The sequence below is a fragment of the Malurus melanocephalus genome, unplaced genomic scaffold, assembly GCF_030028575.1.
Source record: "Malurus melanocephalus ecotype Western Australia unplaced genomic scaffold, MMel_1.1 scaffold_696, whole genome shotgun sequence".
Taxonomy (NCBI): Eukaryota; Metazoa; Chordata; class Aves; order Passeriformes; family Maluridae; genus Malurus; species Malurus melanocephalus.
The window spans coordinates 118,566-189,561 of record NW_026623928.1 but is presented as its reverse complement, the minus strand read 5'-3'; the positions used below and the strand labels follow the sequence as shown (position 1 = coordinate 189,561).

Below are 70,996 nucleotides of genomic sequence, written 5' to 3'. Positions count from 1 at the left end.
ACTGTACCAGGCAGTGTGAGGGGTGCAGATAACATTGGGTGCATCTTTTAAGGGTCCCTGAGCGAAACTGTGGAGAAGAAAAAGGTTTTTTCCAGAAGCGATAACCCCATCTGTCCTCTTGGGCATCACTGTAACCAGAACAACAAACCCCCCACCCCCCCCCCCCCCAAAAAAAAAACCCCACCCCAAAACCAAAAAAAAAAAACCACCCCACCCCAAACCACCAAAAGAATCATCCAGCTTAGGTAAGCCACCAAATAACAGCAGGCCTGCAGGTACAACATTACCTGAAAGGCTCAGACTCATGCACATCCAATGCTGTTCCTCTGATTCTCCCCTCTTTCAAGGCTTGTGCTAAGGCTTTCTCATCTACCAGCCCTCCCCGGGCTGTGTTCACTAAAAAGCAGCCCTGACGCATCTGGAAGAAGAAAAATWTTAAGTACATTGAGAATGAGACTTTTCATGGAAGCTAAATGAATCTTGGGAAGTCTACTGGAAATGATCAGGAGTCTGCAGTGATTAGATGGAGGCCTGGAGGAACTACGAGTGCTTTCACTGCAAAGCTTACCACAGGGAAAATGCCTGCACRCAATGCTTGAGAAATTTGCTTTAAAAATCAACAAACAAAACCACAAGACAACAAGGGCAGAAGTGGAACTCTCAAGTTCTGCACTCCATATTCATCCTACTACATTAAAAAAGAAAGAGGACATGAATCATGAATCAAGTATCCAGCTAYACAAAACTGGACTACAATGTCCAAATGCCTCTCATAAAAACACTGGAAAGCATTCATAGACTAGTGGAGTTCAGCCCGAGACTGACTTTGCAGTGGGCTTGGGCAGWGAGGCTTTTGCAGTGCAGTGTAAAACATACACAGTCCCAGCCACACCACAAGCAGTGCAGTAAATTATGTACTTTAGAGATAATTTGAAATTATTGAAGCACCTAAAATATTTCTTATAAATGAAACTATTTTGCAAGAAAAGGCAATCCTATTCCCCTCTTAACATGAAATTCTGTATAGCACRAAGCACAGGCACCCGGATCCACACGCTCCCAGCCTCCAAAGGCAGCAGGTGGCACACAACAGAGGCAGCAGGATTCACACGCTCTCAGCCTCTGTGAAAGCAGCAGTTTCTGTTTGCATTCATTTCCACAGTGCTCTGTGGGGGAAATCAAGCTCCTGCTGCACCTGTTTAATAGTGAAGTCATTGATGAGGTGATGGTTATGTTCATTCAGGCTGCAGTGCAATGTGATGCAATCGCTGTGCATTAGTAGATCCTGCAGGGTTCCTACTCGTTGTAAACCCAAGGATCGCTCCACTCCATCCGGCAGATAGGGATCATAGAAAATCACGTTGAAGCCAAAGGACTTGGCTCGCAGAGCCACTGCCTGTCCAACTCGGCCTTCACAAAAGAAAACCCACAATCATCAAGGAAAGGTAAAACAAAACTTTAAAGACAAGATACTGGGGTAGACTGGGAGCCTACACTGAAGTTTACTACTGCCAGGGCCCAAAGTACTGCAGCCCTGGAAACCCCTAGGATTGCCACAGGTATCCAGAGAAGGCTATTCAGTGCTGATCCTATGTGGCTAATTCTAGCTCTTCCCCATGCAATAGCCAGAGCTTAGTCAAGATGCAGCTCTATTTTCAAACCAAATCTGGACCCWGAGTCAGAGGTAATAATCTGACTACAAGAACTTGGAGAAGCAATTGATAGCTACCTTTCAGGCAGCTTCATTACTGACACAGAGCCTAACACACAGGGAAACAGWCACCGAGAAGAGCTGTATGAATGTTCCAATTCTTCTAACCATTTGAAATTGAAAAAAAGAATACCCAATCCCCTGACACAMACCCAATTCTTGAAGATATCCAGAATGACACAATAGGGCATTGGCATTCCTTAGGAGCCAGTGTGTTTCACAGAGAAACACAGCACACAAAGAACAGCTGTACAAGTATCACTTTTCTCAGTATGTGAYTCTCAGCTTCCCAAAAATGTTCACAGTGCTCTTTTCAGTCTAACAATTCCCRTCACTTACCTAGTCCAATGATGCCCAAAGTCTCCCCACGGATACGCACAGCGCCTCCAGCCACCTCTCGAATCTGTTCTACACTTGAGGCTCGATTCCCTTCCCGCAGAGCCTGATGAAGCCAAGTAACACGGCGATAGAGGTTCAAGATGTGGCAGAGGGTAGAGTCAGCAGTCTCCTCTACTGAAGAGGAAGGGATGTTGCAAACCGCAATGCCTACCAAGCCATAGAATATGAGATTTTTTAGCAACACAATTCTAAACCAACATAAAGCCTTTAGAGGCACAAATGCTGAAAGGTATTTCAGTACTGCAGAGCTTCAGAAACACAGGATTCATTTCAAAACCTCATTCTACAACACAGATGCAACCAGTCATTTTTTCAATCCCTCAGGAGCTACCACTACTTCCTTATAAATATCCAGTCGATCGACACATGCACCAGAAAAACAAACAAACCGGCTAAAATGAGAAAACTGGGCCATACAAGTGATACAAGCAACTGACTCTTKTAAGAGATCTGCATTCAAAAAGATGCACTCCTTCCACAGATACTCCTGACAGATTAACTGGCAGACTGTAGAAGAATTGGGACAGATGGCTGAGCTCTTCATGCCTCACAGTCCAGATGCTCATCAGCCTCCCCAGGAACAACAGTAAGTAACTAACTCATTAAATGCAGACARAAGCCCCAGGAGCTTCTCTAAATCCATTTGAAGTTACACTTAAAAAAAAACACGTAACACTCCCACTCAGGAATAACATATAACCACAAGGACCATAAAATCCATGGCTACAACTATCAGGTAAATTACTAACGCAAATAGAGTTTAAGTCCTAGATGTATAAATTATGGTCACAAAAGAGAGAGATGGAACAGTGCAACAWATCTGGTAATTCCTGAGCACTTTATTAAAAAAAATAGGAGGGAGTAGGCTGGCAACAAATCATTTCACTCCAGCTATCCTTCATTCGACAAACCAGCTAAGACGTAAAAATAATTAGATGAAAAAATGGTCTCTTCCCAAACATAACCCTAGCCACTTGCCAAACCAAGGCAACCCTCCTGCCTCAAAAATCCACCACCTAACTAAAAACTGGAAATAGAATCTAAACAATGGTTGAAGACATCATTGTTTCATAGGCCTATTCAGAGACACTGACTAAATTCAAGACCATGCTTTCCCATGAAAATTAGGAGAGTAATGGCCACAGACAATCCCAGGTATCTGCTTATCTCTATCAAATTATTTTCAATTGTGTCATAAGGCCACACAGACAACKTGGAGGGCATAAGTAAGGGTGATAGAAAAACCCAATGTCTCTYAATCTCACTGGTTACCATTTCATTCAACTCTAGACAAGCCCCAYGCATGCATTACACAGTCAGACACACACTGTGTTAACATGCAGTATTATGCCTAAATGTAAGAAAACTCAAATATAGACAACCGCCCTCTCTGCTCTGAAGACTGAGAATACAAGGRACAGTAGCTTACCTCAGAATGAATTAAAAGGCCTGGCTAAGCATGAAAATAACCATTAATTGTCCATGAAATAGCAAATTTGGCCATGCATAAGGGCCATCATATTAACGCTCCAAAGCAAAAATCACAAGCAACAGCCTGATGGTGAAAGAACTTTGACTGATTTTACCTTGGATTAATGAGTGTGCAGTGGGGGAAAAGTGGAATCTTTGAATCTGAGTGAATCAAAGACATGGATGGCGACTTTAGGTAGAGAAATGCTAGGCTACGTTAGGTTTCAAACTCAGCATAAATATGTAAAGGCTGGATGAAAGCCACGGACCTTGACAGGAACTCATGAGACTATTCCTTCGAATCATCCTGACGAAAAAGCTCTTTTGACTTAATTCAAGCACTAGCCAAATACACACTCTGCATTTGTTAGCAATTCATCTGTTCTTACGGATCTGAAAATTGCAATGCCTACCTATTTCAATTTTATATACAAATACRTGTATTTGATTTAAGCTTAACAGGRCCTGCATTACATTAAGGAAGATTTCAAATCCCTTACACTTGTAAAACTTAAAAAAGAAGGGGCAGGGTACTTAAGTGATCCATCCCACCTAAGAGACTACAAGGTCCAGAAGTCTCACTCCCATCTGTTTAATAAATAGCAGCTTTTTGTCACTTGATCCAGAGGCTTTTCACATGCCTAGGGCTCTAAAGGGAAAACTAATAAAGGCTTGAACCGGAACCAACTTGCGTATACAAAATTAAGTGGAAAACTCATGAAGCATTTACAACAAGTTTATCTTGAATTAGCATTTGCAGGTGGCTTTCAGACATAATTTTGCTCAGTGCTCACAAAAAAACCAAAGTTGTCTCACCAAAAGTTACCTAGACACCACATTCAGGTTCCTGAATACCAAACAGCAAGGACACCAACATCTGTAACTGAGAATCTTTCTTTTAAGCCATCTACCAGCCCCTATATTAGTCAGCTTCCTAAAGACACCTGATATTGAGCAGCTCCAAATCTTTGTACATCGAAGTTTTTAAATGCACTCAGCTATAAAGCACAAAAACACAAGCAGCGTTCCATTTCACATTCAGTTCTGATCRTAACAGACACCTAATAGTGCCATCGTACCTAATTCTGCAGCGGATTTGATGTCAACGTTGTCATAGCCACTGCCAATACGCACAATGACCCTGAGGGCTTTGAATTTCTCCAGATCCTGACGAGAAAGGGTAATGGTGTGATACATCAGAGCTCCTACTGCCTCATTCAGCACCTATAACAAAAACCAGTCCAAATCAATATCTGGTTTGGTAACCTAAGAAGTAGAGCTCTACATCTGAATGATTGCACATTTTCTTGCCCACCTTTTCRTGAATTTCCTGAGTTGACTGAGCATCACAAAATGCCACCGTAGCAACATCCTTCAAGATGGGCATCTCCACAGTGCAATCTCGTCCATCCAGGAGGGCAACCAGTGGCCGTGCTGGCATTGGGCCATTCACAATAGGAGGCCGTATGCCTATTAAGGAAGTCAGCAGGAGTGATTACATGAAAGACACGAATTCTGAACTCCCATGTGCTAGTCCAATAAGTTACTAATGGTATTTAAAAACAGATTAAGCAAAGCAAAAGACATTAATAGAAAACAAACACATAGAAAAGAGGCTAGGAAAAAAACACAACCACCTCTGTCACCCCTTAATAAAGGAAAATAAAGCATGTTTTATCAATAATGAGATCATAGAGGTGATCTACTCAACAGCACGCCATCTTACTCCAGGCTCCYGAAACGAGTGACAAAGTCGCTTCAGACCTCCTCCCTAGTAACCTCCCCCGCTCCATCCCAGCATGCCCAGATACAATTTCCCCCTTAAGCGATCAGAACTTGTACGTTCACAGGCCTCCGACAGTCACTAGCATCCGCCCCTTCCCAGAAGGCGCTACACTGCGCTCCGTGGGCGGCCGGGCCCTGCTCGCCGCCGGCCAGCCGGACCTGAGCCCCACAGGGGTGCAGCGGCTGCCTCGGCTCCCCGTGCCCAGGGCAGGTGCCGCTCCCCGCTCCCCGCTCCCCGCTCCCCGCCGCTGCCGAGGGGCGCCCGCCCCGCCTCACCTTCGCAGATCCGGTCCAGACGCTGCCGTTTCACTTTGTGCCGGTCCATGAGCCGGGCGGGGCCGCGCCGCCCTCGGCGCCGCACAAGGACCGGGAGCCGTCACCCCCCGCCCGCGCCGCTGCGGCGGAACCGGAACCGGAACCGGAACCGGAACGGGAACGGGAGCGGCGGCCCCGCCAGCGGCCCCGGAGCGCCCGCGCTTCCGCTTCCGGAGCGCGGAACATGGCGGCGCGGAGCGGCACCGGCACCGGGAGCGGGAGCGGGAGCGAGCCCGACCCCAGCGGGGCACCTGGCATTCCATAATCCCGGCTCACAGCCGGCTCCGGGCAGCATGCGGCTGTTCACAGAAACCTGGGAGGTGCATCTTGAGATGGAGCTTCAGATCTTCCTAGGAAGCTTTCTGCGTGCGACAAAACAGGGAGGCGTTCCAAGCGGTTCTGCTTCTTCTTGCCACCTTTGCAGGCGTGTCGTCCACACCTGCTCCCGGGAGTGCATCAACCTTGCAATACCCTAACTCAATACTCGCTCGTCGTGAGAATTCACTGCATAAATCATGACAAGGACATCACTAAGCAAGCTGTACAGTTTATTGAAGAACAAATTCAAGCTATTTTATTAAATAAACATTCATGGTACCTGATCGGAAGTCCGTACAGTTGATCTACTTTCATATGGCCCTTTTCTKCTATACTTTCCACGTTCCATTTAGATATGCCAAGATATGTTTTAGCAGATCTGTGTGCGTTCTTCCTGCTCTGTGCTGGAGTTTAGTGGGCAAAAGGCAACGTGACAATTGGAACTGCCAGCTGGTGACTAGGTGTTGGGAGGAATGGGTTAAAAGTACATGACTGCCTAGTGAGGATTGTAAACACGCAGCTGGGAATAACCCTTGCTGAGCCGGTGTGAACAYTGCGGCGATGCCCGGCACGAACCCACTTCAGTGGTGCGTAGGTCTCCCCTTGTGCCCTTGTGTGCCTGTGCCCAGGGCTTGCTTCAGGGATCCCCAGTTAGCAAGGACGGGGAAATAAATTACTCTGAGGTTTAGCCGTGGCTTTGTGGCTGTCCTTGCTGCTGCCTGCCTGTGCTGACGCACACTCGGGCAGTTAAACAATAGCAAGGTAAGAATGTTTGRCAAAGATAGAGTACTTAGAAAAATGTGTTTTCAGGCCCTGTGAGTTTGATGACCCTTTAATATCTCAGATTGTTTCATGAACTGGTTGAAATAGTGACAGAAGTGTCACCAAAACTGCGGGAGAAACAAAAACCTTCCAGAAAAAATATAGTGTGAGAGAGTCAAAGCACTACTTTATTTCTGGCCAGGATGTGCCACAGAAATAATTTCATCCACACATAAACCGGGTGTGCAGAGAAAATGATTTTATGACACATGAATTTTACAACATTTCCCCCAAACTTTATACAGTCAAAACTCATAGAACTTTATTGGTTAATGTTCATTGGTCCAAAGTTGCATAGTTCTTAGTATTTGGTTTCCTATTGGATTTGGATTTCTTTGCCTCCAATGSTAATTAGGTCTTCCTTCTTATCTCCTTTTTCCCAGACCTGGTGTCCCTGACCATGCCATGGGGGAGGTTTGGACTTGGTGTTCCATTAATGGCTGCTGATGGCTGTTGATGTTCTTTATCTTTTGTGCTACTCCCAGTGTCTTGGGATGTTAAGTTCATCAGACCTCACCTGGTGGAACAATGCCTTGGAAAGAAATTTAGAATTCCTTTTCCTGGGGCAAAGATGAACAAAACTCTTGACTAAAGTTATATTAAAAAAAAAATTAACTGGTATATTTTTCAACAGAAGCATGAAGAGTGACTCTGATAGCAGGAACATTGAAGAGGCCAAAACCCACCTGTGTGGAAAGATACAGGAGGATAGGCTAAGGAATATGAATAAATTAATTTGCCTGTAATTAAAAAAAAAACAAAACAAAAAGCCTTGATGCATGTAGATTGTTTGTGGGTATCAGTGAGACTACTACTCATTTCCAACACTGTTTGTCAAGAATTAATCCAGTGTCTATACTATATGTTGCTACTTTAAAAAAATGGGGTAGTTTCACCCATTCGGTTTGCATGCCAAACCTCAGAGGCAAGCCTTCTAGCACATTACCCCAATAGCTTTAGTCTTCTGGAGCACAATTGCCTGTGGCCGATGGAGTGTGCCGTTACATTTAGGCTGGCTGTATAATAACCTCCCCTTACATTCAAGCTGGTTTTACATGGCTTCATGTCTCTATAAAAACCTCTGTTACAATCTCTGTGAGTGCATTCAGGTATTCTTCTCACCTGTCAACACTCTTGCTGATAGCTCTTTGTTGGATGCTTGAAAAAAACAGGAGGATTTGGAGGCAAGAGTGGATTTTTCTGAGGACAAACAAACAAATTCGAAATCTTAAAAACCTGTTGCYAGAGAAAATTAGTAAAGAAAGCCTCATTTATCTGGATACAGCAGGTCTGCGTTGTGGTCCAAAGTCCTGCCCTGTATCATAGAATCCTAGAATAATAGCATATGCTGAGTTGGAAGAGACCCATCACAATCATCGAGTCTGACTCCTGGCCCTGCACAGGACATCCCAAGAATCCCATGATGTGCCTGATAGCCTGGTCCAAACACTTGTTGAACTTAGCCACTTGGTGCTGTGACCACTGCCCTGGGGAGCCTGCTCCAGAGCTCAACCACTCTTTGGGTGAAAAACCTGTCTCTGATATCCAGCCTAAAGCTCCTGACTCAGCTCCATGCCTTTTCCTCGAGTCCTGTCACTGGTCATGCGAGTGAAAACATCAGTACCCGCCCCTCTGCTTTCCCTCCTGAGGATGTTGAAGACTGCAATGAGTTCTCTCCTCAGTCCCTCCTTTCGCAGGCTGAACAAACCAAGTGACCTGAACTACTTCTCACAGGCTTCCCCTCCATACCCTTCTCCATCCTCATGGCCTCCTTTGGATGGTCTCTAGCAGCTGAATGTCTTTTTAATACTGTACTGCCCAAGACTGTACATATTACTCAAGGTGAAGCTGCATCAGTGCAGAGTAAAGCAGRACAATCACCTCCCTTGACTGGCTGGCAATTCTTTGCTTGATGTTCCCCAGGATATGGTTGGCCCTCCTGGCTGCCAGGGCATACTGTTGACTCAGTAGGAGTGGCTTGTACCTCAGTCGTTCCCGGTAGTGTCTAAAGCRCCTAATGCTGCTGATAAGATGTAAAGTAAACAGCCCTTGTGCTGCTGCCTGCCATGTGCCCATCTCTTTTACAATGTAAAAGAGGAGAAAATGTACAGGAGTGATTAAAATAAGAACCTMCTGGCTCCGGTTCTGTGTTTCACAGCACTGAAAGGTAGTGAAGATGGCAGCAGAGTGGGACCACTGATCTTTGTGGCCTAATGGGGCTCTGAGTCTTCTGTCCCATGGCTTGAATGAAGTCCAGGCCATTTCACTGTGAAAAGCAGCTGTAGGGCTGCTGCTGAATCAAGGCGAAATAATCTAACCCATGTTATTTAACTTSATTGCTTTCATACCTGTTTAAGTATCTTGCTAGCCTACAGGAACGTAAAGCTTCAGTTTGGTTCCTGTCCTGGTTTTAGCACAGATCAGTTGGAGGGGGCATAGCCAATATAATATTCTTTTATACCACCTTGTATCATTGCCAGGGGCAGAGAAAGGGACTCCCTTGCTTCTGAGGAGAARGGGTTCCTTCTGGTGGGGGAAAGTGTAGTTGGGAAGAGCCAGTCAGTATTGTGGACTTTCCGTGCAAGTAATTTCTTTGTCTTGTACCTTTTGCTATTTATACTGTTGCTGCTACTGTTCCTTTTCTTATCTCATTGCTGTTCCCCGTAAATKGTTCTTACTTCAACCYGTGATCTTTGCCATTTGTTCTTCCAATTGAMGGAAGGTGGGGAGCAAGCAGTGTAGTTATAGTGGGAACACTGAATTAGGAAATATKGACTACATTGAACAGCTACAACCCCTGAGGTCTGTGTCTGTCTTGCCACTGCCAGATCCACTGTCCTGCAAGCTAATTCAGCTTCACTTGAGACAAGGAGAGACAATATACATCATGGAAATACCTGGATCAGAACAATGGGCTCATAGTGCGTCACTTAAATGTCTTTGAAACAAAATATAGTGTAATGCATTATTAAAACTACTTACCTTGTCCATGTTCTTGCCTCTGAAAAWATTTAGACTTAAGGTAGTCAACCAGCGTTGTTCTAAGATACTCCCCCTTTCTTCTCTTGAAAAAGTATTCTTGCTTTCCTTTTACAAATCATTTTTCTTCTGAGCTGCTCATGCCTTAAATTGCTTCTGTCATCCAAGCATGTACACACCAACTACTGCCTTAACTAGTTGGTGGAAAGGGACTTAATGAGCCTCTAGTCCAACATCTCTKTGCTAGCCAGTAGTAACACCAACAAAAAGCAAGTCAGCTTTAGCTTCTTCTATAAGTTTGCATACAGACTCTGATATGACTGACTCTGACTCCAGATAACCTGTTCTAGCACTGTACCAGCTTCTTAGTGAAAAAGTTTYTCAAAGCATCCAGCCTGAACAACACAACATGGAATTTGTGGCCATCATCGCGTCTTATATCACCTGCCATTTGGGTTTATCAACTTTGCAGCTCATCTTCAAGTACCTGTAGGGTGATAGCAGATCATCTGTGAAATTCTCCTTTGCCAAGTTCACAAAGCCAGCTCTGATAATCAATTTGTAAGTCATGTGCTACTGTCTTGGTAGCTCTCCACTGGACTCMCTGTAGTTCCTCCACATCCCGCTTGAACTTCAGGGGCAGGAAGCTGCACACAGCGGTCCAAGTGTGGCCACACCACTGCTAAGCAGACATGAATAATTTCTTTCAGTCTCTGGCCATGTTCTTCCTAATGCAGTGTGGTGTGGGGATTGTCTCATTCACGATCACTTCTTACTGGTATCCATGGCAACTTCCAGGTTCTTCTAGCAGGGCTGCTCCTCGTCCACTCAGTCCTCAGCCAGCAAAGATGCATGGGGTCACTCTGCCCTGTTACAGAACTCAAGTCTCCTTCCTAAATGTCATAGGACACCCACTGACCCAGTTCTTTCATTTCTCAAAGTCCCTCTGGATTGAAGCTATGTTGTTCAGCATGTCCATTACTCACCCTGAATTTTTGTGATCATAAATGTCTTAGTTCCCTTTTCCTATAGAACAACTTAGAAATATTCTCACGAAAAATACAGTCTACCTGTATGATTGTACTTAACGAGACAGACACCTAAATTACTCTGACCTTCCTGCTATGAACCAGGCTGAGGCTACAATATAAGAGCAGCTTTGAATTCTTTTCTCATAGGAACAAAAGAGTGAAGTTGTCTGAGCCAGAAGTGGCCAAGTATCCCAGGAACTGAAACAGAAAACTATGGGTAGCTGCTATGCATGTCAAACCTCTGAACTTTCTTTGGCAATGARCATCCAGAGCTGTTTAGGGCACTAGCACTCATGCTAGGAAATGGAGGAGGTTTTTATTTGGTTTTCCAYAAATATAGACATGAACTTCTGCCAGGTTGTTTGCATTAGGTTAATATTAMTGTAGTGTACAGGTGTTACTATGAGCTGTGAAAGTCTGCTGTCTGTTTCTAGCCCTGTAAAGAACAGAGTGTGGTGCTGTAAATATTAGCCCAGGCACAGAAGTTTACTCAGCCCTTTTCCATGCTACCTCCCCCAGTAGTACTCTGATAGTAYCCCTGACAAATGGCCCAGTCTCAGCATCTTTTGCACTTCCCAGTAATGCGCTCTGATTTTGACTTCAAAAGGGCTGTAGTGATCAAATACTGAAAAAAAAAAAAAACCCCAAAAAAACCAAACCAGCAGAAGCACCAGAAAAAAAAAAAAACAAACCAGCAGAAGCACCAGTATGCTATAATCTACAAAAGATTAGTACTACACAAAATAAGGTACAACTAACTCAGCACCTACGGTAAACAAAATACTTCCTAGGTCAAATCCAATCTTCACTGGCTGCGGCAGTCATGGGTGTAAGAGATGAAATGTCTAGCATATCACTGGAACTGCTATTTGTTTTAATACAATGATATACAGTAATTTCCATTCAGAAGAATTATCTCCCAACAGATCGCTGGAGTAAGCAGAAGGTCTAATCTTTTTAAAAACTCAAGAAGAGGAGTGCACCACTGAATTAAATTGTGAATACTTAAAGTATTTGCAGTTATTACCCTTTCTGTTGGGGTTTTCAGGCACATGGGGTAGGTCTCTCTACTTACGCCAACAATTGACCTACAAAACGTTTGCCTCATTTTCATATAGTGATGCTTGACATGCATGTGTTGGACTGTGACTTTTTCACATTGGTTAATTTGATCTTAAGATGCAAATGAAAAGGAAGCATCTGTTCCAAAGAAACACAACTGCCTAAATGCTGGGTGGGCTCTCGGAAATGCCATATTTTATGTGGCTGCAGACAAACAGCTCAATCAAGACAGAGCCAGCAACAGGTAAGAAACTGAAACAATAGCCTTCTTACCAAAGCAAAAATGAAGAAGGCACAAGCTCAGTCAYCCCTCCCACAGACCCAAGAATCACTCGGGGAGTCTACTCAAAAGCCAGTCAGCCTCTGTCACCTCCAAGAACACGCCCTCCGTCTGAGACTGAACAGTCCTTTACCGGAGTACACTCCCGAGGGTGCGCAGTCACAGCTCTGCTCTCGGTACTGAGGTGTGCTATAAAACAATAAACAAACGCCTTACGCAGCCCCTTCCAAAACGCCCCTTTTAAGGCGTTCCTACACTGCCCGGCCCCGGGCCCTGCGACTCCTCGGTCCCYCCGGGGAGAGCGGCCACGGCTTGATCCCCGCACCCTCCCCATCCCGCTCCAGCCCGACAGSCACCKGCCCGCTCCGCCCGCSGGGGCTCGCACAGGCGGCTCCCGGAGCCGGGGTGGGTCGGGCCGGGGGCGGTGCTCGCCGCCCGCAGCTCGACGGGGCGGGTCGGGCTCAGCAGAACCGAGGCGGGGCTGGCTGTAGCCTGAGAGATGCCGCCCGGGCGTTCGGAGCTACCGGCCGGCAGCATGGGGCTGGCGCTGCTCCTGGGGCTACTTCTCTCCCGAGCCGGTAACAGCGCCCGGGGCGCGGGTCGGGCTGGGCAGGGCGGCACCGTCTCCAYCTCTGTCCCGGCGGGCGCACCGCGAAACCTCCCGCACCCCGGTCCCGCCGCGGGGCCACTGCGGGTTGCGGGGGCGGCTCCGGGGTCGCGGCCGCTGGGGTTGACCGCTGCTCCCCCAGGTCCCGAGCGCGACGCTCCGGCCGCTCTCCCGGGCGCAGGTGGCGGTAGGAATTCGCCATTCAAACCGGGAAAGGCGGCGGCTGCTGCTTTGGCCCGAACGGGGAGCTCCAGTGTGGTTGTGGCCAAACCGGAGGGACGCTCTGGGGAGGGTAAGGTCTGCCCTTGMAGGCAAGGCGTGAGGAGGCGAGAGGCGATATCGGGAGCCGACCCCTGAATGCGGCCGGAYGGGCACAACGCGAGGATTCGCCTGAGCTGGTCCCGGCTGCGCCGCGCTTTCGCTGGCTTTGCCCGGTGCAGTTTTTGATACCTACCCGCCGTGCATTCCCCCTCTGCAATGCTTCATGCCCATAGTTTTTCGAGAGGAGGCTCAGTTTGYCAAGACCAATCCAAGGAACTCCTGCAGAGATGCAGCTGATTGTTCTACTCTTCCTCCTATTACTGCCAAATCACAAGGGCTGAGRATGGAAAAGACTCCTTTTTCCAGTTAATCTCTTCTTCAGTCTTCAAGGCTGATGTGACTAGGAATAAGGAAATTAGAAACTGCTCGGAAGCATTCCTAGTTTCTGGCCAGGGATGCTTTGGAGTGASAGAGAGCTGAGCAGCTTTTGACTGCTAAAAGATGGGCTGCTGCACTTAGACCACAGTAGCACTGGCAGCYATATGATTATGAAAGATTTCTCACAATTTGCCCAGTCCAAATGCCGATGCTGCTTTGGTTATCTTATTTAATAAAGGAAGGCCTTCCCTTCTGAAATCGTTGTCTCTTTAAATAGTATGGTGCAYCAGGGGCAACAGGATAGACATATGTATATGACAGGACATTGAAAAGGGAGAATAAAGGTGTATTATCTATTCATTTTTTAACATAAAAGCTATAAATAATCATAACCTGTTAATTGGTTATTACCTTTTAATTTTTTTTTTTTTTAGACTGCACATGGGGTGCAGTGCATCTTTAACATGTTCTGCAACCCAGACCATAGATCTAGGAAAGAAATAGCTTTCTCATTCTTTCACATTGCTGGAATACTAAGACAAGGTTTTTAAAAAATGAAATAACTTGTTACATTTCAGGGCTTACAACAATGCATAGCTATTAAGTTATGTCTGTAGAAGAGCACTGTTTTAAATGTGTGGTTTAGAGCAGCTTCACCTGAACCCACTGTGCTGGGTACAAACATTTCTGATGAGATATTTTTCAGGGAGCTTGAAAAGTCATCAAGTCTCTATGTAAGAGCAAGGTGAACTACAAAGTTCACAAAGTTGCTAGAAGAACAAAGAAACTTATAAAAGTGAGACAGAGGTAGAGAATATTACTGGGCTGTAGGAAAAGTAGAAAGTTTGAGAAGCAGGCTGGCATAGAATTATGCATTCTACTGCTTACAGCGAATAAACTGATGAAGCCAGCAAAAGTGAAGGAAGTGAGAGGACGAAGTATATGGTGAAGATGGCATACTGGGTAATATGAGTTGTACCAAGATTTTTTCTAATTTATAGTGATGGCAGATTGAAATAGTACTACGGTGCCTGCTGAACAAGAGGGTGATAGCTAAGATAATGTAACCAAAGAACACTAAAGGTGTAAGGCTCAGCATGGTCATTTCCTAAAACCAGCCAAGCAATATTGACCTGAAGGGAAGAAACATACCAGCTTATATATAAATTTTATTAACAAACTGTCTTGTTCCAAGACTTCATTTTATTWGTACTGTAAACATAGATTCATATACTGCAGAAATTAAGAAAGATTACAGACCGAATTCATCTACTCATGACAACATAATCACAAAATCATAGAAAGCCTTGGGCAGGAAGGGACCTGAAGGATCATCTTGATCCACCTTCCTTACATGAACAGGGACACCTTCCATTAGACCAAGTCCCATCTAACCTGGCCTTGGACACTCCTAGGGACGGGCAGCCACAGCTTCTCTGGGCAACCTGTGCCASAGCATTTCCACCCTCTGAGCAAAKAATTTCTTCCTAACATCTAATCTAAATCTTGCTTTTTTTATTTCAAAATTCTTCCCCCTTGTCCTGTCACTATCRGCTATCCCTCCTTTRTTATAAGTCCCCTTTAAGTACAGGAAGGGGCTTTAAGGTCTCCCGGGAGCCTTTTCTTCTCCAGGCTGAATARCTCCAGCTCTCTCCTGTCTCCATAGCAGRAGGTGCTCCAGCTCTCGGAGCATTTTTGGGCCTCCTCTGGACCCACTCTAATACATTGATGTCCTTCCTATGCTGAGGGCCCCAGGGCTTGGATGCAGCACTGCAGGTGGGGGTCCCATGAGGGYAGAGCAGAAGGGCAGAATCTACTCCCTCTACCTGCTGGCCATGATGATTTTGATGCAGCTCAGAACATGTTTGGCTTTTTGGACTGCAAGTGCACATGACCAGCTCACCCATGAGAATCTCGAAGTCCTTTTCTGTAGGGCTGCTCTCGATGAGTTCATCTCCCARTCTGGACTTGGATCTGGAATTGCCCTGACCCRGGTGCWGCACCTGTATTTGGACTTGTTGAACTTCATGGGGTTCTTATGGGCCAAGCCTTCATCTGCATTTTTGGCAGGGATTTTAGGGACTAGGTTCTATGTACTTTAACTGACTGCACATCAGCACTTCTGTATGAAGCTACTTGCATCCTATATTAAGAATTCATTTYAGTATGCAAAAAATACACATTCTTAAGTCTTCAGGCTCAGTAAAGTAGTTGGTTTTATACCCTATAAATGGCCTTCTCAGTACATCTCTTAATGACCAGCATATGCTTTGGTAATTGCAGTAGCACTGACTCACAGYACACAGTATGGTGTTACTATGTGCTTATTGCACTGCGGTTTTCAGTGCCCAGATAGAAAAGCTTCTTCAAAGCAGGCCTCAGCAACCTCAGGGTTCCACAGGGATTGACTAGTCCATAAAATACAGAGCAATCCCTGATCCTGGCCAAGTTGAATAAAATTATTTTTGAGACTTTTTWAACCTTTTGTTCCCTCTTTCATTTATACACATCCGTTTGTTTCTAAATGGAGACAGCTCTTGTTCCTTACTACTCCATATGAAAGGTCCCAACAAGTTCTGCCTCTTGCAAGGAGTCCTTGTTGAAGACAGGATCCCTGCAGAAACAAGGACAAGGTGCTAGTGCAGTACACATCTTGACTAGGGTCCTAAAAATCTTTTCTCTACTTGATCAGGAGACCTTGTGGCTCTGCCCAGGAGTGACTGTGTTGTGGCAGAGCAGCTGTGCCTCTCCGACTCCACCTGCAATGCCACATACAGAACCCTGGAAAACTGTGCCCTGGCCAAGACTCGCCTCCTTCCACTGGATCACGATAGCAGGGTCAGATGTCTGAATGCAGAGCTTGACCTTGGGAACAGCTCTTTGCTGCACTGCAAGTGTCATCGGCGCATGAAGAGACAGGAGCACTGCYTACGCATTTTCTGGACCGTTCACTCCAGCATGACAGATGGTGAGATGAAATAAAACAAATTTACAAGTTACTARTAAGGCTTGTGCCTGCCATCTGAAAACAGCTGTGAAAGTCTACTTCCAACACTGTAGGTAATTGCTCTGTGACCATACCTAGTAGTAAAGAGGATTTATTATTGCTCTGTTTGATAAGCAGAGAAAACTGGTCTGGTCTGGGACCAGTCCTTCAAATACACCAGCAACCCTAAGAGACAGACAGCTACACTGAGATAGTTAAATTTAGTGCTGTGAAAAATACTTCAAAATGATCCTGTCTTTCCATCGCTGAAAACACACGTGATTGTGACACACATTGCTATGGCATTCCTAAGCATTCTGCTGCTTTCTTTCATGGGATGTTTCTACTTGACCTCTCACTAGAGCCTGTCTGTGCTGCTCAGCTGCTCACTCTTACTGAACCTGAAAAATCCAAATGACAATGTCGACCAAATTCCAGCTGGACAAAATGTAACAAGGGTTTTACACAGTAATAACTTTGCATTTCCAGCAGAACCATTCTTGGCATTTGCCTTTGAGTGAGACAGTGCATTTYTGAGCTCCAGTCTGAGGAAAGAACCAGACATAAATAAGATGAATATCCATTTAAGAATAAACAAACAATAAATAAATACAGCTGGTCACAAAGCATTTCTCTGGTCTCCCAATGCATAAAATACCTTATATCTTGCCTAGGTTATTTCAGTTTGGAGACCTCTCCCTATGAGAATCCAGCAAATGAAGAACACTGGAAGACAGATTATAATAAACTGGCAGCTCTGGTATCAGGTAAGAATTGTAATGGTTACATGATATAATGCTGCCCTCTCTTTATCTTTTCATGGGTTGAAGATTATTACGAAGACTTCGGGGTAATGGCCCCTTCAATCAGAGGAATGCCTGCTCTGGATACTTGTCTAAATTTGTCACCCCTACCAAGTATAAGTATAACCACAGATCTAGGCCCATCAAACCCACAATGACCCATTTTCTGAAACAAGTACCCAACCATGACCCAATTAAAAAAAAACTTTTGTAACTAGTATAATTACAGTCTCATACTGCAGGCACATAGAAGGACTGATTTGCGTTGTTCTCTTTTATTTTTCGAATTTGACCATCAAGAAAGGAGCACTCCTGCTTCAATACAGAATCTCTTCTGGAATCTTGTTTCAATGTCTTTGTGTTCTTTTGGCTTCATAGGCTCACAGTTAGCAGGAGATGCAACAAATCCATGCCTGAAAGCAACACATGTCTGTAATCTGAGCAAGAAGTGTTTTCGTCTGCGCACAGACTATGCCTCCATCTGCACTAAAGGRGCAGGAAGTGAGGATGTGTGTGACCGGCGCAAGTGCCACAGAGGACTGAGAAACTTCTTTGAGAAAGTTCCTGAGGATTTCACCAAAAGGATCCTGTTTTGTCCATGTCAGGATGAATTTTGTGGAGAAAGACGCCGGAAAACTATTGTTCCTGATTGTTCCTTCCAGTATAACACCAAACCAAATTGCCTCTGGCTTCTGGACTCCTGCTTAGAAGATCATATCTGCAAGTAGGTCAGGTAGCGGAGGATATTACTAAGAGAACAACATCGACACTGATGGTCTCATTTTCCTTCCTACAGATCCCGACTGGCTGACTTCCAACAAAATTGTCAACCTGCAGACATGTCTCCAGATGGCTGCTCTCTGCACAACCATGGTGCATGCCTGCAGGCTTACATGGGGATGATTGGTAAGTGATCTCCGCAGGAACATAGAGGGTGGATGCTTTCAGGCCACAAACTTGCAGGCACACTGATGCCAGGTGAAGGACCACCCTGRTCTCCTGCAGGAGGTAGTGCTCAGTATACCAGTGAATATGCCTTACTAATTGATGCTAGTGCTCTCCCTTGCCTCTGCGGCAAATGCCTCTGAATCCAAAGAGAGCYCTTTCATTGCATTTTTTGCTGTGCTTTGCCTCATCCTTGCCTGGGATTTCTGAACATCTCTTTGCATCATCAGCTGGTGCAAAGCTCTTTATATGCCTCGTCAAGAGGGCTCTGTGGGCTTGTGTGAAGCAATTCCTGATGCTGGAGTTATGTCCCATCACAGCAGTGATTAAACATTTTTTATCATTGCATGACTTTTGGACTCCTGATGGCTTGTTAGTATTGTGCACACTATGTTTTCAGGRTCAGCCAGAGACCCTGAGCATAGCACTACCAMCTGTTAGAAGGAAGGTCATCTTTGRTTTTMGTTGTTTACTSTCTAGAAACTTACTAATACTTTTTCAGAGTGCCTCAAAGGAGGATGTAAAGAGCAGCAGTACCTCAGAAGCTGAAAATCTTGACTACACCTTCCATTTTTGCAGATGGCTCTGCTGGTTTTGTGCTAAATGAACACTGCCTGTATGGTACACTACAGGTGTGCAGTATTTGTTTGGCAAAAGACACCTGGCTACTCAGTGTTGCCAGCTACACAAGAAGCGAGAGTACCTTTTGCTGCCATATGTCAGTACCACAGCCGAGTCCCCGCAGGTGCTTCAAATCCTAAAATAAAAATCCTTCACAATTTAATGCTTGCACTATTTTCAGTTCTCAATACATCTCACAATCAGAGCGCCCGAGTCAGGGGTAGCAATCTCAACACTTTCTCACAGCCCAGCAGACTTCATGTAGGTTCACCAGGTCTGGGTGACCTAGCTGGCACTTCTGTCTCATCTGGGTTACACACTTATCACAGKTGAAGGCTTCTGCCTCCAGGGCAGCATTTCCTTTAGTATAACATGATTCATAATGCTTCTTTCGTCTGGGGGTTTGGGACAGGCACACCCATGACACCCAATTATGTCAGTAACTCCASTGTGGACGTCTCCTTGTGGTGTACATGTGAAAGCAGCGGCAACCAGAAGGAGAAGTGTGACCAGATACTCGGCATGTTTGGGAGCAACAAATGCCTTGGTAAGCATCAGTCACATCAGAAAAACWGCTCAGCACAGGGAAACGTAAATTCTGCGGTTTCATGATCCTGTGTTGCACTGCTCTTATGTATAGTTCTGTCTTTTGCAATGTCTCCATGATCTCTGCAACCTATGGTACCAGCCTGGATCTGCTCTCAGAAGTGTTTCTGTATCTTTTGGCAACATTTCTGTTCATCTCAAACACCCTTGAAGCTATTTCCAAACACCATTCAAATGAAGGGCAGTGCAAAAACATCACCAAGGGGAGGTCAGATGTGCTGTATCCATAGGTTGCTAAGTGACAACATCAGTGTACCAGGATTATGGGGTCAAAATTCCCCTCCTTGGCCTCTGTTTCTGTGCTCACCCCTGGCCCTCAGTCAAGGTAAGYAGATCCTGACGCAGCCTGTTGCTAGATTCAGCGTAGTAGTCCTGTCCTTTCTGCAAAAGTCCTGTTACATGCAACTGTGTAACCCTAAGTCTGTATTCCTTTTATCTCCCCAGCATTTTAGCAACATAYCTTAATGAGATTTAAATATTTTATGTTTTTAAAAGCTTTGAAAGGATATAAAGGAAAATACCACAATGACATAAATGATTCATATTTAAACCTACCTCCTGCAGTATATATAAGCCTTACACCYAGCACTATAGAAACATCTACAATTTAATCATCTCATCTGAGATACTACAAACCTGCCCCTTACAAAATAGAGTTGGGAAAGTCACAGAAGGACCCAAACGTCTTCAAGTACAGTTCAAACTATTTTTGCAGTCTGCTCTACCTCACAAGTAAAYCCACAAAATGTCAGGCCATTCATTGAACAGAGAATTCATATTTTCTAAATCAAGGCCAYGCAGCCTGCGAGTGCATTTCCTAAAATAGCTTCTCTAGACTACTGTTCACTAGACTCCAAGGTGTGCCCAAGRAAAGCACAGTAAAACTCTTGCTTTACTTCTGTTTGCAGAAAATACCATTTGGTCTCAAATGCACCTGAAGCAGACAGCTCTAGAAATACAGGAAGACTTACTTTATTCATCTTCCCTAMGCTTCCAAGGAGACAGTGCCAGCACATCTCTCTCTTCAGCAATGTCCCAGGTACGCAATGCTTTGTTGCCTTCACAAAGCAGCTAGTTAAGTAGCCTAGAGACATTAGGTGAAAAACCYTGGATCTGGAAATATGTGACCTTGGACATCAAGCCAAGGGGTGCCACCTGCATGCAGAACAGTGGACCACTCCACCTTAAGTTATTCCTTCCACAGACAAGCAGAAATAGGTGGCCATATGTCTGGCCACAGCAGTTTCAATAGTCTCACCTTAGTGCTCAGAACTGGAGGTTCTRCAGCTAGAAGTTTGAGTTAAATGTCTAACTGGGATTCATCCCTCCTTTTCATTTCCTAGGTGGCTGAAGGGAAGACTCAGCGAGACAGCTCTGAACAGAGCGCTATGCCTATGGCCTCCTCTGTATATTCTGGAGCTGCTGCTTCCTGGCCTTCTCTGGCTCTGCTCCTGCTCCTGCTCCTSAGCTCACATTAACTTGGCATAAATGGAATCTTTCCTTCCCATAAAATTMATATTATTCCATGGCATGTCCCAATACAGATTTACCTTTGGGAAACAGAAGTCTTTCAGACAAGAGGAATAGAACAGCCTTAACCCAGACTGGCAACCACTTGAAACCTCCCCCATAACTTGCACCCTGCTTTCTCTTCAGTTTGCACTGAGCTCTGCAGATATGRTTCTCACCATTGCTTCTGCTATGTACACATTTTGAATAASAGGCTAATGCTCCAGCTTAATAGGTTCAAACAAAGGTCTGATTTATCTCAGAATTTGTGCAGGGTTTGGTTTCTGACTGCAGGAGTGACCTGACAGTGTCTCCAACCACCCCACCATCTGGAACTCCTCCCCAGGTATACAATCTTTGAACAGTTTGGTTTGAAGGGATGTTAAAAATCACTTAACTCCAAATCACTGCTGTGGGTAGGGACCACCTTCCACTCGACCAGGTTCAACCTGGCCTTGAACACTTTGAAGGGATGGAGCAGCCACAGCTTCTCTGGGCAACCTGTGCCAGGGTCTCACCACCCTCACAGGAAACAATTCTTTCCTAGTATTCAATCTAAACATACCCTCTTTCAGTTTAAAACTCTGGTTCCATATCCTGTCCCTAGACACCCTGGTAAAAAGTCTCTCTCTGTAATTATCATTCCCCCTTACATATTGAAAGGCCACAAGGTTTCCACAGAGCCTTCTCTTCTCCAGGCCAAACCGCATCAACTGTCTCAGCCTTTCTTCATAGGAGGGCTGGTTCCAGCCCTCACGTAATTTTCATGGCCTCCTTTGGACCTGCTTGAGGAGGTCCGTGCCTGTCATGTACTGGGCACCCCAGAGCTGGATGCTGAACTCTGAGTGGGGAGGAATCACCTCTTGACCTGCTGGCCATGCTTCTTTTTATTTAGCCCAGGCTGCAGGATGGTTGTCTGGGTTGCAAGTGYATTTTACTGACCCATGTCTAGTCTTCCATCTAACCATATGTCCAAGTCCTTTCCTGCAGGGCTACTCTCAATCCCTTCACTCCCCSRCTCTGTATTGATACTGGGGGTTGCCCCAAACCAGGACCTTGCACTTGGACTTGTGAAACTAATGAGGGTTGTTTGTATCCAATTCTCAAGCCTATTAAGGCATAGAGTAGAGCATATTGTCCTAAAGACTAGAAGTCTGTGCTTCAGGGTGGGTTGCAAGGAAAGCTCGATAAACATACACATGAAGTCCCTGGTAAACACCATCTCTGGATTACTTTCAGTTGCCTTTTTAAACTAATTCTCTTAATTATATGAAAAATACCAGTCMAGATCAAGGACATTATACTAGAGTTTATATTCTTGCTCCATTCTGTTTTGCAACATATATATCATCCATTGTTGYGGCTAACAACACACTTGAGTTTTGTTGTTCAAAATGAACTGTGCTCATCTTCAGTAAATTTAGTCTTWTCTAGCAAAAGATGATCTTGCCTGGCCTCAGAACGAACCTTCTCCAYAAGCCTTAGAGAATGCATTTGGCTCACTGAAGGTGTATTGGCCACAAACCCCTGGGACATTCAATGGCAAAAATCTCCTTATACCTGTCCACATATTCAAGTTACCACTGTCCCCTTCCAGCCACCTGCCCCATCTCTTCCTCCTTTGCCAAGTGCTATTTCATGACCTGTTTATTCTGAATGTAAATGTGTGCAYTGTGTAACTGCTGTTAGTTTGTATTGCATTTGTCTGTTGAAATGTGGTGTTAAGTGAATATTGATTTTTGAGCACAGGTTAACAGTCTACAATCCTGTGCTAGAGTTGCCTCATCAGCCAGCCTACATTTTCAAATAGACTGAAATTCAGCTCAAAACAGCTCCTTCATGTACACATATAGTGCCCATTGCTCATCCTGAGAGGCAACTGATCTGAACAATACTATGCACATCCAAACAGGATTACAATCCTGAACAGAGGCAGAATAGCTGAGTATTTCTTTTATCTTGTGCATTATCTGTTGCCAGGGAAGCACCAACTAGGTAATACGCTATGGTTCCCAGTCACTGTCAGACACCTTATTACAGAATCTTACACTGTCACCAGTATCAAAGTAACTATCCTTCTGCAGTGTTAGTATTTCCATTTCCAGTTCCAGACTTCTATTTATTTCCAAGGCAGGCAGAGTAAAGCAATTGTGCATGCAGCAGAATCATCTCCTCTGTCACACAGAGAAGCAATGTATTATCTCCATGCAGTAGGAACAAACAGATCTTCTTAAACAGGAGTACTAATGCTGGTATATCTCATTACCTACTGAAATATGGCTATTTGGAGCAAGAGACAGCACTGTTTCCACAAGTTTGCTACCTTATTAATAAAAACAGAGTCCATGTAACCATAATATAGTATCTACATTAGACTATCCTTCATATGGTGGGACTTAGAAACGTGTCAAGACTCTTGACTGTTATCTAATAGCATATGTCATCTTCAGAAGTTAATGGACAGTGACAAGGGAAGAAGAAAATGTTATTCTTTCCACTCTTCCACACAACAGAAAGAATGCTTGTGAAAATAATGGAGTACATTTCTGATTGATCTTTACCACACACACTGGTACACAAGTGATCATCCAGTCATCTGCACTGTGATCTTTCCTCTTTCCCAAATTTAGTGCTGTAATACAGCTTGATATGGAAAAAGGAATTAGCATTTCGTTATTCATGTTTAGGGCACGAAATCCCTACTACGAAGATTATTGATTGTAATTGTAGTCTTCTGTAATATCCTGGATTGCAGGAAAATGCTTGACACTCAAACAAATTATGCTTTAGACGGAAATTGAACCAAAACATTGTCAGTTTGTTTTTTTTCCAAGCGTCCTGCATCCCTTTCACATTAACCTTTATATAGATAGCTGCCTCTTAGCTTGTCCATCAATAACTGCAAGCAAAATTCACTTCTAACCACACCTGCGTTCACAGGTACTCCCACTGCTGTGAGTACAAAACCATTTTCACTTAGATTTTTTTAATACCTGATCTCCAAATATCAATTTTCATCTACACATCATATATGCATGCACAAATAACTGCTACTAGAAATGTAATGCCAGTATCAGTATCAATTCAGTTCTGTTAGCACCACCAACATTCCAAGACTGGCACATTTCCGAAATTCATTCAGAACAGCTTACTAACTATACAACAGGGCCATTTACAACTCCCCCCCCCATCAGCTTCTGCTCCTGGAAAGCAGAATACACCATCCTGTGGGCACCTGTGGTCTCAGAAAAGATAATYCACAAAATACAGAAATAATCCAATAAAAATTCTCTATCCAGACAGTCTTAACAATGACCTTTCAGCAAGCATATAAGAGGAGAGAACCTTCTAGTTACTATAATGTAGATTATTTTTTAGAGAGTAAAATGATGTGAGGTCTGACTAATAAAATTTATCTTGCAACTCTAGAAAACTCTCCTGCCTTCCTTTGCATGTCTTAGAAGACACTCGTCTCCACTACTGGAGGAATTATGGGAAAGAAATGCAAAGAACAGACAGAGCTAGAATCTCTTACAAAGCAGTCTTGACAACTTTTACGGATATCACTCATTGTCARGTACTTCAGATGTGGCTTCTAGAACTCTGATAGAGCCTTAGATCCCTTAACATGATCTAATTTAACATTTACAAAGGGCATTCATATAGTCCTCCAGCAGTGAGCTCAGCCAACTGTTAGGTAAGTGGTTTCTTGTGACAAGTGGGAAAAGCAATACACATTTCTTACCCGAGGTCTTAAGCAAGGTGATGCCAGAGACAAGCCTTGGATTCTGAAGTCCAAAATTAGTGTCCTTGACTCATTCACATCATTCCCACTGCCTCCAAGAAATGCCTATGTTTTAGTAAGAATCAAGTGGCTGCAGTTTTCCTTTCAGAATGGGGAACAATATGTTATTGCAGATGAGGAAAAGATAAAGCACTTTGTTTCCAACAGTGATTCCTGGCTACAGACCCCTGGCACACCTCTTAACATCTGCTGACAATAAAAGGTAACTTGAAGTTAACAGGAAAGTGCTACAGRTTCAGCATCTATAAAGAATTTAAAATGTCTTTTTCAATACATTTTTAAAATCATGTCACTCTATTTGCCAAAATTATAGGAAACTTTACACAAGAATGAAAAGGAGAATTGTCAGAGTAATCTTTGAGGTGTCCATGAACCAGGCAAAGGTTTTGGGGACAATAGTGTAGAAAGAGGAAGCCAACCAGCACTGCTGAGCTCCACAGGATCCTCCAGCACTGCTATGGAGTCACAACCCACAGCTATTCCACAGCTGCTTCCCCCAYTGAAACACATCTTGCTAAATACAATCAGAGGCTAATCGCTTCTACCCCAGGGACTTTGTGGCTGAACCTTTTTTCATTTGAGGCAGGGTCGGTTGAGGCTGAGCTTGGTTAGTCTCTAATGGAAGCTCTTCTGATAGGTGATTAGCCCTCCTCCAGGAAGTGACTTGGTGTTTGGGTTTCTTGCAAACCCCAGGGTTAGAAGAGGTCAGGGGATGCTGCACTTTCTCCAAGTGCCTGCATGAACATAGCCCTACATATTTTCCATTTACAGCTGATCACCTCCATTATCCCCAAGCTAGGAGGAGATGATCAGCAATTGTTAAGTGCTTGAATCAGACTAATAGCTTGCTGCTAATTCCCCCAGTAATGGGAATCTAAATTCCTGGTAAACAAACGGACTGCTTTTCACACACAGGGATGAATGCCAAAAGCCTAATATTAGAGCTCTGGAACTAAAGCTTTTAGAGCAATCCTGTCCACTCAAAGATGTTTAATGACATTATGTACTAAATAATTAGAAAATGAAGGCTCACTTGGAATCAATGGGTACTGTCTAATCAAAATGACAAAGGGGTTCTACCCTTTTTAAAACAAGTTTATACTAAAATGGTGTACCTGATAAATGGCGCTGATAACTATGTCTTTACCTTTGGGCAGAACAAACAGACATTAAGCTAGCACAAAATAATTGTGTGATTTTTGCCTCATCTTTCTTCTCACCGGTCTCATCTGTTTTACTGTAAGRCATGTAATTCAGCTGTTCCTTGCCCCACCAGATGACAAAATTTATTAAGCAACACTCAAATCACTTATCCTGGTGCAGAGAAAAGCATCTTTGCCTTTGCTTTACTGTATGGCCAGAATCACAGAATTCATACCATGAGACGCTTCAAGAGTTAAGAGGTATGGACTGGACCCTCTAGAAGAACTTTACAAGCAGAATTCCTAGTGAGCCTGAGAACACAGAAGATTATCTATACACAGAGATAAATGTAGAAAGATTGAGAAATGTTCTACTGATAATATGGCTGAATTAAAATTAATTAGTATATCACATGATATTCTTATCTCCAAATTGAAGAGATACAGGTTTGAAGGGTGGACTAATTGGTGGATAAGGAATTGGSTGGATRGATGCAACCAGAGAGTTGTGGTCAATGGTTCTRTGTCCACACAGGGTGAGCAAAGTGCCACTGCACTCTTCTCCCTTTCACCATTTTTCCCCACTTTATTTTCTATATAAGTTTGCCTATTAGAGAGTCATATTATAGGTCACTGAGCCTCACTGCAAGAAACTGAAATTTCTTTAACTGTTCTTTACTGCACTCAGTTACTTGCTCTCCAGCTTTCCAAACCATCAGCTTTTTCTCTTTCTTTTTTTTYCCCCTCTCTCTGAAGAATCTTTTGATTAACTGAAGTCAATTTTGCTAAGTGCTAGTGACTCTAAGAAGCTTGTTTTTTCAGTGATCCCCAGGGTTTTATTATTACTTTATTATGTTTTCAGGGCTACAAAACAGGAATTGCTCAGTCTTTCTGTAGAAATGGGAGATTAGCAGCTAATTCTTCTAGTCTCAAGTTCTTTGGATTTCACATCCATCATTCCAGAGTATGTGCATCTGTTACAATAGTTCTAGCAGAAGTCAGCTAAGAGATTTTCCATCTTTCTTTTTTTCTCAATTTCAATCCGTTCTTGTACAAAGATAGATTTTAATGTATGAGGAATCCAATTCCACAAATACACTACACAGCCAATGGCTATTCTTCTCCCAACTGGGAGCTGCAGTGGTATCACAACAGAAGCTCTGTTGCCACTTTGCTGGTCTGAGCAGGCCCTGCTCCCTCAGCCTTTCCTCATAGGAGGGATGCTCCACTCCCTTCATCATCTGCACAGCCTTCGGCTGGACCCACTCCAGGAGCTCCATGTCTCTCTTGTACYGAGGAGCCCAGAACTGGACACAGCACTTCAGATGTGGCCTCACCGGGGTTCAACAGAAGGGCAGGATCACCTCCCCTGATCTGCTGGCGATGCTCTTTCTAATGCATCCCAGGATCCCACTGGCCTTCTTGGACACCAGGGCATGCTGCTGGTTCAGTGACATTTTGATGTCCAGCAGGTCCTTCTCTGCAGCGCTGCTGTCCAGCAGGCCACCCCCAGCCTGCACCAGTGCTTGCAGTTATTCCTCTCCAGGTGCAGGACCCTGCATTTGCCCTTGTTGAATTTAAGGATTTTTTCTGCTCATCTCTGCAAGTGGTCAGGGTCCCCTTGAAGGGCTCCACTACTCTTTAGAGGTATCAGCCATTCCTCCCAGTTTTGTATCATCAGCAAACCTGCCGAGTAGGCAACTACCCCCTCATCCAAGTCATTGATGAAYTAGTTAAACAGCCCTGGGCCCAATACACTACTTTGAGGGACACCACTARTGACAGACTTCCAACTAGACCCYGTGCCACTGATCATGATCCTCTAGGATCTGCCACTCAGTTTTCAGTTCATACTGCAGCACCTGTCACTGAGTTTGAAGCTTCTACAGAGGTAAAAATGTAAGAGATACCTGAGTTCACACTATTTTTTCTGAGACTCCCAACCTTCTCCCAAAGTAAATGGACAAAYGCATATGTGGCAATAGCACACATAATGAACCCAAACAGCTGCTCATAATGAACTTCTGCAGACTAGTGTCTTTAACTTATTAAATCATATAAGAAAACTGGCATTTTATTTTTTTGTATGTAGAAATCAAAATTTCCCAAAATGAGARCAGGTGGTTTGTAATTTTGGCAGCATGGTYTCACAAGCAGATTGCCCATTCCAGTCTAGCAATGTTTTTAGCTTGATTTAAGTCCTTTACATCTCACGGTTGTTTCATAACCTAAACCATACAAAGTGACCCAWTTATCCTCAGGTCTTCCTCTTTATCTCAATTTACACCTTTCTTGGCAGCCTCCAATCAGTCAAAGGAGGTAATAGTCCACAGGGAAGGAAGGTTTAGAAAAGCACCAGTCAGTGAAGCAGCCCTGGACAGGCTTCCCAGCAATGTAAGCCCTGGAAAAACCTGGCAGAAATGGAGACAGCAGAAAGATAAATTTGCTTCACAAGGTATTTAAAAGGAAAGTCAATCATTTYGATGGTCTATTTTGCACAGATTGAGATAATCCAGGCAAAATCTAACATAACAAAAGGACACATTTCATAACAAGAGGACAGCTTCAAGCAGGAGGCTCTTTTTCAGCCTAATGCAGATGTCAGTTAATTAGAGTAGAAGGTTATATCATTAGCAGCCAAATCAATATAAAAGGAATTAGGAGTTYGAATAGCAAGCTTCCCTGCTTTCCAGCACAGCACCCGGGGCTGTATTTAGCTAAAATTCAATACACATTAGTGGACAATCAGTGTAGTCTTGTATGGGGATGTCTTCTTGAAATACTTTAATTGGACTCTCTAGTGTTATCAGTGCTAAACAAGATGTCAGATTAATGTAGATGCCTTCCCAGATGGGACTGGCAATACACAGACTGGTGAAGCCMCATTTACTTCTATTAAAACCTCACTGGTTTTCCAACATGTATTAAGRGTATTATTTTCACAGTTATCTTAAGAGTGTCTGAAATGCATCTTTACATACAGCTGCTCCATCCTGTAAAACTCAGCAGTCCCCATACCAGCAACAGCAGATCCACCCCTTTTTGCCATTTCAGTCCCAGGTTTCATTACKCAAGAACCCATCAGTCACACCAGACTGAGAGTTTTTACCCCGTATTTAACACCYCTGGAGAGAATACAAATCTAAATTGAAATCAGAAAATGTAAAATACTCAATTGAGGACACCGTAACTAGTATGAGATTGAACACGGCAACATTACACATTGCAGTATACACTTCTCATGACAAAAATTGAAACCACTTCCCATTCTGYCTACTCCCAAGTAAAATTGCAACACTGTCTTGGTCCCCTAACTAGGAAGTTTTTTTTGTGTGTTGAATTTTGTTTTAAAGGCAGCATACACCAGTCACACTACAAATTTCTGCACAGTAGAGTGGATGTTGTAAAACAAAGTCAAATCTTTCCTCTGATATGTTTTATCTAACAAGATCAGAAACAAGCAGATCTACAGGACAGTACTGAAAGAAACAAGAATCATGTTCACATTACACAGATGTGTACAATCTAGGGATTTGACATTCCAAGCAGAATAGAAACTAATATTAACTATATCTAAGATGCCACAGAATATTTAGTTTAAATATTTTCTGACATAAATTTRAATTCCATAACTGACTAGGAACAGGCAGTACTGCAGCTAGTACTGACTGGCAGTATGATCTGACAAGAACAGTTACAATATCATGTGCTAAAGGAAACCAGCATCTGTAAGACAAACAAAATCAGTGACATGGAATTTTCMTTATTATTGTCTAGATGGGTAAGAAGGACAGCATGGAACATTATAGCAGACAGAGAAATACATTATCAGAGATATTACAGAACACAAGAATCAGAAATAAAAGTGAATTCTGGAATTCTAACTACACATGAGAAACAGCGTGTACATTTGGAGCAGATGTGCCCAATGTCCTGGAAAACTTTTGATTATCTTGGAAGTAGAGATTCCTTCAGAAAGAAGGGAATTCTGAGACGTGCCCCTTTTATTATAGAGGGCAAACCAATTTTGACCATATGGTTTCTACAACTCAATYGTAAAAGTTCTGGGAGAGACAAAGACACGAGCACAGTTCTGGTSTCCTATCTCCCTTCTGGCCATGACATGGCTCAATGGGAGGACAGTTTAAAGAAAAGTGCCTTGTCCCACTGATTTGGAAACTGCAGGTCTGATTTTAAGAGATTTCACTGCGTCAGCCCACCTATACACTAGCATTTTGTCAAAGGAAGTGACCAAAAATAACTTCTGATGCTCCATTTTGTATACCTTGAGAAGCTCAAGTGWCACAAAAGAAAGGGATTCTTAACAGAACACAGTCCTGCAAAGGAYTTAGCCATAAATGTAAGTGAATATGATAGGTGATTTGAATGTGATGTCTTTYCCACAAATTCTGAATGGCATAACATTTAAAAAAACCCCAAACAAAAGTCTTAATATCTCCCCCCCAACTGCCCTCCTCCTAAGAACTCTCTAAAATATTAATGCTTTTGTTAACTTTTTATTGTTTCAAAGGGTGTTTCAAGACCTATATTCTTAAAATACATGCATCTCTACTTCTATAAATTCCCATTCGAGGAGTTTATTTCAAGACCTTATTATATAGTTTAAATTCTCACATTTCACTTGAGCACAAAAAGGAGGATGATGATTGACAACTTTCCTCTTCTGTTTTCTCTTCCCAAGTCTCCATTCTTTCAAGACACAAGACACGAAGTTTGCCTCTATATTTCAGTGTCTTTTACCAAAAGCCTTCTTGAAACTGGTAACTGCTTGTGCAAAAGTATTCAACTTCAACACAAATTATAATGTCAGATTACAGATACTGGGCATCTAGACAAAATTCACAAAACTCTCTCAGAAACAGTTTAAAAGCATGAATTACAGAAAATATAAAAGTACTTCAATGGCCAGAGGTAACACTGAACATTCAGTTCACTGACATTCTGTATCAAAGTTAAACTGGAAGTCTTTATTACCTCAATTTCTGTTGATCTGTGGAAAATTCATAGGAAACAAGCTGTCACAGAAGTGACTATTGGGTTCTTTGGGCTTTCTAATYCATCATAATGCAGCTAGCACCAGACAATTTAAATACAATAAATTCTGTTTCAGAACAGCATCACTCTCAAATAAAGAAAGTAAAATCAATTATGTGCAGAACATACCTCAGTAATACTTAACCTTATTTCCTCGGGATGTCTAATATGATACACTGATACACCAAGGAAATAAATCCTGCACTTGYATCAGATCCAGTGACAACAGAAAACACTTCTGCAGCAACATGGTAGAAGTCTACATGTGCACTACTTTATCTTACATCCAAAACASTACACCTCAGTTAACGAGCTAGCAATTTAAATCTAATTAACACAGGTTGAAAAAGCATTGTAACCTAGCACTCACATTTACTTGGATATACACCATGTCCTCAGAAATTCTTCACTTGAGCAAGGCTTACAAATCATTATGTTCTAMAAGAACTGGTAAAATTTCAGGAGTCATCACAACTATACCAAAAAGTTAATTAAAATTAATTTTATCACCAGCTGAAGAAGGAGGGAAAAGTGACAGGACAAACCAAATATAAATAAGGATTTTCAGAAAAAACTTCGACATTTCCTGACATTAGAAATCTGTTCTGATATGCTCAGTAACAAAGCTCACACACAAAGAAACTACCAGCAGCTTTTTCACTTTCTTTTTTTAACCAGCTGCACTATTTTACATCCATGCACAGTTTCTGGAGGGAGAGTAGGGAAAAAAAAAATCATTGCATAGCAATAATTTTTATTTATTCCAGCATAAGTTTTCACCAATAAGGGAAGGGTCAATCCTGCTTTCCCAAATTCACTTCCCTCACTTTTGCCTTCAGTGACCACAGGAAAAAGCCAAATTAGTTTTTCATTACTGCCTAGATATACAGTCATTAGCACYGAAGGCAGGATGAAAGGTGTAGGACCAATACCGTACACTTGTGTCAGACAGCAGGGCCAGTGCAACCACAGGCTGCAGGATGTCAGCACTGCCCGGGCTGCTCATTGATTGCCGATTCCAACTGTGCACATGGCAAAAATGATCACTACCCCCCTGTAYTGTCGGCAGATGCCCTTCTCCTCCAAGACTTCTAGGATGCATAGCAGCAGACTAAATGCAACCCAAATTAATCTAGTACCTACAATTCTGCCTAATCATAATCTTGACCACTGGTTAAAACAAATTTCTCGGTCTCCTGAAAAAGGAGCATGTCCATTCTCCATTAAATCAGGAARTGCAGTTTACCAACAATTTGAAGGTTCTTGAGTAACAGCATTCTAAGCATCTGTATGATCCTTTACAATCTCACTGTGATATCCAGAGGTCTTATGGACAATATGCTAAGCAAATGGTGTGTGCTGATTTCCTCAGAGCACGTGGGCTAAACACGCACGCCTAAATGTTTCAAGCTCATCAAAAGCTGCAATTAAATAAAATCTCTCAAAACCAGAAAACATATGGCATGACTCAATGAATTTCTCAGATATGGAGAAGTGATTCAAGCGGCGTAAACACTTATGCTGCATTACTCCACAGCCCTTAGAGGCATTTTATGTCACTTGATCTCAATTAACCTCCCGAGAAAACAATTCAGATCTCAACAAGAGAGAGGGGGAAAACGACATTACTGTACAACAGCCTACTTCTGATATCATAATGCTATATTGAGTCATAGGCGGATTTCCTGGAATTCAGGTTTGAAGCAGGAAAGCAGTAGATACAGACAGAGGAACAGCTRTATGCTGGATCACAGAGAAGTTATTTCAGATGTCAATTAAATTATTAGTGCTGGAAGTTAGGATTTCCCAACTGCACCTCAGTGCATTATTCAGCTTCAAAATGTTTCCCCTCTCAGCTTTGTACATACCATAAATGAACAATTCTAACTTTCTTACATTATCTTTTATGTCACAATATAGCTTTCTGTCTCCTTGCTTCCAGAAAAGACAATTTACTTTACACTCACACCTGTCACTACCTTCTGACATTGTTGTTTCAGCACCACCATTTCATAGCACCACCAACAGAAATAACCATCAGTGCTCTGCTACATTATTTTAATACACTTTTTTCCATTATTCTACATTGCATGCCGCACAAGAAAATTCAGGGCTTCCTTTGRAACAGAAATACTTTTTGTTGCATGAAGCTAGCAGTCTGTGATTATGGATCAAAAGGACAAATCTYAGAGATTGTTGTAGCTATGTGCAGAGGCCTGTGGGGGTCTAGCAGCGCTGTGAAATTCTCTACCTGAAATTTACAACCTGTAAACTTTGAGTTATTTAAACATTTCTGTACCTCTCACCCCACTTCTGCATTTTAACATTCAATCTGAAGAAAAGATTGGTGTGGCAAGGAGAACTGCAAAGAGCTTATTGAAATCATAAATGCTCTAACAATGGCTCTGCCCCTTCTCTCCAGTACTGTACTCTCGAAGCACTACATCGGGAGTTCAAAGGAGTAGAGTAACTAGACACAGGCTAAAGTTTCCACTGTCAATTAATAATCATTGATAACTTCTGGCCTATGCCAGGTCACTGCTAACATAGCAAACTCCCACAGTCTAAGCAGATATAAAACCCTCATTTCTGTTAGAAAGAACTCACTAACTGCTAGAAAGAAGAAATATAAAAGACATTGGAAAGAAAAACTTGYCTGCATGGGATTAGAAGTTTGACAAGAGTCCCTTTAAACAAATGTAAGTACTGAACTCCTTAATTGTGTCACAGAGCTGATACAAATCTCTGGATAACGTTTTACATTTGGGACAAGCAATCTCCTACCTCTGAAACTATTCACAGTTGGTGAGAATTTATTSTTTTGTCTCAATGTAAATCACATATAAATGGTTTCCCTCATACTTTAGGGTCACATGGTTTCCAAGTTTTAACATTAATGGTGCCCCAGCAGACTACAAAAAGCAAAAYGGTGAGTTTGATTAACTATGCTAAATGGAAAACACAACCAGTAGCAGAAAAGAAATTCTTATTACATCAATGTMTCAATGTAAAATTATACAGAAAACTGTAACCACAGCTGATCTTTAAACAAGTTTTAAAAAAACTTTTACAGCATCATAATAAAGAAGTTCCATTCAGGTAAAGCAGARTTTTCTCTAAGTCAACATATGAAACTCACTGTATTGGCAAGACACTTCACTKGGTAAAGGCCACATACATGGGATTTCATTCATCATTAGCTGTACATTTGAACATTTTAACTTAGAAAAAAAATTCCTTTCAAAGCACCCACACAACCCGTTGGTATGATGGACACAATTGCCACCCTCCCATCACTGACCTTCATTGGTTTTGTCAACATACTTCTGTGAGGGACTAGAGACAAAGTCATGCAGGCAGCTGTGCAATAACATGGGGCACAAGTTCCTCTTTTCCAAGAGCACCCAGTTAGTACTGCTCAGTTAATCTGTATTTCCCCAAGATACTATCTGTTTTCATCCACAGAGGATTTAATTAGTCTCCTGGCTCTAAAAGCCAGCCTCGGGTATCACTTCAGACCCCTCTATCACAGAATTGAATGACAGGAAGAATTACGAGTTCTCATTATGAAGCAAGTCTTGTGCAATTGAATTGCTGAACTCAGCCAACACGAACTTTCCGGTCACAGCGCTTCTTGCCGATTTGCGAGCCCAAAGCGCCATCYCCTGCTGAGCAGCTGGAATCACAAATGCTGATCCGGCAGCCGATGCACTGCTCCACGGACAGCGATTCACACACTCAAATCTGTCTGCTTAGGTACCAACGAGTAAATGAGTTTTCTCACTGAACACCTCCCTATGTTCAGCTGCCAGAGACGCTGTCCTTCCAGAGGAGATGTCACACAAACAGCTGGATCACAGCTGCCCACAACTCACRCACTAGGAACAAAGGGTATTTGGCCTCGATTTCAACAAGACCAGTAAGTAGTACTTGGTGCGTTTTTGCAGAATGTTCCATATTTCGTATTGAAATCTCACTTCAAGTATATTGGCACAGTTTCCAGCAGGAAAACTGCACGTGATACCCAGTAGGCCCCAAGCTGGAGATAAAGAGACTTTATAGACCTCAGACACACACATACACACACACAAATTCATTTTAAAAAATCACTCTTTGTAATCATCTAAAAACTGAATATCCTTAAATTAAAACCGCAGAGAATCAAAGAATGATTTAGGTTGGATAAGTGTTCCAAGATCATTGAGTCCAACTAACAAACCAATGTCATTATCAAACAAATACAAAATACAAAGTTTAGGAGCAAGGARTACTAACAACTGATCCCTGCATATGGAGAACATAAAAGAGACTGAAGGTACAACAAAAATTTATCAGTAAAAAAGAAATCTGTAGCTCTTTTCATAAKTGTTCTGGGATAGGGCACAAGAGAGGGAATAAGATATGAGTCAGGCATTGTGTTGACTAGACWCATCTGTATAGTAATAATGACAAGARCARATGTTTTATTKMCATTTTGGATATATGGTCTTGCAGAGTAATAGAAGTATTTTCTGTCAAAGTTACAAGTGAACTTGCAATGTATTTGGCTAAAATTAAGAGAGGGAAAACCCCATGTAATATGAAAATTATACTTCAAATAATGGACTAATTTGCTTTGTCTATTTGAAGGACCATGGAAGACTATAAATAATTCATCATCTCCCACTTCAACAATTAACTGGGCTATTCCTGTCTCTGTAAACATTTGTAGAACCTTAATTTCAGCAGGTTGCTCTAGATGAAATGGTTCCAGATCTACACAGTCACAACCTTTAAATTTTCATAGTGTAATCATTAACAAAGTGAAAGCTAGTGGTAGCCCTAGGCTCTATACTGGAGCTGGTGTAACAATTAGTGACATTCACCGCTCATCTAAAACCACAGCAACAACAACAAAATTTAGAAAAAAAAAACCAACAAACTTTTCACACAATAAAATACAAAWCAATTACGATGACACCATGCTTGACAGTGACACACCTTTCATCAGGAGTGAACTTGTTCCCAGTTCAAACACTGTGTCCTCTGGCTCAAGTCACTTCTGCAATARAAGTGATTATGAAGGACACTTTCATGCTACAGAAAATTTATTGCCCTTACCATTAGAAACAAAAAAAATCAAAAAGTGCWACTTGCAAATGGCATACAAAAASAATTTTATTTATTTCTCATTGAAAAGTGAGAATTAAAGTTGACATTYTTATCCTAGGATGACCAAACAGGTATTGTTACTTTTCTAGAAAAGTTTAAAAGGTTGAGGAGCACAATGATCCCAAAACAAGTACTTCAATTTCTGTACTTGTTAGAATCAAACACCGATTGATTTTACTTAATGTTTTCAATTACGATTTTTAGCATAGGAAGTAGCAGTATGTGAGTAAAAATTCTGAAACTATACTAAATGAGGAGTGGCTACCAATATACAGACAAATTAAAATACCTCCTTGGCAAACAACCAGCTCGTCTTGAAGACCAGAAGCGGAGGGCTGGGTGGCACACAATGAGCGCTATTTCCGCTGTCAGCTAACAACTGACCAGTCCCAAGAGCGCGGTTGTTTTTTCCCCGCTGCGGGAGCCCCGCACGGTGCAGCGGCCGCGCCCTCCGGCCCCTCACGGGCACCCCCGCGCGGCCAGCGCGTGCCGCCGCAGCTAGCCAATCAGAGCGCAAGGCTCCTGTGATTGGCCGCAATCAGAGCGCAAGGCTCCTGTGATTGGCCGCAATCAGAGGGCAAGGCTCCTGTGATTGGCCGCAATCAGAGGGCAAGGCTCCTGTGATTGGCCGCAATCAGAGGGCAAGGCTCCTGTGATTGGCCGGCACACCGCTCGCCCTCGCCCATGGAGGAGGCCCCGTATGGGGCGGGAGCACGCAACGCGCGGGGCTATGATTGGTCGGCCCGGTGGGCGGGCGCGCAGCTCGCGGGCTGTGATTGGCCGGGCCGTAGGGCGGGGCTGTGATTGGCCAGGCTGGCGCGATGGCGGCGGTAATGGCAGCAGCGCCGRGCGGCGCCGACTTCTCGGATTTGCGGGAGATCAAGAAACAACTGCTGAGCGTGGCGGAGCGGAGCCGCGAGCGCGGGCTGCAGCACAGCGGAAAGTGGTAAGCGGGCCGGGCACTGTGCGCCGGGCCCCAGCTCGGTGGGCCCCGCGCTAACATTTTCTGTGCCGGGAGGGAAGACGGGACAGAACTACGTTTATTTAGTCTCGAGAAGAGGAGGCTCGGGGGTACCTCATCGTTCTCTACAACTMTCTGAGAGGTTGCAGTGAGGTGGGGGCCRRTCTCTTCTGCCGTGCCTGCAGGGAGAGGACCAGAGGAAATGGCCTAGAGACAGGGGAGRTTCASTAAGATACTAGAWTTTTTTTTCACTGTTCGGGTGWTTASGCGTTGGAGTAGGTTTCCTAGAGAGGTGGTGGTGCAGTCACAAGCCCTGGAGGTGCTTAAGAATTGTCTGCCTCTGGGACTSAGTGATGTGGATTAGRGATTACAGTGGTAGTGCTGGGCTGACGGTTGGACTTGACGATCTTAAAAGTCTGCACCAACCTTGATGATGTATTTATTSGATTGTTCTCTCTCCCTCAGGGCTGCTGAACTTGCGTTCGCCCTGGAGCCACTGCCACTGAGCGAGCTGCCGCCGCCCCCCGTGCTCACCGAGGTATGGGCTCAGGCTGTGCTTGGGGAAAAGTGSCTGTGAGCTCCAGGAGACGGTGCTTCTGGGGTGGCTATTTAATCTTGACTATGGAGAAAAATATATGGTTGCAATCTCCCACATCCCAAAGGTGCGAGTGTTCGTTGACTGCCAATCCTGCCATAATGCTAGGAACTTCGTTTCCACTGTGTGTTTAATGAAAAGGATCATCTCAGTGGGGTGACAGAGCTGAATGTACTCTCTCAGAYGAATGCATTATCTGTTGCTGTGTTCTAAATGAAGTGCTGTATAAACCAAATTTGAAATCACACGCATGGTACTTCATTGCTCTTTACTAAGGTTAAAATTTATTTTAATACGAATTATGTTATGCCCTTGCACTTGTGCTCCTTAGGACACAAGAGATACAAGTTTTGTGTCTCCATCCCCACCTCTGTAGAAATACAGTTGAACTCATAAGTGTGTACCTGTGCTAGTATATTGTAGAAGTGTAACGTGCCATAAATGCATTTCAATGTATAATTACCAAAGAAATATTCCCTCGTATGTTAGCARGTTAATATTCTTTTATATGCAATTCCCAAGTGGGTTTCTTGTTTATGGTCCTCCATATCCATTGAACAGTTAATTCCTGACTTACTTCTGGCAGCTTGCCACAATTTTTTTCTGCAATCTCACAGTTTATTTTCAATGTTCCTTAATAGTCTATACTTGTTATTTGAGAACTCCCGGGCTGGATCATGTGAGGGAGTATAGGGACTTTTATGATGGTACTCAAACCATCTTTGAAGATGGTTAAACTACATTTTTAGCTTTTGGAGCAATTTCATTGATGTGTTAGTAACCACAATTTTCCTAAAGTACGTAAGGGCTTCTTGCATCTTAAAACCCCTGTGTGTCCCCGTAGGAGGATGCTCGTGATTTGGATGCCTACACGTTGGCCAAGTCTTACTTCGATCTCAAGGAATATGACAGGGCTGCCTATTTTTTGCGTGGCTGCAAGAGCCAGAAAGCTTACTTCTTGTACATGTACTCCAGATATCTGGTAAGGTAGAAAAAAGTTGCTTTCTAGCACTCAATTCATCTGCTTCCTACCCCTCCCTGGCATATCTCATTTTTTGCTTATTCTGTTCCTAATGACTACCTTGAAGTCCAAATTCTATGTTAGGGGAAAGAAAGATAGGGCTGTTCTTTTCAGAACTGTGATGTCTGTGGAAACTCAGATTACATACTGCTGCAAGTGCTGCAGCAAATATAGGAAATATCATACTGTAATATAATCTTGGATTTCCTCTCTTTTCCACAGTCAGGGGAAAAGAAGAAGGATGATGAGACAGTAGATAGTTTGGGTAAGTCTCTGATGTCAAGAAATACATGACAATATAACAAAGCTTCTGCTATTGACTCTTCATGTAACTCATCTTGGGCTTATGACTTTCACCTCAGTTTTTTGGATAGTAGTGTGCTGTAACATGATTTCTTTTATTCTCTTTCAATTCATTGGATTAATTACATTCTCATCTATTACATCTTATTTTAAACTGGGTGACCAGACTAAGCAATTTTCTTTWAAATGGGGAAAATAATCACAGGCTGGGAAGCCTTCATGTCATGTCAGTGATAATTCTGGATGTATCCTAGACTTTGCATTGCTGTGGTGAGACTCCTTATTGAAAGCTACCTGTGTGACTTTCTTTTCATGCAGGACCTCTGGAAAAAGGACAGGTGAAAAATGAAGCTCTACGTGAATTGAGAGTTGAGCTCAGCAAGAAACACAAGGCWCAGGAACTGGATGGATTTGGCCTTTATCTGTAGGTGTCTGCATGCATTTTCTATATATTTATGTGGATAYGCAGAGTTTTATGATCCTTGTCAACCTGATAACTTTTTTTACAGGTATGGTGTTGTGCTGCGGAAGCTGGACCTSGTAAAAGAGGCAATCGATGTGTTTGTTGAAGCTGCCCATGTCCTGCCTTTGCATTGGGGAGCCTGGCTGGAACTTTGCAACTTGATTACGGATAAAGAGATGGTGAGACTTKGGAGATACCAAGATGTGGTAACAAGTTTCAGAGTTTAGCCTGATTCAGTAACCGGTGTTTATGTTGCCTCAAGATTGATGTTGCCCACTGCTTTATTCTGTGAGACTGTCAGGCAGGGCACTCCAAAGCTATAAATTGTGCTGTTAAATCCTCTTTATTTTCAATTGCTTGCCATGCTGTAGCTTGAGAACCTTTATACAGGCAGGGCTAATTTCTTATTATTCACCCACAAAGTGGTTTAAGAAATGTATAATTCATGTATTTTGAAGTAGTCCTCACCAGGGTTATCACTTTGTCACATGAAGGACATCCTCTTAAAAGACTTCCCTTTTTTATATTTTCTTAGTCTGGTGCTWGTTCCTCAGTTATGAGCACATTTCATAGTTTGAAAAGATGCATAGGATCGCTACTTTCAAAGCTGAAATGGTGCTGTACAAAGCCACATAGGGAGTGAATTGTATCGAAGAAGCAAACTTAGATATAAAACCAAAATAGATTATTTTTCTTTCTGCATGGAATTTGAGTSCATTCCTGGAATTCTTCAGTAAATTCTGGCTGATGAAGTATTTAAAATAGTACAAGTGACACAGAAGAGAGCATTACCAATTTGTGGAAAATGGGGAGTCCATTTTGTATTGTATTATCTTGAGTCTGTTCACACAGTCAATTGAAAATAGTGATAATGATATTGATGTTCAAACATAGAAAAAAAGTGCAGTCTTTCAAAGGACTTCCGAATTCAAGGGCTGGAGCAACAGCCGGATGATGTCACATTTGAAGACAGTTTTTTTCCCCGATTGACCAAATTATTTCAATTCTTCWGCAATTTCAGCAGTCATGAGAATAGATTGGGAGTGACTATGTAGAATTATATGGTCTATACTATATTGCTTTTTTAGACTGGATGTCTTAGTGCTCCTTTTCTGTTTAAATATTCTCATTTTGCAGGAGTTATTTAGTCTGTCCTGTGGAGGAACCTGATACTGATTCTCAGTCCTAATACTGCTCTTTTGTAGCTGGTGTTATGTTTAAGAAAGCAACTGCAGGAAAGTCTACTACCTCAGGACCATCTACTAAGTCATAGGAGGGAAGATAATGGATTTTTTGCCACATGTAGCTCATAGAATACTTCTGATTGTCATCTCTTCTCTTCTTTGATTCTTGCTAGTTGAAGTTCCTGTCCTTGCCAGATACATGGATGAAAGAGTTCTTTCTTGCACACATCTATACAGAGCTGCAGCTGATAGAGGAGGCTCTGCAGAAGTACCAGAGTCTCATTGATGCAGGATTTTCCAAAAGCACTTATATCATCTCTCAGATTGCCGTTGCCTATCACAATATAAGAGGTCGGTGTCAATAAGTAGTAGAAATTACTCTCTTAAAGCAAACTTGGCATTTATAGTTGTTGGTATCTCATCTGCTGTTCTTTCTTCAGATATTGACAAAGCCTTATCCATCTTTAATGAGCTAAGGAAACAAGATCCTTACAGGATAGAAAACATGGACACTTTCTCCAACTTGCTGTATGTAAGGGTAAGCACTCTTGCTGTGGCCTGTCCGTAGTGAYGGTGTTTGTTGGAGGTGTGTTGAACACTGGCAAAGCAGCTGGTGCAGAGCAGGGTCTGGCTTTCTGAATACAGGCTTTCTGCTTCCCAACTCTRTGGAAGAGATGCACTGTATGCTAACCATTGCTAACTGCTTAGGTTTTCTTTCAAATCATAATGTGATTTCTCTCTCATTATTTTAATCTTTTGTTCCACTAGAGCATGAAGCCTGAGTTGAGCTACCTAGCTCATAATCTCTGTGAGATAGACAAGTACCGTGTTGAGACCTGCTGTGTAATTGGTGAGAGCCAGTTCTTTTACATGTTATTTTGACATCTCATTTTGCTGTCTCCAAGCTGTGTGAGGAAATCTTGGAAATGCTTATGGAAATGATCAGCCAGGAAGGCTATGTAAACCACCACTTGGTGAATGTGGATTCAGGCAGCCTGAAAAGCAGACTAAATGACAGAGTACCCTTTTCCCTCATTTCTGTCTGAAAGAGCTGCTGTTATATTATYAGGGATGTACTACCATGTACCTGAAAATAAATCTCTGTAGTCTTCAAACTCCAATGGAAATAATTGTGTGTCAGGATTAGCAATTAATTTGTTAGATCATMACATTCCAAGGGGATGGAATCATAAGTTGATTTGTGCAGCTGGAAAAGGATTGACCAGAACACTGTTGAACAGAGTGCCATTAGGTTTTTCAAGATTTGAATGAGTACAGTCTTTAATAGGACCCTTTATTACACAGAATCACACACAGAATGAACTAGGCTGGGAGAGACCTTCAAGATCATCAAGTCCAGCCTATGGCCCAACACCTCCTCATCAASTAAATCATGGCACTGAGTGYCACATCCAGTCGTTTYAAACATGTCCAGGGACAGTGACTCTGCCACSTCCCTGGGAYGACAATTCCAATGTGTGATCAATTTGTTAGGAGGTAGCAGATAATATGTATTACATCCTTTTTTTTTCTGCCTCTATTGGTGTTGGGTTTTTTGTTGATTGGTTGTGGATTTTTAAAATTTATTTAAATATTGTGACTTTTGCTTTAGGAAATTATTATAGCTTGCGTTCCCAGCATGAAAAAGCAGCACTCTATTTCCAGAGGGCCTTGAAACTGAATCCTCGTTATCTGGGAGCCTGGACACTTATGGGACACGAGTATATGGAAATGAAGAACACATCTGCAGCTATCCAGGCATATAGGTACTGCTCATGTACTGCACAAAATGGTGTTTTGCTTCTGAAATGGTATCTGTTTCTTCTTAGTGTTTTGCTGGACTTAGTCCAGATAAAAACCAAGCCCTTCTAACTAGTTAATCTTTTCTTTGACAGACATGCAATAGAAGTGAACAAAAGGGACTACAGAGCATGGTATGGCTTGGGGCAAACCTATGAAATCCTCAAAATGCCATTTTACTGTCTCTACTACTACCGACGGGCCCACCAGCTCAGGTAGAGTTGAGAGYTGTCCGTCTTCATTCTGACATGGTTGATACTGGCTAAGGAATTTACATGCAAGAACTAAGTTGGGGAAGGAAAAAAATGGATGCTTTGTGATGTGCCATCTCACTGTTCCAAATCCTTTTAGTTGTGTGAGTTAACTGCTAGCAAAAGCTTTGTGAGTTAAATGTTGAGAATCACTGGTCAGGAGTATGAGTGATTTTTATGCTAAAGGATGACAGACTGCCAGGTGTGAAATTTTGTTTTCCCCTGACTGTCCACCTCCCCACCCCAACCTCACCYTGAGATCAGCTGGCAGTCCCTTAAACTACCTTAAGGAATTGCTCTTTTACAGACCAAACGATTCTCGTATGCTGGTTGCTCTAGGGGAATGCTATGAGAAACTCAATCARTTGGTTGAAGCTAAAAAGGTGAGAACTGATCTGTAAGACTTTAGGATGTCTCCCAGAGCACTGGGTGAAATYGTTGCAGCTAAATTATGTAGCTAGTGCTACCTAAACTCACTGGAAGTTATAATTGGGGAAGTACTGCTGCAGTATAACTAGAGCAGCTGATAAATAAGGAGTTGTCTACAGATACATGTCCCTTTTACTGACAAACCCTGTATCTTTCTGGTTCTGACTTGCATGCTGGAGTCAGTGAGCTGGAGTAATTTTTGTGGCATGCTTGACTGACTTTCCTTTCTTGACAGTGCTATTGGAGAGCTTACGCTGTGGGCGATGTGGAGAAAATGGCACTTGTGAAACTTGCTAAGTGAGTATGTACCATCACTGAACTGTCAGGGTTGTGTTATGTGCAAGTCACATTTGGTGCCTAATGGTAGCATACTGTGTGTAAACAAGTGGAATTGCTGTTAAGTAGTATTACTTTTGKAGCCGTGTAAGAACTGGTGTCTTTAGGGCAGTAGTGACTGCAAATTTTGGTGTCCAGCTTTATAYCTGTTTCCATCAAAGGATAACCAGAGAGAATGACAGCATAATGTGGGTTGCAAAGGACTTCTGAATCCTGAGGTGGTTTGAACAGGCAGTGGTAGCAATTCTGTTTGTTGTATTGCAAGTTAAAAGCAGCTCACGATGGTAAATTATTTACAAAATTGTAGTTTCCTTTAATTTTTCCTTTCTAGTATATGGCTATGACATTGGAAAAGTCTAATGTGAATATTGTGACATCAGCACTAATTTTTTTTTGGCGGGGAAAAAGTAATATAAAATGGGAAAAGCAAAGGGAAAGAAAAAGGGTAAGTGAAAAGTGAAACTGCTGTAMAAATTTGGGCTGTAGCAGAGGAAAAAGGAGCACTGGAGGAAATAGCGAGTAAGTAGAATGGCAAAGGTCTGTTAAAAGGTTTAAAATGCAAGAGAATAAACAAAGATCCCTGCTTTGGTTGTCGCTACTACCTGTCTAGTCACCATCTGACCTCCTCCCTGCATGCCAGCATGAAWSCAAGCTGGATCATCTGTTTCCATGAGGGATAGKACATGTTGCATGTCCTGCAAATTCTGAAGGACCTYAATTTAGTCCAGGTCAGGTTGAGCAGGTATTTTCTCATAGATAAAGGTCTTCAATGGTGCAGTCTTGTTTCCGTGACCCACTTTTCTCCTTTTCTAGGTTGCACGAACAGCTGAATGAATCTGAACAGGCAGCTCAATGCTACATCAAATACATCCAGGACATCTATTCCTGTGGGGTAAGATGATGTCTTGGGAATAAAAGGAGAAGTAAACATGGAGTAGAACTAYTTTGGAAAGCACTTACAGATGATGTTTATTATCCCACTCACTGTAGGAGGTAGTGGAGCACCTGGAAGTCAGCACTGCATTCCGTTACCTGGCCCAGTACTACTTCAAGTGTAAGCTTTGGGATGAAGCCTCAGCATGTGCTCAGAAATGCTGTGCCTTCAATGATGTGAGTAGCTGCACAATCTTTGGTGCTTCTTTCTTAAGGGATCTATGACCTTGATCTTGCCTCCCCTCRGAGTAGAAGGAATTGTTTTATGAAGGAACAAAAGCTGTCTGCCGTACAGGTCACACATCCTGAGCGGTGGTTGTGGTGTATACCTGATCACTCATGCTGAGTATGGTTGATAAATCATGATATGGTTGATAAATCATCATGGGATATGGTGTAGAAAGTAAGATTGGATGTGGTGTAGAAAGTAAGATTGAACCATATCTCATTGGTATTCACTAAAAGGAATTTGAAGCTTCACATGGCAGTCTTAATGCTGCTAAAAATCTTGTGGTGAGGAGATAGTTGAATAGTCACAAACTTCCACACACTATCTAGGGATGGTACTTCTAAACTYGTTTTTTCTCATCTTCTGTGTGTAGACAGCATAGAAGATGTAACAGTACCTGGGTTTTGTGTGCAGCTCCATACTCTGTGATGTTATATATCTGTAAGTGGGCAGTTTGGGACTTAGAAGTTTAGCCTAGTGGTAGACACTAATCGTGAGTGCAGGGTGTTTGGCCTATCCTTGACAAAGCTCTCTGGAGCTCTCTACTACCTGAATTCAGGTTATTTGAAGTTTTTCCAATCTAYTTTTTGCTGAAATATTTAGACAGCTTGAGTGGTTGATGGTTCTGCTCTCCGAAATATCCAAGAAACACACCAGTCAGGAGTAAAAGGAGAAAATATTAAGACCAAAAAAGTGACATACTGTAACATTTTTAAAGAATAGAGGACAAAAGAATTGAGAATGGCTTTTATAGTTTGTAGCCTTACAGGATGACAAMTGACTGTAAGTTATACTGCTTACATACTGAATTGACTCAGAAACCACCCATTCATAGGTGTATTGTTTTGTTTTCTACAAATTAATTTCAGACTAGAGAAGAAGGAAAGGCCCTGCTGCGGCAGATCTTACAGCTTCGCAATCAAGGAGAAACATCATCCACAGATGTTGCTGCTCCCTTTTTCCTTCCTGCATCATTGTCAGCCAACAACACTCCCACACGTCGTGTCTCCCCTCTCAATTTGTCTTCTGTAACACCATGAACAATTCTGATACTTCTAACTTCTGTATTGGATGTGACATTGCAAATGGGACATGCAACCACTTACTCCTTTCTAGGGAACATCCTCCTTTTATTGTTGTCCTTACCTGAAGGGTAGGAGTTAGCAGATCCCATAGCTGAAGACGGATGGGCCCCAACAGGCAAAGGGGCACCTGATGTGAAAGTGCCTGTGCTGAGAATGAGAGAACCTACTCTGCTCACCAAGTCATTCCAGTCAAGAGGGCAGACACATCCTACTAGACAGTAGGACTACTAACTGAGGCAYGGTGAAGAGCTTGTCTGCTTGAGTTAAAATATATTTTAAGTTTTATTCTGCCAAATTACCTCTGGTTTTCACTTCTTTGGATGACCTCTTAATGGTATCACTGCTGTCACCATCAGAGACTGTTACACAGATGTTTCCCTAAAGCAGCAGAATGGGCACTTAGAGATAGGTCCCATGGGTATGCTGAAGGATTGACAAATGTCAGAGGAGTCCCAAGTAGCTACAGGTAAAACTAACTGATGTTCTGCCTGTAGATCTGAGGGACAGTTTTGGCTTTCAGTAGAAAAGTAGTCAGGATAGCACAATTAAAAAAATAATGGTGAAGTTAKGTTCTTGGGCTTTTTTATGATGCAGTTTTCATTTATGCTGTAGCAAATGGAATCAAATTATGGTGGATCATTTTGTTAAGGAGGCAAAAAAGATAATTGTGCCTTTGGTTCAGAATTTGTATCCTTGTTCACCCCTATAAATTTACAGCCTTATCCCTATGTCTATCGTATTACTTAAGGAAAAAGCATTTAAAAATCTGTTCCCATTTAGCCATAGCTTCCTGTGTTTTKTGAGAGTAGTTGTCGAGGAAACCTGTGGGTCACAGCCCTGGGCCCTCTGTACAATGCATTTACATTGTGTGCATGGAGCAGAGGGAGCCCATGTTCTTAGTCCTGGGCATCTCTAGAAATTACTGTCTTGTTTTATGTTCCATAGTATCCATTTAAGAACCATTTAGTTTTAAACAAAAAACCTGGCTCTTAAKGTATTTTGCAAGCACTCTCCTAATTATTCCATGTGAACCTGAGSGTATCAATGAGACCATTTTTAAAATTGTTGTCAGTAGGAGCAAACTTCTTGATAAACTGTGTGGCCCTCTATGCAGGGGTTACTGTACTGGTGGATAAGGGAAGAGTGACTCATGTCATTTACCTGGGATTGTGCAAAGCATTTGATACTGTTCCTTCCACACAGTGTCCTTGTCTCTAAGCTGGGAAGACGTGGATGGGCTAGGTGGACYCCAGGGTAAGGAAGGTCACAATCCCAAAAATTGTGGCTATTGGCTTGCTATCCAGATGGAGCCTAGTGCTGAGGAGTGTCCCTCGGGGGTCGCAAGGCCTGGGGCCGGACCCAACCGGGACCACGAGGGCTCCGGACGCCTCGTGTCACCCAAGCTTGTGGTCCGAGGGTTGCGGCCGTTCTCCATGAGAAGCCGGCTTGGTCAGAGCCCGCCGAGCACGGAGCTGTGCCGGAGCCCCGGGCCCGGGGCGGCAGCGGCACTCCACAGCCCGGTGTGGCCGCTCTCCGCGGCGCTGCCAGAGCTGGCGGGCGCGCAGCTGCGGCGGAGCGGGCGGGGCTGCCGCAGAGCCGGACGGGCAGCGCAGCCTCGGCCGCGGGGCGGCGGGAGGAGGGCGCCCGCCCTCAGCGTCGGCGCGCAGGGGGCCGCGGGGCCGGTGCGGGCGCTGGAGCCGCCGCGGCGGCAGGAAGATGGATGCGCTGTGCTCATCCCTCGCCGTTCGGCATCCTTCCTTGGCGGCACGGTGAGAGGCGGCCGGGCGAGTTGCGCGGTACCCGCGGCGGTGGAACAATGACCGGCTGGCTGTGCGGGCCGGGGTGGCGGCACGGCGGGGGAGAGGAGGCGAGGAAGGTGATGGACGGGAGCGGGAGCGGGGCCGGCGCTGGTGATGGAGAGGAGATGGCGGGAGAGGTGTGGCAGGCGCAGCCCGCAGCCACCTCAGCCTCCCGCCGGCCCTGCAGCATTGTGCGCCCGCCGGTCATTGTCCGCGGGATGCGGGCGCGGCGCGCTGGGTGCGGCGGCTGATGCTGATGCTGATGCTGATGCTGATGCTGATGCTGATGCTGATGCTGATGCTGATGCTGATGCTGATGCAGGTGCAGGGAAGGGAAGGGATGCGATGCTCTGGGGCGGGGGGCGATCGGCGGAGCCCGGGCTGGGCCTTGACGCGACGGCACCGCGGGGGAGCCCGAGGGCAGCGAGGCCGGTGCGGCGCTGCAGGCGCTCCCTGCGCTCCCTTCCACTCGCGGTGCAGCTGTGCTCGTCCCGCTGCTCCCACACAAGGCTTCCTGCCCAGCAGAATGGTCACAATTGCACCTGTACGTGTCCTGGGCTGCCGGGGCTGGCATATCTGTGTGTGAGAAGACATTCTCACAAACGCAGACTCTGCAGAATCCATCTCTTTGTATATGCAGTGCATGTCTTTTTCACAGCCATTAACTGAGGAAACCTGCCTCTTGGACTAGTGTGCAATTTTTGCTTAAATTACTGTATTGCCATCTCTCAGTTTAATTTTGACTGCTTATGACAGGTATGGATCCTACATTTGAGCTACCTTTTGGCACCRAATACACATTTGTAGTCTGTTTCTGTTTTTTGCTGTGAATGCAAATATTTAAAGGATGCTGATCATACCTTATAGGTTGGGAACATAGAAATATAGATTAAAAAATTTTCATTTGACCTCTTAGTTTAAAAAAAGAAATAATGAGATGCATTTTTTAAAACATTTGCATTCTGATGCTGTCTGTGCATTACTGTAAGGTGACGTGTTGGACTCACATTCTCAGCATCTCTGATTTGCTGGGTCAGATTCTGCYGAGGTGAGGGTATCATGCTTGGTCTAAGGTTTGGGGGAGCCCATCAGGAGTATGTTTTGTTCCTTTTCAGGCAATACTGTGAGGTTAATTGCTTTTGCTCTGACTCAGGTTTTGTTTCTATTGATCTGGCCTGCTCCTTTGCGTAGAAATTTCAAACCCAGGCCTGCTATGCTGTAAATGCTGCCTCTGCTGGCACTCAAGCTGGCTCKGATAGGTTCTTCAGTGAGTTAAATACCTGGTGATTTTAAAAGCTTTTCTATGAATGGGTACAATTTTGGTGAAATCTGGGAGTGGTGAGATGGAATAGGGTACAAGACACAAGTACTCTGTCAATCAAAAGACACCATGGATGCCTCGATACAAGAAGAACATCGAACTAGGAGAGTGTCCAGAGCAGGGTRACCAAGATGGGGAAAGGTGTCAAGGACAAGGCTTAGGAGGAGCAGCGGAGGTCACTTGCATTGTTCACCTTGGAGAAGAGAAGGCTGAGGGGTGGCYCCATCAAACTCTACAGCTTCCTCAAGGGGATCAGCAGAGGGAGAGGTGCTGATCTCCTCACTCTGGTGACCAGCAGTAGGTCACAAGGAATTGAATGAAGCCGCAGCAGGGGATGTTCACACTGAACAGTAGGAAAAGCTGCTTCACTGAGAGTTTGGTTGGGTACTGGAACAGGCTTTCCAGGGAAGTGTTCAGGACACTAAACCTGCCGGACTTCAAGCACCATCTGAATGATGCTYTTAGTCATGTTTTTCTGGTTTCAGCCTTAATGGAAATCTGCATGTTCGAGACAGTATCCTGAATGTCTTATAAATGAAATATCTTAATTTTTCTTGTTCTTTGTCACATTATGTATGAACCAGCATCTCAGCTGGATCTRATGGGTGGTGTTTCACACGTACGCCTGTTCCAGCTGAGAATCCAGCTCATCACCTCTTTATATGGGAGGAGGATACTGCTGCCTTGTTTATCATYGTACAAACAGAAACTGGTGCTTCCATTTTTAAAGCAGCACAGTTCAGCTAAATATTATCCTCTAAGTTTTCAGGGRTAGTTTTTAAATAGTAAACTGTAAGGATAAAATCTGCATTTAACATGAGTTTAGTTTTATCCTAGTTGTTTATTTGTCAAGTTATGTTCTTCCCATTATGAGCAGAGCCACTTAAGTCAGTATATTTTGTGTTACATGGTATGTGTTCATTTGGTTTGTTTTGTTGAAGAACATGGGCAAAGCATGACTGTTCCTCAGCTGAGCAGTGCCATTGGTGGCAAAGATTTCTGTTGTTTCAGAGCATTCTTAAAGAGTTCACAGACTCTAGGGATGACAAAGGAACCTATCTTTTGCCATATGATAGAAGGGCAAGATTCACAACAGTTCGCAAATGACAAAAGACCATTGCTTGTAATGTTTTTGTTTTTAGAGGTCTTTTGATTCTAAAACATGGATAGAAATGACATGTGCTTACATTTCTGCTTAAAAGCTGATGTGAAGAGACAAACTTTTGGCTTAGTTTTTGCTCAACTTCATGGTAATGGGAGCATTCATATTCATAGAAAATGGAAGGAAAAGGCAAGATGGATACAGGGCATGTGAAATTAGAGCAATGTGTACATGAGGTTCTTTAAGGTGTTAATGGCRGTAGGGTGGGAGAAGAAAATACATTTTTTGAAGCTATATTGAACTGCAAACTGATAAGAGACTCTGAGAAGGTAGTAATCTGGTTGGAAATAAGGAATTCAAAAAAAGAAAACAGTCTGCTGTGGAGATCTATGTTGTTAAAAGTGRGTGTGGGAGCCCAGAGTGCAGATTTTTTTCTGATCTGTTCTGAAACCAATGTTTGCATTTATTGACTGAAGAGCTGAGTTAAAAATGGCAAAAACTTCCAAATTTAACCTTAATTGCTTTCAGTAGAGAAATTACTTAAATATCTGACAATTTTTTGTGGTAAATGTAAAATATCTTTCTCTGATATCTGTAAGACGAGGTGATTGTTCATATGGCCTTAGAAAGAAAAGGAAGGGTTTTCAGGAGAAGGATATGGGGAATGAATTTTCCCTCACTGTTTGTTGTTTTCTTGTTTATATGCATTTCAATTAAATAAAAGAGGGTTATGTTAAAGAGGGTTAAAATCAAAATTTAATGATGGAGAGCATGATACTATGAACTCCATGAATTGCAGTGTTTCTTTTCCAGGTGGTGTGTGTTGTTTTGTGGTTGAGTGTGGTCCCACTTACATAAAATAATGCACAAAGTACAAAACCATGTAAATGTTTTATTAGGCCCCCATCTGGCGGTGAGCTGGGCAGGTTGATAGAGCTTGTCCTTGTCCTGATGATCCTGCCATTCTTAAATAGAGTCTCCAGTCAGTATCGATTTACATTTCATGCTAAGAAGTACTGATTCTGGAAAAGTCCGTTTCCTTTCAGGACAGGGCAGGATTTTCTTTTTCACTGGTAGTGTTCTCAGTGTGCATTGTGTTACGCCAACTTCTTGGGAAATAACTGCATGAGAAAGAGACAGATGGTATTTTAGCCACAGAATACTAGAATATTGGTTTAACAAATCTGCTTAGATTTGCTGTGGGTAACAATAATGCTTCTGTCCCCTTTTTACTGTTTCCATGGAGTCGCCAGCTACTTGGATAGAGTTCTTTTGGTTCATGTTTTAGAGCAAGGGCCAATGGTTATTTTGGCATGAGCAGCCTAGCAGCACCAGATTCATCCCATATTCCATGCGCAGAGCCCCATATCCAAGGGATATTGTGAGCTCAGTTCAGAAGGGATATTCCTGAAAGTACTTACAGTATTGATTAGAAATCTAACTACAGTACAGTTATTTTTGTGCAGTCAAAAACAGAGGGTGGTTAGGATTTGTCCCAAAGAGTTGTTTATCACCTTTTGGTGGAATAAAACCTGCATAAACTATTAGCATGCGAAATTTGYGATTTTTCTGACTATAAAAGAAAATGCAGAACAGAGTTGTGTAAATTGTGCAAATAATCTCAGCAAGTCTGAGCTGAGTTTTTGGGTTGACAGCATACYGAATTACGATGCAATATTAAAATAATTAAATCATGCTTTTAATCACAGTTTTCATTAATTATGTATTTTGTTATGTAACATAACGCACACAGGATGGTATGTGAYAATTAGGACTTGAATTTTTTTCTGAAAAAATGCAAAACATAGATGAAAYCTGGTAAATAAAAGCCAAAGCAAATACTTAGTTTAGGATTCATTCAAATCCCACTAGATGAATCACATAGGTTTTGGAGATATAGGGAGTTGTATGTGGTCAGTGTTCCCCTTGTAGCTAACAGAGTTGGTGCAGCGATGGGAATTAGTGTAAGTAGAAATACTATTTTCCTAAAATATTCCTTAAGAACAGATCAGTGAACAAGCATGAATCCAGTCTAGCTACTGGGATGAAATTTCAAGCATGTAAACACTGGAACTGCTCCTCTAGTTCCAAGGTATTTTCCCCATTTTGTGGGAGTAGAAAATGCCTYTCTTAAAATTGTTGCAGATTGTTGGCAGAGATGGTTAAGCACAGGAAGTTTGTGAAAATTTGCAGGGGATGAAAAAGCTTCACRTAATACTTGCATCATGCTTGCCATGTTCTGAAATTCTGGTTCTAGAGTTAGGATTGGTATCTAGAGCCAGGGTGCTTGCATCAGCAGTGGTGACCTGGAAACCCCCTCAGAGTTACCCAGCCTGAATCACAGCACCCTTTTCTGTTGGACAGTTGGGTCAGTGGGGTGCCAAATTCGCGTGTTATCTTGGCAAGAACTGAAATACTGGCTCTGGGTCCAGAGAAAAACAGGTTTATTTCAGAGTTTTTACTTGTTCATGTTGACCATTGACAAATAATAGYGTGTCTTATTTCTCACAGGGCTTCCAAAGGAGCTGAGTCCAGAACCTTGAGGAATGTCACACAGTAGTTGCATTAGTTGCAGTTACTGAGCTAAGTGGCACTGAAAGCAACTGAAAAATATGGCAGTCCATATTTGAAATAAACACGTGGACTCTCTCTGATAAGAAACCATGTCAAAAAAAGGACGGAGCAAGGGCGARAAGCCTGAGGCACTGATTGTTGCCCTACAGGCTGCCAATGAGGAACTCAGGACTAAGCTCACAGACATTCAAATTGAGCTGCATCAGGAGAAGTCTAAGGTGAGCAAGGGTTTGCTTTTAAGTAAAAGTATCTGCTAAAGTAGACAAACATGTGGAAAAAGTGGTATCACAGAATTCAACAGATACCATATAAMTCTCTCCCAAAACAGTGGTCTGATCCTTTCCCAACTTTTYCCCAGCATTTCCCAGCAGTATAACATTTACKGTGGATGCTCTGTGGCTTCTGTGGAAAAGACTCCATTTTACTGAGCTACAAGTTTAAGAAGCCTTTAACCCTCAAATGGAGCAGGGTCTTTCTCAGTTTGGCATATGGATGTGCCTGGGTGGGCATGTTTTGATAACGTTACCTTGGTAGCAGATGACTGTCATTTTATCTCAATGTAGGTAGCTAAACTTGAAAGAGAGAAGACTCAAGAAACTAAGCGTATCCGTGAAGTGGARCAGCGCAAGCAGACCGTGCAGATCACAGAGCTAAAAGCCAAACTCCATGAGGAGAAAATGAAGGAGCTGCAGGCTGTGAGGGAGAACCTCATCAAACAGCATGAGCAGGAGATGACGAGAATGGTGAAAGTCCGAGACAGTGAAATCCAGCGCCTCAAATCAGCGCTGTGTGCGCTGCGGGACGGGAGCAGTGATAAAGTACGGACAGCGCTGACTATTGAGGCTCGTGAAGAGGCCAGAAAACAGTTTGACTCTGAGCGCCTTAAGCTTCTGCAGGAAATTACTGAACTGAAGTCTGCCAAAAAGCAGGTAGATGAGGCTCTTAACAATATGATCCAGGCCGATAAGATCAAGGCAGGCGATCTTCGGAGTGAGCATCAATCCCACCAGGAAGCCATTTCTAAGATCAAATGGGAGAGTGAAAGGGATATTCGACGCCTGGTCAGTAATCAAAACAGTTCATATGTTGTCTTAAGCTGCACTGAGTTTTTTGTGTCTGTTAGCTTTTTCTGYGTAACAGAATTCTGCAATGCAACTCACTTTGAAAAAGTATTACAAATTTCTTGCAGTCATTTCTCAGCAATAAATACATTATAGTGGGTCGGTTAGAGCAYTGTGATGGTGAGCGAGTGGCGTAGTAACTAAGGATTTGGCTCTCTGATTTGCTRATACATGCAAAGTGCAAAGGGCTCGATGAAGAGCATTTGCATCTGCACTTGCAGTTTTTTGGTTTCTCCAGCCCATGTAATGGTACACTAAACATAAYAAACCGTGGCCAGAGGGGAGATGCCTTTTGTGTTGGCCTTGTTGTAGCCTTCAGTAATTACTGTGAAAAATGAACAAGAAGAGGCCCACACCACAAAGATGCAGGTTGCCTTGTTTTCAAGGCAATGTTTTAGGAACAGTAGTCCCCAGTTTGTGCCATGTTTTAGGAACAGTAGTCCCCAGTTTGTGCTCCCACTGAGACCCTCCAAACCATGCTTGCTGACTCCCCGTCTCCATCCCCTGCAGTGGGCTGGAGAGGAGAGTTGGAGGCACAAAAACTAAAGATAGGATYATGAGTCAAAATAAAACTAATTTACTGGAAACAGCAATGAAATAAGAAAASAAACAGTAACAGCAACAATATTAATAACAAATATGTACAAGAGAGAGGAAAGCGAGTACTTGCAAAATGCTCAACATGGAGCCTGTGACCTGACTGTAGCCATGCTACTGCCATCCAGAAGGGACCCCTTCCCCTATCTCCAGAAAATGATATGAGATTGTATAGAATAACTTACAGTCCGTGCCCCTCCTGGCTGCTCCARAAATTAGCCTTGTCCTGGCTGGAACCAGGATACACTGTCATGTGGGAAGCTGGACTTGCTTGCATTGATAGAAAGTTTGGCTTGAAAATTGGAATTCAGTRATAGGCAATAATAGGCAATTAAGTAAAAGAAATGGTAATTTAAACTGCTAAGAATGATATCACTCCCCCCCAGTTCACAGTCTGCATCCAGGAGGTATGTTCTTGTGTTGCCAAAATGCTCAATAAATGTGTTCCTGTGCCAGATTATGAGTATGGCACAACTGTATTGTTTTACAGGCCTGGTGCAGTATGGTAGAGCACATTTGAGGGGCGATCACTGCTCTTAAGTAAATCATATAATACAAATTGGAAAAATGCTATTGTCTTCACGCAGTAATACTGTTCTGRTATTTCTTTCATTCAGATGGACGAGATCAAAGCTAAAGACAGGATCATATTTTCATTGGAAAAAGAACTGGAGACACAGACAGGCTATGTGCAGAAGCTGCAGCTGCAAAAGGAAGCTCTGGATGAACAGCTCTTTTTGGTGAAAGAGGCAGAGTGTAACATGAGCAGTCCCAAGAGAGAGATCCCAGGAAGGGCTGGCGATGGTTCGGAGCACTGCAGCAGCCCTGTACGCGGGTTTTACTGGTCCCTGCAAAACAGAAGCATGGATGCGTGTTTCKTGCTGACATACCTTCTCTGGCCCTGGGAAAATATTCCCACTCATTCACTACAGACAAGTTAATGTCCATAGAATCTTCAGAGGGCATGGTAGTTGGACAAAGCTTTGTACTGCTGGTTTTCATCMGTTCCTTCGTCTGTGTTTACAAATATAATCCATCTTAAAAATCAATGCCCCTTTGAAAGAATCATCGACAAATGTAACTACGTGGATAACATGCATCCTCAAAACCAGATAGAATTAGGAGGATGAGCAGGGACGGGCAGGGAGAAGGCTGGGGTTGGAGAATCTGTGAGACTCTCAGGAGGATATCCTCTTTGTCTCCCCACTCCCTGGGTGTCATTCACCAAGCATGCAACTCACCCACTGGAGATGTTTACACAACCAATGTATATATAAAAGCATATTTACACATACACAAATGAGGAATAAGAAAGTAAATGTAATTGATACCAAAAGGGCTGTCCTGACCTTTTCCCCTGATGTAGTGGCTCAGCAAATAGAAGCAATCTATAGGAAAAGGCAATAAAAATTAGAATCTTTTGGCTTTTTCGTCTCCATCATAAAGAATTACCATCTGTTTGGTTGTTTTCTCTTTATTTTTTTCATGGCTTAAAATTTTCAATTGAAGTATCCCCCAAACCAAATACTTTCTTCTAAAAAAATACATATATATATTTGCCAACATGTTCAGTACTGCAAAAGTCCCTAAAAATAATCCATTGATGATGACAGCTTAAGTTGACTGTTGTGTGTTTTTTAAGGATTCTTTGTTCAAGCTTGTATGTTGAAGAGAATCAGTAACTGTGTGACATTGTTGCCCATGCACAGGACTTGCGCAGAAACCAGAAGAGGATAGCAGAGCTGAATGCCACAATAAGGAAGCTGGAAGACAGGAACACRTTGCTCGTTGATGAACGAAACGAACTGGTATGTGAGCTTTTGCAGTGGCAGACAGAGAAGGTTGAGAGCCATGAGGAAAGGCAAACACGGGGAGGATCCAAGGATGAAGCTAGTAGTGAATATTCCTACTTCTCTGCTTAAGGATGAGGGTGATAAGTTCAACTCTTGATCTCTTTTTTTGTTCCTGGGCTAGGAATCTTAATGCACTCCTTTTGTATCAGTTTAGCTGGCTTGATTGTTCTTTATGTCGTAACTGCTAAATAGGTGTCAAGATTGCAAATTACAATTATATGAATGTATCTCTCATGACAATTATTAATTGCTATTATCAATCCAGTTGAAGCGTGTCCGAGAAGCTGAGAAACAATGTAAACCTCTTCTCGAAAAGAGCAAGTGCCTCACAAAGAGAAATGATGAACTTATGCAGTCTTTGCAACGCATGGAAGATAAACTCAAAGCAGTCACTAAAGAAAATATAGAAATGGTTGGTATTGAAGAGCAAAATGAGGATTACTGTATGATTTGTGTCTGTGTTGGTGGCCACAACTGCATAGTGCATTACGTATATAAATAGAGAATATGTGTCGTATATAATGGGTAATACTGCTGCTGACATACAGCCATGGTTAGGTCTGTATTATAGGCTTACATACCATAACATTGTGTATTTGCATATATGGGAAATATATTTGCATGAATACATAATTACAGTTTTTAATTTTATCCTCAAAGTTAGAATATTAAGTTTCAATTGTTTAAAAAAGAAAGAAAAAGAAAAGTAATAGTTATATCATTGACGCATGTGTTATTCTGCTATTTTTCATCTGGAACTGAGAAAGGAAGCTGTTAAGAGTGATGTTTTCAGCCAGCATTGTATTCTTGCATCATGTACACATTCTTTTCGGTGTTGATGATGAGAAATCAAAGTTCTGGTATGGCASTAAGCACATGGAATCCTTCCATGAAACATACACACGGTGGATGGATGTGGGAAAGGGAGAATGGTGGTGTTTAAATTTGGTTAGAGCTATATATTTCCTATGTTGGGGCTCTGTGAAGTAGGGTCAAAGCAGTTACGYCTGCATATCCTTCAGATGTGATTATCTTGATTATCAGTACCTATCCGGGTCCTGGATTCCTGCACATGCACTGATGTTGCTTTGGCATTAATGAAAAAGGAGRAGTATGTTCTGGGTTGCCATAGGTAAGCTGGCAGGCTGAGAGGACTTCCCCTGCTAAGGGTACTCATGGACCATATCCTGACTGTCCTGAGCGGGCTGAGTGTCCTGCAGTGGGAGCAGCTTTCCTGGTGATTAGGCTGAGCTGATTGGAGTCACTTGTCTCACAGAAAAAAGACTTCAGTGTTACAAGGTTAATCCATTTTAASACACTGCAATTTACCTGTGCCTAGAAGACAGATAAACTTATTGCAGGTGTCATGGCACAGAATTATTCTTCCACAGCTACAGTGGTKCAGATCACAGTCCCATGGAGTCTCCCACAGCAGAAAGGACTTAGGCATCTGCACGCATTAGGCATCAGTGGAGCTGAGATACGTTCTGTGTCAGCTCCCTGACATCTGCTCTTCACGCTGCGGATGCCCCGATCTTGGGAGTTGACAAGCTGTGTGTGGCTAGAGTAATTCTCACACATTGTAGCCTTCTCTTTTCCCACATATGTTCAGGATACTGACTTGTGGGTAAAATAGATCTCTTACCACAGTTTTTGTCTTTGCTCCTTGTCCAACTGGGTGCATGTCTTTCACATGAGTAAAGCATGTCCATTTCCTCACTGTGTATGGTCTKACACTGAGTATCAGTAAGGACATGGGGTAATGAGAGTAGATGCTGTTTGCCTACCCACTGGACAGGYTCAACTCTGTTTGCCACGTGTGAGGGCATCTTGATGCATGGCCAAGGAAGTGCTCTGGTATGTGACCTTTAAGAGTTGTAGAGGCTGTACTGCCACATGGTAACTAAAGAGATAAATCTTTGTTGTTGTGGTTGAAGAGCTCGGCCTTGCTGTGCTACTTTTATTGTTAAGAAGTGCTGATATGTATTAGTAAAAAAATGGTGAAGCTGAAGCATAGTTAAAGGTCTGCACAGTTTAAATGAAAGGTAATGTTTAGTTTTTAACTGAAAGGTGGTCTTTTAATTGCTGAATCTTATTTTATCTGTTTTATCTTCTTACCACAGAGAGAAAAAATAACATCACATCCTCCTCTAAAGAAATTAAGATCTCTCAATGACCTGGATCAAGCTAATGAGGAACAAGAAACAGAATTTTTAAAGCTTCAGGTCATAGAACARCAGAACATAATTGATGAATTAACAAGGGTACGTCCAGAGCACCAGGAAATAGGAATGATTGCTSTGTACAGTTCACCACTGGTAGTATTTCTTCTTATAACTAGAGTTCTGAGCATGAACACCTTATCTACCTTTAATTAATTAATAATTAATACCTTTGCCTACTTCTGACATCTGCGGATGTTTAGATATAGGTGTGCATGTGTGCAGGTTATCTGAATTTCTAGTGGAGTCCCTACAACTCAAAGCATAATGCTGTRAATTGAGCGCCAGAAAGAAATGCARACTAAGAACTGTGGAACTTGGSAAGGTRCTTACATATTCACAAGGTAGGGGCTGTGCTAAAASTATTAGTTTTGCCATCATAACTAAGTCATGTTAGAAAGGTTTCCTTAAAAAGAGGCCGACGCACAGTGTCATGTCATGTGCTGGAAAATCATGTACAGTTAGTGGGTTTCCAGTTAYTCTGTCATTTAATGCTGACAACTCCTTTGTCAGTTGACTTTGCATTATGATATTGAGGAGACAGAGAAAGATTTCAAAACAGGCTGTTGTCTCTTCTGAGACATCTTTGCTAGGGAGTAGTGAAATCAGCACTGCCATCATTTGGCTTTGAGACAGAGGCAGCATCTCCTCATCAGAAAAGGCAGAGAGCCCCTCATACCAGGGGCTGATGCCCAAATGCCCAAACCAGTCTTGTGTGCCAGGCCTCCCAGTGATTTTAGAGGGCAATCATCAGTTCCTGTTGTTTGACARCTGCTCAAGGCAACTGCACAAGGGCTTTTTCAGGTGGCTTTCAGCTGACACACATACAGATTTTCCTCCCTTCTACCTGGAATCAGATTCCTGTCTGAACATATAGAGAGAGTCACTGGAACTTCTATTCTTTATTTCCTCTGAAGATTTGGCCCTCTACAGCTGCAAAGAAGAGAAGAGAGACTAATTTTTAATCTTGTTTTCCAGGACAGGGAGAAACTCATTCGTCGCAGAAAGCATAAAAGGAGCTCGAAGCCAATTAAAGTAAGATGAAAAATTGTTTTCCATTTACAAAGTTCTAATAGGCTTGTAAGAAAATGGACTCTAGCAATCTGATTAAAGAGAGCTCTGTAGATTGTAACAGTCTGCTTTAGTGATCAGGTTTGTAAATTCCTTAGTTACTTTAAGAGAGCTTTTTAAATTCACTTTGAAATTCAGTTAAGGGATGTGYAGCTACTTTATTTTCAGCGAAATGGGGCTTTCTTCCCTCTCTTCCCCCACCAAAATAGTAATAATTGTCCTTCCATTTGTTTTTTTATAAATATTGGTTCAGACTCTGTTATGCTGAGAGGTATTTACATTTCCAGAGACTTCCCCATCTATTTTCTGCTATTTTTTCACAGCACATATGGGCTAAAGCCAAATCCTTGTGCATCTCTATTCTTCAAGTGGAAAGCCTGAGATACTGTCTCATTCTTTCCTGCTCAGTTACAACATGCCTTTGACTAACCATAGTATCACCCTGAATGGGGTTAAGGCCAAAGCTGGTATAATTTACAACAATTTTAGAGCTGAGTAGTTAGTGGTTCACATAGCTCCTTTAGCAGCTAGATGTGAAGCCTAACTTTGCATCATTCATGTCCCACCTCCAAAAAAGTGGAAATAGTGGTTGCTGTCAGTTCTTCAAGGACATGCCTTAGTGCATCAGCCATGTTCTGTGGCAGTAATGCAACGYTGTTTGCACACTGAGAATTTCAGASCACTAAATCCTAACTGTGTCATCACATTGTTTCTGTGTGGGTTGTGAAGCAGTACACAGCAGACACAACTGGAAGGCAAGGACCAAAGAGTATTTTCATCAGTAAATTTTATTTCTAAACCAGYGATTATAACATCAGCGAATATGGCAATTGTCTTCGCTTGATAACACAATAAGCAAAAATTATAATACAYGCAAAAGCTAATTGACATCTCTGATACATGTTTTTTTTTGTGTGATTCAAACTCCTGGTTTAGACCGCTTTAACCCATAAGCAAAGTGAAAAATGTTGCAAAGAAGTGTATCTTAATTGCTCGTTAATAAGTTTGTCTTCAGAATTATTCATAAGSCAAGTGCTTAAATACTCAAATCTGTACCCTGAAACTAAGCCTGCAGGGTCAAGCATCTGTATCTTCACAGGGCACATMTCACATTTTTCATTTGATTTAATTCAGCTACAGGAGACTGGTGAGGTCATACAAGCAAACTGTGGAGCATGAGCAATTGTTTATAACACGTCTCAGTTACTGTAGCCCTGGAAAATGCAATAAGAGTTCCTTCATGTTACTTTTGTATTAGCACAGCTTTCACTCATGTGGTCCAACAGCAATATTGAGGCACCTAGACATTAAAAGTATCAGTATCTGTGAGCGGAGGAGGGCTTCCTGTTCTACACACATTTCCAGCTCCTTATGGTGTTACCTTTGCACACTAGTCTGCATGKGATAGATGTCTTCTGAAGAGCTTTGCAGTTAACAATTTACCTGCCTTCCTACAAGGGCAGAGCCTTTCCTTCAACATGTTGCTGYTCACATTATGTTTTCCTATTAGACTGAGACAGACCCTCAGAAAAATTCGTCAGCAAACTTATTCTCCACCAGCGCAAAACCTAATCTTCAGTGGGTTTCCTTTGAGTTTGTTTGAAGATGGTAAATGCAGGAGTAGCCTACTGCTTATTTTTCACACCTTGTTTTTTAAGTAACTAGCAACCCTCCCCTCTGCCCCTCTCCAAAACTCRTGCTTCGAGTTTCCATGAAAGTTCAGAAATCGTGTTTTTCCTTCTGTAGAGACATGTGGTAGATACAGTTTTTGGGTATGATGATGATTCCATGGACTCTGAAACATCCTCTGTGGCCTCATATAGAACAGACAGGACACCAGCAACCCCAGATGAYGACCTGGATGAGGTAAGATCTTACTCTTTCCACAGACAAGCACAGGTTTTCAGGAGACTGACTTTCAAAACAATGGACAGGCTCTCAAGAACAGTTTGGTTTTTATAGTGCATACTGAGTGATAAATACTTCTCAAGTCTCCTTAAATCTGGTTACTCATATACTGAAATGCTGAGTTTCTTACACAATCTAGTCTGCAGAGTCTACAGCTATGATTACACTGCAATTTGAGGTGATATTTTTTCCTTTCCCCTTTCAAGTAAAAAAAACTATCACATTTCTTTTAGCTTAGAGACATATCAGAGGGTTCTAGTGAATGGTATGACATCATACTAGTGACCTGTTACTAGTGGGGTTCTTGCAGGGCTCCATYTTAGGCCCTGTGCTCTTCAATATCATCATAAATTACTYGGACACAGGACTAGAAGTGRYACTGAGCAAGTTACCAGACGATCCAAAGCAGGGAGGAGCTGTTGACTCCCTSGAARGCAGGGAGGCCTTGCAGACATTGGGAAATCAAAGGGCTGGGTCGTCACCAACCAGCTGAAGTTCAGCAAGGGAAAACTGCCAGGTTCTGCACATGGGATGGGGCATCGTGGMTCTTYGGACTGAYKGGGGAATGAGATGCTGGAAAGCAGYGCTGGAGAGGGACCCGGGATTTGATGGAAAGTKGAATATTATTCAGCAGTGCCCTGGCAGCCATGGGGCCACCCCTATCCTTGGGGCATCAGGCCCATCATCCCTGCCGGTCCGGAGAGGGGATTGTCCTGCAGGGGACCTCAYTGCAGTCTATAAMTTCCTCATGAGGGGAAGAGAAGGGGCAAACAGTGATCTTTTCTCTGTGGTGACCAGTGAGGGGACCCAAGGGAATGGYCTGAAGTTGTGTCAGGGGAMTTTTAGTTTGGATATYAGAAAAAGGTTCTTCACCCAAAGGGTGTTTGGGCACTAGAATGGTCTCCCCRGGAAAGAGGTCACAGCACCAACCCTGACAGAGTTCAAAAAGTCTTTGGACAACACTCTTAGTGATTCTCTGGGATGGTGCTTTACAGGGCCAGGAGTTGAATTCAGTGATCCTTGTRGGTCCCTTTCACCTAGGCTGATTCTGTGATACAAATGTTGYATGATTTCCCCATTTTTAAAATTTCATAGCAAGCTCACTGTGATCCAAAAAGCTATTKGAATCAAGGCCTGTAAACCAACTACTATGCTTAACAAATCACTCTTGCATTCTTTGCTTTCACAGTGCTTTGTCCCTTCTTATTCTTCAGGGTTTAGCAGCGGAAGAGTCAGAGCTGCGGTTTCGACAGCTGACCAAGGAGTACCAGGCCCTGCAGAGAGCRTATGCACTGCTGCAGGAACAGACAGGAGGGGTCATAGATGCTGAAAGAGAAGCCAGGGTCAGTATTTGTTTGAGAGTAACAGTATTTSATTGCTGTCAGGACAAACAAACCCCTGAAAGGGACAATGGAACAGAGCTATRTACAACATCCATACACAGAGAAATATCTGTTCACTCATTTGCTGAGTACATTTTTAAGGAGAGTGACAATTAAGAATGGACATAATCTCTCATTTTACAAGCAGCTGTCCTCCACTTGAACCTGAAAATGCTGCAGTTACACAGGCATGCCAAAGCAGACAACTCTGCAGCCTGGCAGAATCACAAGGGTTTTCTCATCATTTGCCTAGGTACCATGGGGTTGGGTTTTAAAGGTAAATGAAGTCCTGTGGGTTTTCACAAAGGCACAGATTGCATCAATTTTAGGAACATGGGAATGTTTCTAACAGAAATGCAAAGTACCTGCAAATTTTAATGTGATGCAGGCTACAGTAAACCTTCCGAAGCTAAAAATGTTGTCCCTCTAATAAAATTATAGAAACATTCAGGCTGGAAGGYACCTCAGTCAGTCTCCAGCCCAAAKTCCTGCTCAAAGCAGTCAGCTGTGAGATCATATCAGTTTGTTTAGTACTTAGTTGAGTCAGCACTTGAAGATTCCTCTGGCAGTTAAAATTGCCTCTTCTCACTACCTTTTKCCACTCTCATCTACTAAGCACAATTTTTTAAATTCAGGGATTGCCCCTTGTTAGGATCTTTGAGCAGAGAACCCCAAATACCTGAGCTTGTGTTTTGCTGCTCTGATGCAATCCATGGTGGAACAGCGTCAGGTGGGGAGTTGGAGCTGATCTGCCACTCTGCTCCTTGGGTCACCCGCGTGCCAGTCTAAGGGGTAGAACAAAACCTCACTGAGTCAGAATTATTCTAATGGTTGTTCACTCAGTGGAACTCACAGCATGAACCCAGGTTCTGCTGGTTTTGGTTTCCTTTTAATACCAGTCACATTGCTGGTTTTGTTACTCTCTGATGTGGTGCCTAACTTCAACAGGCTCAGGAGCARCTTCAAGCTGAAGTCCAGAGGTATAAAGCCAAAATAGAAGATCTGGAGAAAACTTTGGCTCAGAAAGGGCAGGTAAGTAATTCTWGTGTGATTTCTTTCCTGTTTCTGTCTTTCCTGCTCTACTTACTAAATGCCTAGCACAATTTCAGTATAAAGGTCCATGAGATGTAACGTTGCCAGTCACAAAACAGGTGAATGTAGCAAGTTCAGAAGCATTGCTACAGCTTGATAAACTTAATATGTTGTTCTGTAATATGCTTGTTCCTGTAGGATTTTAAAGCCTAACTATTGTGGCTCTAATTTTCAGTAAATGTGCCCAGTCTCATGGAATTTGATTATTCTTTGACAGTACTTCTTCATCCAACAGGACTCACATTGGGTAGAAGACAAGCAGCTTTTCATTAAGAGGAACCAAGAGCTTTTAGACAAGGTATGTTCAAAAGGTTTGCATGTTCACTCAGAAGGGTTATCTGAATCCTGTGGGATATCTTCAGGGCTTAGATTTTGCACAGCCTATGCTAACTCAACTACTACTCACCAGATACTTAATGTTTCTTGTAACAGTCTCACAGATCGTGGTTTTACATATTTCTGTTAGATAGAGAAACTGGAAGCAGAAAACAACCGTCTTCAACAGGAGCTGCAGGATGCTCGAGACCAGAATGAGCTGCTGGAGTTCCGCAACCTTGAGTTGGAGGTGATGGATGTGCTTCTTACAATAGAGCTGGTAGAAAATTAAATGAGTGCACTTGCACTGGACACCAACTTTAATTGGTGTCCTTGAATACACTTGCCAAACAGAGCCTTTCCTGAGTCTCACAAATTAATTTGTCACATTTGCCTCTTATTTATAAAGCTGTCCCACAGTTTTACCTGACAGCTGTGTTTCCATATGGCAGGGAGCTGAACTGATCAAGTGAATTACATGTTCATAAACCAAAAATGTGTGGGAAAGTGAWTGACTTCTGTGCTTGCCTGAGTACCTGAAAACAATGAGAAATARCATCTTCAGATTTTTATTTTTGTCTCTGGTGCTTTAAAACTGGACATATATTTGTAMATTTTAAGCAATAAAGGTGTATAAAGGGCTAAGTTGGTCAGTTTTTTTGAATGCATTTTTTTCCACAGATGTTAGAACATACAACATACCAGGATGAGGAGAATGTGTARTCCAAGTCTCCCAACAGTCTAAAGTCAAACCTGTTTCTAAAGGGAGTATTTACTGCAATGTATAATTATTCAACACTTCATAAAGTGAATAACTTGAATCTTAGCTGGGTGACAGCCTTTCCACAGACAATTTGCAAACTGACATAATTTATTAAATAATCTCGAGTTTTAAACAGTTACCTTGGGTTTAGGATCCTGTCCCATTTAACTCACTTTTTCAGAGTAGGTCTAGATGTTTCTCTCCTTGACTTGTGAAATGAAGAGCTTGTCTTTGCAAAGTATGATATAAACAGCAGCTATGGCATTTTCTATGTACATCTCCTTCATTCTAATACATTCTCTAGCATATTTATACTTTATTTGCAGGAAAGAGAAAGGCGGTCCCCACCATTTAATCTCCARATTCACCCGTTCTCAGATGGTGTGAGTGCTCTACAGATCTACTGCATGAAGGAAGGGGTTAAGGTAGGTCAGTTTATAAGGCAGTACTTCTCCCTACAGTAGTGGTCGGGACTGCCCATAYAACCCATTATTAATAACTCCACTAAACTTCAATCTAATGTAAGATTTTGGTGATAGACACAGTTCCGTTAGACTCAGAATTCTTGCCATAATGATAAAATCTGGTTCAAATGCAATGAAATAAATGTGTGATGCATTTCCATAGGATAAAACAAAATGGCTGATTTCCACATAGTTCACAGGATAGATGGATATTGAGGCCTGATAGAKAAAAGATAAAAGATGCATGCCGTGCCTTTACCTTATTCTCTYCTTGCAGGATGTCAGCATCCCAGACCTCATAAAGCAGTTAGACATCCTAGGTGATAATGGGGTAAGTTGAAATGGGAGATAYTTTCTCTTCACAAGCTGCATTTTGTACAGTACAGTAAGTGATAMTTTTAATTATGACTGTTTTCTAAGATAGTTGTTAAACCGTGCATCTTTTACATCTGGTCTAGCAGACTGGGAGAAATGTCCAAAGGCCACTGATATTTGGACCTGGGCCTGACTGCACCCCATTCACTCAGGAAAACACATTAATTAGTTTGGCAGTCTGAGTAAACCACTCTTCATCAGGACTAGGATTCCTTCAAACAGTTTCATAAATAGGCAAGAATTACCAAATTCCATGTGGCTTTCTAAGAGCTGCCCACATGGAAGAGATCCTGTATTCTGACCAGCATTAGATATGTCTTAAAAAAGTTTACAAGAATTAAAAACAAAAGATCGTTATTGTCTATTCATGTGCTAATGTAAACCAGCACTATTTTTACAAAAGCTTTAATGGAAATTCAGCTTTGTAAGACTGGCATGAAGACAAAAAAAAGGGTCTAATTTTAGCTGACATTTCTCTTTGGATGGAATGCAATGAAGACATACAGTGAGTCCATATCAGGCAGAAAGACAAAGGTAATGGTCTTAGTATGTTAACAGATTCAGAATGTTTCAATGGAAGCAATACTGAAAACAGTGGACCTGGTCTATAGGCGGGGTGTCTTTATTCATGCRGGAAAGTGCTGCCAATTTTCTTCTTTCCTTTCTCTCTCTTTGCAGAATTTAAGGAATGAAGAACAAGTGGCCATAATTCAGGCTTCTACGGTATTGTCCTTGGCCGAAAAGGTAAAAGGCTTTCTTTTCTCATGTTATCTAAAGCCTCATTTAACATTTTTTTCTCTTCTGTTGTTGTCATCAATATTGTTAAACTTTCTAGTGTTGGAAGTGATTCCCCAAATAAAGTAAACTGTGCCAGCACAGTCTCAAATACCTTGCTAAAGCAGCAAAGATACCAAACTGAGCTGGCCCAAMGTATGAAGTAGAAACACCTACAAATGCAAAAATAATATGAAACAAAACTTGCAGTTGAAAACTGAATGAGAAACCATCAGAAAATTTAAGCCATAATTAAATAAAGTTTGGGATTTATAGTCCTGAGATTTMTAAAGCTTCCAAAGGCATCTGTGTGCCCAAATTTCACTGAAAGTATGTGTCTATGTTCCTTGTTTCAAAAATTAAAAAGAAAGCGGAGGTTGGTTAAAATTGCTTTCTGAAGCTCAAATGCAGGACAGTTTTTTCCACATGACAGCTACGAAGGACTCTACTCAACAATGCCTCCTCTGCAAACAGAATTCASATATAGCCAGCTAAGCTATTTTTGAGATGCTATAGCCCCACTGTGGGCCTTCATCCATGGGATGAAATGGGTTCCTTGACYATCCAAGGCCATGTGCTTTTCCATTTCCAGTGACCCAGCAGTGGTAATCCTCTTGCTGCTGCTTCCCTGCCAAGTGCTGCCTGCAGATTTGGCTGCCTTTGTCACAAACAGCCTCAAGATGAGCCCAGCACTAGCAATAGGCTGCTAAAAACAGACTGATAAGATGCTGTCGATATCCCACTTGCCACTGCTKGTGTGCTAGAAAACACAGTAGCTTACAGCTCTCATCTTACTTCCAGTGGATCCAGCAGATCGAGGGAGCTGAAGCTGCTTTGCATCAGAAGATGATGGAACTGGAGAGTGATATGGTAAGAAAATGTTCCTTATTTAGGGACACTGATTGTGTCACACTTACTTGATGCCCCAAAAGATWACTAAGAAAGTCTATTGGCAAATGAACTATGCAGCCTTTCTCTGATTTTTGGTAAATCTATAGAATTGTTTCTGGTCCAGTTGACATGCAACATCAGAATAACAGAAATAGAAATAGTAGAAGTTTGACAACTTGCTCTCTCTTTCTGTGAGGATGACTGTTTATTAATAAGTACAGAGGTCTCAAAGGTTTCTCAGTAATTTTCAGAGATGCAGGCACTATTTGTCTCATAAGATTCACAGTTTAAACATCAACTGTTGTGTTGCATTTTATTCAGGACCAGCATGTGAGAARTTACTGGATTATAACAGTCTTTGCTTTCATTACATCTTAAGTAAAATTAGTACCTTACCCTATGCTTATTCTAGTTAATTGCAGTAGGCYACAAGATGAACAAGATAACTACAAGAAGTAGACAGCTGTAGTGGACTGTGTCCTGTTTCTGAGGGTGTCTCTACTTAAGTCTATTCAGCTTAAGATGGGCTGAGAAGTTAAAGCTCAGCAGCTGCCCCCAAGTAATGTGAATGTGAATGTCTGTTCAGTTTAGTGCACTTTTACACATCTTCCAAAATAAAAGAAAGCACAAAAGGATTCATGCCTGATGTCAGAGGAGATATCTTTAGAAAAATCACACAGAACACCCTGAATTTCATTGCTGAAATGCCAGGCAATACCACTGAAGCCAAGAGAGAGCAGGGGTTTAGTTCCATGTCGATCAGGTATTCATTCCCAAGAGCAATCTGTAGCTATTTGCCCTTCCTTCTTTTCTAGCTGAGTCAGATATCAACARCTTTCCAGAGCATCAGTTGATAACTCGTCTCCTCATCCTGCTGAATTAGATATCTGTAAATGATTTGATAACAATTCCTGAAGTATTTGGAGTAACTAATTCATTTTTCTGTCCAAATGATACTTCATTGTAGGAGCAATTTTGCAAAATAAAGGGTTATTTGGAGGAAGAATTAGACTACAGGAAGCAAGCTCTTGACCAGGCRTACATGGTATGTACCAAGGAAATCCTGCAGCACATACTGGCCAAATCTGCGATAGCCTTTTTATAGTAATCGGGTTTTTTTAATTTGTTTTTTTCCCTCATTTTTCTGATGTACTAGCATGCAATCTGCACAGTTTCCTCACTATATCTTGCCTTTTCATGTCCTAAAAAGGCACATCTCCTGAAGTCTAAAACTCTTGTCAGTTAAAGGCAGATACTGCTCATTAATGTCAGCATGCCCAACTGAAGTTTTTTAGTGYAGTAGGTTGAAATTTTAGAATTGGTGAAAAATTTTGCACTTAAAATAGATAAAAAAATTCTATCCAACTCAATCTCTCTAACTCCATAAAAAAGAGTAAAAGTGAAAGATTTCAGTGAAAATTAATGTTAAAATATTTAAAAAATAAAAGTTCATATCCTTATTTCATAACATGGAACAATTTTCTGAGTTCTGTTTTTCACATTTTTGCACTCTTGAGCACAGGGACCGCCTCTCCTGCAGGGGCCTGACTGCCACCATCCCCCCAGTTCCCAATGTGGTTTAAACCATGTTTAACCTCTGATTAACTTTTGGTATTGCATCAACCAGAGGATCCAGGAGCTTGAGGCCACCTTGTACAATGCTTTGCAGCAAGAAACTGTTATAAAGTTTGGGGACCTACTCACTGAAAAACAGCAGGAAGAGCTGAGGACAGCAGTAGAAAAGYTAAGACGTCAGATGCTGAGGAAAAGCAGAGAGTATGATTGCCAGATTCTTCAGGAGAGAATGGAGCTACTCCAGCAGGCTCATCAGGTAGGAAGATGGAGCCACACACACGTGGCATCTGCTCAGCCTTGCTGTGTACGAGGACAGGCTGAGGTCAAATTTAGACAAGTTCCAGGCCATGAGGGAGCCTGGCATCTAGATTTTTGAATTGTCTAATACTTCGTGTTTTTCCTATATATTCAAGCACACATGATATTAGCTTGCGCAGTATTGTTTTGGCACATTTTAAAATTCTAACCTAAAGTTTTCATCCAGAATTCTATCCACATGGACCTAGCTTTGTAATAAAAATGGTCATCCCTAGTTACTGGACTGGGCACAAGAGAAACAGGGTAAATACTGCTGACTCGTATGGCACAGGAAAGCTGTCTGTTTTTCCAGATGCTGCTTCTCTGTCCTTCTGAAGTGGGCATTTGTAATTTTCACTGCTGAGATAGAGTACTGTATTTCACCTTCAGAGACCAATGTTTGCTGCTCTGTGAGCTGTGAGGTCCCAGAGCAAAATGGCAAACAGCASGTTGAGTACTGTGAGAGCTGCACCATGAAACAGATGTGACTCAGATGGTTATGGGAGTGTTATGGCAGTAAGAGAAGCAGCACACTCCCAGTGGGTTGGTTAACAGGAAGGCTCAGTTTCCACAGCCTTGCCGATCCTGAGTTGGGCACTTGAGACCGKGTCTACCCTTGCTTCTTTTTGCCAGGCCTTTGCAGTGTAAGGAGCTTCTTGATCTCAGACATGACAGCTGCCCTGAGGGACAGTGCCACAGCAGTTCTGGCTGCTCAGAACAACTCTGGGCCAGCCTCAGTTGCAGGCAGGATTGGAAGCAGCTGAGAGGCAAAGGAAGGAAGAGGTAGCCAAGCAGTGGGACAGGAGGCAATGGACAGAAACTGTTGCACAGGAGGTTCCATCTGAACTGAGAAGTTTCTTTATTGTGTGAGTGACCAAGCACTGGAACAGGTTACCCAGAGAGGGTGTGGAGTGTCCCTTACTGGAGATATTCCAAGCCCAACTGGATGCAGTCCTGTGCTGTGTGCTCTGGGATGACACTGCTTGAGCAGGGAGGTGGGACCAGGTGAGCTACTGTGGTCCCTTCCAACCTGACTCATTCTGTGATTCTGTGSTTCCACAGAATTTGAAACCTGCCTGAGCTAGTCRTCTCCAGACAGTGGGGAAGACAGTCACATGTGCCATCTGTTCCTCAGGTGCTGAGGCCTTCAGGTGTCTCCTGGGTCGCCTCTTTGGATTTCTGCTGTTTGCTGAACAGCTGCCTTATTGACCTGACTAAATGAAAAAAAGATACTGAGATTCAAGCCCTCATTTTTCATACACAGGAATTCTGTTCTGGGGGATCTCTTCTCCCAAGCAAGCAAAAGTTTAAGTCATGCTACATAATTTTTCTTATAGTACCTAGCTCTGCTAAAAATCCACACCTTGTCTATAAGTTACATATGTCTCGTTCACCAAAGAATCAATCTTGATAGTATTGGATATGTTTATCATTTCAGATCTAATAATAATACTTTAATCCTCTTTCAACACATCAAATTGTGAGAAATCTTACAAATCATGATGGAATTCTAAAGATCATAACTATGATCTTACCCTTTTCATCTGTTTAACACAGGATTAATAAATACATAATGAGAAACAGATCAATCATTGATAYTCATTTCCAGCATTTGAGAATTCAGTTACATATATGCAGGATCATATTTTGAGCAGTTGCACATGTGGTAAAGCTGTGGTTTGGTGGGATGAGTGGATGGAGTCATGATATGACACCATGATGGCAGATTATCCCTGCCACAGAAATGGATCTGTTGATTTCTGGGCTGTTGGTACTTGGAACATTAACTTACTTGTTCAGTGGAACAAATTTACTGAGAATTTAGCATGGATGYTTTCTTTTCTCATTTCCAGAGGATCCGAGATTTAG

At 42.6% G+C, this 70,996-nt stretch overlaps 4 protein-coding genes across 4 annotated transcripts in view; 3 read left to right on the top strand and 1 right to left on the bottom strand.

The window, feature by feature from the left end:
• LOC130584350 (C-terminal-binding protein 2) overlaps positions 1-5,803 on the bottom strand; it is a 9,218-nt gene extending 3,415 nt beyond the window's left edge. Inside the window, exons 1-7 of the mRNA XM_057384294.1 lie at positions 5,642-5,803; positions 4,896-5,050; positions 4,660-4,804; positions 2,051-2,257; positions 1,196-1,410; positions 288-418; positions 1-67 (exon numbers count right to left, since the gene is read on the bottom strand). The exon at positions 1-67 is cut by the window's left edge and continues 61 nt beyond it. Of these exons, the coding sequence (XP_057240277.1) occupies positions 1-67; positions 288-418; positions 1,196-1,410; positions 2,051-2,257; positions 4,660-4,804; positions 4,896-5,050; positions 5,642-5,690 (969 nt within the window). The 5' untranslated portion in view covers positions 5,691-5,803. The remainder of the gene's footprint in view (positions 68-287; positions 419-1,195; positions 1,411-2,050; positions 2,258-4,659; positions 4,805-4,895; positions 5,051-5,641) is intronic.
• Positions 5,804-12,671: 6,868 nt separating this feature from the next.
• On the top strand, positions 12,672-21,359 carry GFRA3 (GDNF family receptor alpha 3). The gene is made up of 8 exons (XM_057384296.1): positions 12,672-12,966; positions 16,111-16,386; positions 17,079-17,171; positions 17,586-17,931; positions 18,004-18,113; positions 19,186-19,320; positions 20,288-20,418; positions 20,723-21,359. The coding sequence occupies exons 1-8, from the start codon at positions 12,672-12,674 to the stop codon at positions 20,855-20,857; spliced, it is 1,521 nt and encodes a 506-aa protein (XP_057240279.1). The 3' UTR covers positions 20,858-21,359.
• A 15,486-nt stretch (positions 21,360-36,845) lies between these two features.
• Positions 36,846-46,370, top strand: CDC23 (cell division cycle 23). The gene is made up of 16 exons (XM_057384299.1): positions 36,846-36,987; positions 37,468-37,540; positions 38,442-38,579; positions 38,841-38,883; positions 39,240-39,345; positions 39,431-39,563; positions 40,742-40,919; positions 41,009-41,106; positions 41,337-41,418; positions 42,181-42,334; positions 42,464-42,583; positions 42,927-43,002; positions 43,284-43,345; positions 44,198-44,276; positions 44,375-44,494; positions 45,416-46,370. Exons 1-16 carry the CDS (start codon positions 36,863-36,865, stop codon positions 45,584-45,586), a joined length of 1,758 nt encoding a protein of 585 aa, XP_057240282.1. The 5' UTR covers positions 36,846-36,862; the 3' UTR covers positions 45,587-46,370.
• A 6,132-nt stretch (positions 46,371-52,502) lies between these two features.
• The window catches only part of LOC130584354 (janus kinase and microtubule-interacting protein 2), a 22,327-nt gene continuing 3,833 nt past the window's right edge, over positions 52,503-70,996 (top strand). Inside the window, exons 1-19 of the mRNA XM_057384298.1 lie at positions 52,503-52,645; positions 52,991-53,488; positions 54,763-54,972; positions 55,855-55,953; positions 56,264-56,410; positions 58,122-58,262; positions 59,199-59,255; positions 61,038-61,157; positions 62,414-62,542; positions 63,530-63,613; positions 63,909-63,971; positions 64,140-64,238; positions 65,078-65,176; positions 65,493-65,546; positions 66,269-66,334; positions 67,166-67,234; positions 68,223-68,300; positions 68,883-69,086; positions 70,981-70,996. The exon at positions 70,981-70,996 is cut by the window's right edge and continues 50 nt beyond it. Of these exons, the coding sequence (XP_057240281.1) occupies positions 52,517-52,645; positions 52,991-53,488; positions 54,763-54,972; positions 55,855-55,953; positions 56,264-56,410; positions 58,122-58,262; positions 59,199-59,255; positions 61,038-61,157; positions 62,414-62,542; positions 63,530-63,613; positions 63,909-63,971; positions 64,140-64,238; positions 65,078-65,176; positions 65,493-65,546; positions 66,269-66,334; positions 67,166-67,234; positions 68,223-68,300; positions 68,883-69,086; positions 70,981-70,996 (2,362 nt within the window). The 5' untranslated portion in view covers positions 52,503-52,516. The remainder of the gene's footprint in view (positions 52,646-52,990; positions 53,489-54,762; positions 54,973-55,854; positions 55,954-56,263; positions 56,411-58,121; positions 58,263-59,198; positions 59,256-61,037; positions 61,158-62,413; positions 62,543-63,529; positions 63,614-63,908; positions 63,972-64,139; positions 64,239-65,077; positions 65,177-65,492; positions 65,547-66,268; positions 66,335-67,165; positions 67,235-68,222; positions 68,301-68,882; positions 69,087-70,980) is intronic.